Source organism: Chiloscyllium punctatum, chromosome 31, assembly GCF_047496795.1.
Source record: "Chiloscyllium punctatum isolate Juve2018m chromosome 31, sChiPun1.3, whole genome shotgun sequence".
NCBI lineage: Eukaryota > Metazoa > Chordata > Chondrichthyes > Orectolobiformes > Hemiscylliidae > Chiloscyllium > Chiloscyllium punctatum.
This window is the reverse complement of record NC_092769.1, coordinates 80107278-80174030: the sequence shown is the minus strand read 5'-3', so window position 1 is coordinate 80174030 and position 66753 is coordinate 80107278.

Below are 66753 nucleotides of genomic sequence, written 5' to 3'. Positions count from 1 at the left end.
AGTATTTTTCACCCACAGATTCAGCCCCTCTGTTTCAGCCTCTCTGTTTCTCACCCTCTGTTTCAGCCCCTCTGTTTCAGCCCCTCTGTTTCTGCCCCTCTGTTTCTCGCCCTCTGTTTCAGCCCCTTTGTTTCTCGCCCTCTGTTTCTCACCCTCTGTTTCAGCCCCTTTGTTTCTCGCCCTCTGTTTCTCACACTCTGTTTCAGCCCCTTTGTTTCTCGCCCTCTGTTTCTTGCCCTCTGTTTCAGCCCCACTATTTTTCACCCACCGTTTCAGCCCCTCTGTTTCAGTCCCTCTGTTTCTCGCCATCTGTTGCAGCCCCTCTGTTTCACGCCCTCTATATCAGCCACTCTGTTTCTCACCCTCTGTTTCAGCCCCTCTGTTTCTCACCCTCTGTTTCAGCCCCACTATTTTTCACCCACAGTTTCAGCCCCTCTGTATCAGCCCCTCTGATTCTCGCCCTTTGTTTCTCACCATCTGTTTCAGCCCCTCTGTTTCACGCCCTCTGTATCAGCCTCTCTGTTTCTCACCCTCTGTTACAGCCCCTCTGTTTCTCACCCTCTGTTTCAGCCCCTCTGTTTCTTGCCCTCTCTTACAGCCCCTCAGTTTCTTTCACTCTGTTTCAGCCCCTCTGTTTCTCGCCCTCTGTTTCTCGCCCTTTGTTTCAGCCCCTCTGTTTCAGCCCCTCGGTTTCTCACCCTCTGTTTCAGCCCCTCTGTTTCTTGCCCTCCTTTTCTCACCCTCTGTTTCAGCCCCTTTGTTTCTCCCCATATGTTTCAGCCCCTCTGTTTCTCCCCATCTGTTTCAGCCCCTCTGTATCAGCCCCTCTGTTTCTGGCCCTCTGTTTCGGCCCCTCTGTATCAGCCCCTCTGTTTCAGCCCCTCTGTTTCAGCCCCTATGTTTCTTGCCCTCTGTTTCTGGCCCTCTGTTTCTGGCCCCCTGTTTCAGCCCCTCTGTTTCTCGCCCTCTGTTTCTTGCCCTCTGTTTCAGCCCCACTATTTTTCACCCACCGTTTCAGCCCCTCTGTTTCAGTCCCTCTGTTTCTCGCCATCTGTTGCAGCCCCTCTGTTTCACGCCCTCTATATCAGCCACTCTGTTTCTCACCCTCTGTTACAGCCCCTCTGTTTCTCACCCTCTGTTTCAGCCCCTCTGTTTCTTGCCCTCTCTTACAGCCCCTCAGTTTCTTGCACTCTGTTTCAGCCCCTCTGTTTCTCGCCCTCTGTTTCCCACCCTCTGTTTCTCGCCCTTTGTTTCAGCCCCTCTGTTTCAGCCCCTCTGTTTCTCGCCCTCTGTTTAAGCCGCTCTGTTTCAGCCCCTCTGTTTCTCGCCCTCTGTTTCAGCCCCTCTGTTTCAGTCCCTCTGTTTCTCCCCATCTGTTTCAGCCCCTCTGTTTCTCGCCCTCTGTTTCTCGCCGTTTGTTTCAGCCCCTCTGTTTCAGCCCCTCGGTTTCTCACCCTCTGTTTCAGCCCCTCTGTTTCTTGCCCTCCTTTTCTCACCCTCTGTTTCAGCCCCTTTGTTTCTCCCCATCTGTTTCAGTCCCTCTGTATCAGCCCCTCTGTTTCTGGCCCTCTGTTTCAGCCCCTCTGTATCAGCCCCTCTGTTTCAGCCCCTCTGTTTCAGCCCCTATGTTTCTTGCCCTCTGTTTCTGGCCCTCTGTTTCTGGCCCCCTGTTTCAGCCCCTCTGTTTCTCGCCCTCTGTTTCTTGCCCTCTGTTTCAGCCCCACTATTTTTCACCCACCGTTTCAGCCCCTCTGTTTCAGTCCCTCTGTTTCTCGCCATCTGATGCAGCCCCTCTGTTTCACGCCCTCTATATCAGCCACTCTGTTTCTCACCCTCTGTTACAGCCCCTCTGTTTCTCACCCTCTGTTTCAGCCCCTCTGTTTCTTGCCCTCTCTTACAGCCCCTCAGTTTCTTGCACTCTGTTTCAGCCCCTCTGTTTCTCGCCCTCTGTTTCCCACCCTCTGTTTCTCGCCCTTTGTTTCAGCCCCTCTGTTTCAGCCCCTCTGTTTCTCGCCCTCTGTTTAAGCCGCTCTGTTTCAGCCCCTCTGTTTCTCACCCTCTGTTTCAGCCCCTCTGTTTCTCAAACTCTGTTTTTCGGCCTCTGTTTCAGCCCCGCTGTTTCTCGCCCTCTGCTTCGCGCCCTCTGTTTCTCGCCCTCGATTTCTCACCCTCTGTTTCAGCCCCTTTCTTTCTCGCCCTCTGTTTCAGCCCCACTATTTCTCACCCACAGTTTCAGCCCCTCTGTTTCAGCCCATCTGTTTCTCGCCCTCTGTTTCAGCCCCTATGTTCCAGCCCCTCTGTTTCTGCCCCTCTGTTTCTCGCCCTCTGTTTCAGCCCCTTTGTTTCTCGCCCTCTGTTTCTCACCCTCTGTTTCAGCCCCTTTGTTTCTCGCCCTCTGTTTCTCACACTCTGTTTCAGCCCCTTTGTTTCTCGCCCTCTGTTTCTTGCCCTCTGTTTCAGCCCCACTATTTTTCACCCACCGTTTCAGCCCCTCTGTTTCAGTCCCTCTGTTTCTCGCCATCTGTTGCAGCCCCTCTGTTTCACGCCCTCTATATCAGCCACTCTGTTTCTCACCCTCTGTTTCAGCCCCTCTGTTTCTCACCCTCTGTTTCAGCCCCACTATTTTTCACCCACAGTTTCAGCCCCTCTGTTTCAGCCCCTCTGATTCTCGCCCTTTGTTTCTCACCATCTGTTTCAGCCCCTCTGTTTCACGCCCTCTATATCAGCCACACTGTTTCTCACCCTCTGATACAGCCCCTCTGTTTCTCACCCTCTGTTTCAGCCCCTCTGTTTCTTGCCCTCTCTTACAGCCCCTCAGTTTCTTGCACTCTGTTTCAGCCCCTCTGTTTCTCGCCCTCTGTTTCCCACCCTCTGTTTCTCGCCCTTTGTTTCAGCCCCTCTGTTTCAGCCCCTCTGTTTCTCGCCCTCTGTTTAAGCCGCTCTGTTTCAGCCCCTCTGTTTCTCACCCTCTGTTTCAGCCCCTTTGTTTCTGGCCCTCTGTTTCAGCCCCTCTGTTTCTCGCCCTCTGTTTCAGCCCCTCTGTTTCAGTCCCTCTGTTTCTCCCCATCTGTTTCAGCCCCTCTGTTTCTCACCCTCTGTTTCAGCCCCTCTGTTTCTCAACCTCTGTTTCAGCCCCTCTGTTTCAGCCCCTCTGTATCAGCCCTTCTGTTTATCAACCTCTTTTTTTCGGCCTCTGTTTCGCGCCCTCTGTTTCTCGCCCTCTGTTTCTCACACTCTGTTTCAGCCCCTTTGTTTCTCGCCCTCTGTTTCTCGCCCTCTGTTTCAGCCCCACTATTTTTCACCCACAGCTTCAGCCCCTCTGTATCAGCCCCTCTGTTTCTGGCCCTCTGTTTCAGCCCCTCTGTATCAGCCCCTCTGTTTCAGCCCCTCTGTTTCAGCCCCTATGTTTCTTGCCCTCTGTTTCTGGCCCTCTGTTTCTGCCCCCTGTTTCAGCCCCTCTGTTTCTCGCCCTCTGTTTCTGGCCCTACGTTTCAGCCCCTCTGTTTCTCACCCTCTGTTTCAGCCCTCGGTTTCAGCCCCTCTGTATCAGCCCCTCTGTTTCTCACCCTCTGTTTTTAGGCATCTGTTTCAGCCCCTCTGTTTCTCGCCCTCTGTTTCACGCCCTCCTTTTCTCACCCTCTGTTTCAGCCCCTCTGTTTCTCCCCATCTGTTTCAGCCCCTCTGTTTCTCCCCATCTGTTTCAGCCCCTCTGTTTCTCACCCTCTGTTTCAGCCCCTCTGTATCAGACCCTCTGTTTCTCAACCTCTTTTTTTCGGCCTCTGTTTCAAGCCCTCTGTTTCTCGCCCTCTATTTCGCGCCCTCTGTTTCTCGCCCTCTGTTTTTCACCCTCTGTTTCTCGCCCTCTGTTTCAGCCCCTCTGTTTCAGCCCCTCTGTTTCAGCCCATCTGTTTCTCGCCCTCTGTTTCAGCACCTCTGTTTCAGCCCCTCTATTTTTCACCCACTGTTTCAGCCCCTCTGTGTCTCGCCGTCTGTTTCAGCCCCTTTGTTTCTCGCCCTCTGTTTCTCGCCCTCTGTTTCAGCCCCTCTATTTTTCACCCACTGTTTCAGCCCCTCTGTGTCTCGCCGTCTGTTTCAGCCCCTCTGTGTCTCACCCTCTGTTTCCCACCCTCTGTTTCAGCCCCGCTGTATCAGCCCCTCTATTACAGCCCCTCAGTTTCTCACCCTCTGTTTCTCACCCTCGGTTTCAGCCCCTCTGTTTCTCGCCCTCTGTTTCAGCTCCTCTGTTTCATCACCTCTGTTTCAGCTCCTCGGTTTCAGCCCCTCTGTATCAGTCCCTCTGTTTCTCGCCCTCTGTTTCAGCCCCTTTGTTTCTCGCCCTCTGTTTCTCACACTCTGTTTCAGCCCCTTTGTTTCTCGCCCTCTGTTTCTTGCCCTCTGTTTCAGCCCCACTATTTTTCACCCACCGTTTCAGCCCCTCTGTTTCAGTCCCTCTGTTTCTCGCCATCTGTTGCAGCCCCTCTGTTTCACGCCCTCTATATCAGCCACTCTGTTTCTCACCCTCTGTTTCAGCCCCTCTGTTTCTCACCCTCTGTTTCAGCCCCACTATTTTTCACCCACAGTTTCAGCCCCTCTGTTTCAGCCCCTCTGATTCTCGCCCTTTGTTTCTCACCATCTGTTTCAGCCCCTCTGTTTCACGCCCTCTATATCAGCCACACTGTTTCTCACCCTCTGATACAGCCCCTCTGTTTCTCACCCTCTGTTTCAGCCCCTCTGTTTCTTGCCCTCTCTTACAGCCCCTCAGTTTCTTGCACTCTGTTTCAGCCCCTCTGTTTCTCGCCCTCTGTTTCCCACCCTCTGTTTCTCGCCCTTTGTTTCAGCCCCTCTGTTTCAGCCCCTCTGTTTCTCGCCCTCTGTTTAAGCCGCTCTGTTTCAGCCCCTCTGTTTCTCACCCTCTGTTTCAGCCCCTTTGTTTCTGACCCTCTGTTTCAGCCCCTCTGTTTCTCGCCCTCTGTTTCAGCCCCTCTGTTTCAGTCCCTCTGTTTCTCCCCATCTGTTTCAGCCCCTCTGTTTCTCACCCTCTGTTTCAGCCCCTCTGTTTCTCAACCTCTGTTTCAGCCCCTCTGTTTCAGCCCCTCTGTATCAGCCCTTCTGTTTATCAACCTCTTTTTTTCGGCCTCTGTTTCGCGCCCTCTGTTTCTCGCCCTCTGTTTCTCACACTCTGTTTCAGCCCCTTTGTTTCTCGCCCTCTGTTTCTCGCCCTCTGTTTCAGCCCCACTATTTTTCACCCACAGCTTCAGCCCCTCTGTATCAGCCCCTCTGTTTCTGGCCCTCTGTTTCAGCCCCTCTGTATCAGCCCCTCTGTTTCAGCCCCTCTGTTTCAGCCCCTATGTTTCTTGCCCTCTGTTTCTGGCCCTCTGTTTCTGCCCCCTGTTTCAGCCCCTCTGTTTCTCGCCCTCTGTTTCTGGCCCTACGTTTCAGCCCCTCTGTTTCTCACCCTCTGTTTCAGCCCTCGGTTTCAGCCCCTCTGTATCAGCCCCTCTGTTTCTCACCCTCTGTTTTTAGGCATCTGTTTCAGCCCATCTGTTTCTCGCCCTCTGTTTCACGCCCTCCTTTTCTCACCCTCTGTTTCAGCCCCTCTGTTTCTCCCCATCTGTTTCAGCCCCTCTGTTTCTCCCCATCTGTTTCAGCCCCTCTGTTTCTCACCCTCTGTTTCAGCCCCTCTGTATCAGACCCTCTGTTTCTCAACCTCTTTTTTTCGGCCTCTGTTTCAAGCCCTCTGTTTCTCGCCCTCTATTTCGCGCCCTCTGTTTCTCGCCCTCTGTTTTTCACCCTCTGTTTCTCGCCCTCTGTTTCAGCCCCTCTGTTTCAGCCCCTCTGTTTCAGCCCATCTGTTTCTCGCCCTCTGTTTCAGCACCTCTGTTTCAGCCCCTCTATTTTTCACCCACTGTTTCAGCCCCTCTGTGTCTCGCCGTCTGTTTCAGCCCCTTTGTTTCTCGCCCTCTGTTTCTCGCCCTCTGTTTCAGCCCCTCTATTTTTCACCCACTGTTTCAGCCCCTCTGTGTCTCGCCGTCTGTTTCAGCCCCTCTGTGTCTCACCCTCTGTTTCCCACCCTCTGTTTCAGCCCCGCTGTATCAGCCCCTCTATTACAGCCCCTCAGTTTCTCACCCTCTGTTTCTCACCCTCGGTTTCAGCCCCTCTGTTTCTCGCCCTCTGTTTCAGCTCCTCTGTTTCATCACCTCTGTTTCAGCTCCTCGGTTTCAGCCCCTCTGTATCAGTCCCTCTGTTTCTCGCCCTCTGTTTCAGCCCCTCTGTTTCTCGGCCTCTGTTTCCCACCCTCTGTTTCAGCCCCTCTGTTTCAGCCCCTCTGTTTCAGCCCCTCTGTTTCAGCCCCTCTGTATCAGCCCCTCTGCTTCTGGCCCTCTGTTTCAGCCCCTCTGTTTCTCAACCTCTGTTTTTCGACCTCTGTTTCAGCCCCTCTGTTTCTTGCCCTCTCTTACAGCCCCTCAGTTTCTTGTACTCTGTTTCAGCCCCTCTGTTTCTCGCCCTTTGTTTCAGCCCCTCTGTTTCAGCCCCTCGGTTTCTCACCCTCTGTTTCAGCCCCTCTGTTTCTTGCCCTCCTTTTCTCACCCTCTGTTTCAGCCCCTTTGTTTCTCCCCATCTGTTTCAGCCCCTCTGTTTCTCCCCATCTGTTTCAGCCCCTCTGTATCAGCCCCTCTGTTTCTGGCCCTCTGTTTCAGCCCCTCTGTATCAGCCCCTCTGTTTCAGCCCCTCTGTTTCAGCCCCTATGTTTCTTGCCCTCTGTTTCTGGCCCTCTGTTTCTGGCCCCCTGTTTCAGCCCCTCTGTTTCTCGCCCTCTGTTTCTGGCCCTACGTTTCAGCCCCTCTGTTTCTCACCCTCTGTTTCAGCCCTCGGTTTCAGCCCCTCTGTATCAGCCCCTCTGTTTCTCGCCCTCTGTTTTTAGGCATCTGTTTCAGCCCCTCTGTTTCTCGCCCTCTGTTTCAGCCCCTCGGTTTCACGCCCTCCTTTTCTCACCCTCTGTTTCAGCCCCTTTGTTTCTCCCCATCTGTTTCAGCCCCTCTGTTTCAGCCCCTCTGTTTCTCCCCATCTGTTTCAGCCCCTCTGTTTCTCAACCTATGTTTCAGCCCCTCTGTATCAGACCCTCTGTTTCTCAACCTCTTTTTTTCGGCCTCTGTTTCAAGCCCTCTGTTTCAAGCCCTCTATTTCGCGCCCTCTGTTTCTCGCCCTCTGTTTTTCACCCTCTGTTTCTCGCCCTCTGTTTCAGCCCCTCTGTTTCAGCCCCTCTGTTTCAGCCCCTCTGTTTCTCGCCCTCTGTTTCAGCCCCTCTGTTTCTCGCCCTCTGTTTCAGCGCCTCTGTTTCAGCCCCTCTATTTTTCACCCACTGTTTCAGCCCCTCTGTGTCTCGCCGTCTGTTTCAGCCCCTTTGTTTCTCGCCCTCTGTTTCTCGCCCTCTGTTTCAGCCCCTCTATTTTTCACCCACTGTTTCAGCCCCTCTGTGTCTCGCCGTCTGTTTCAGCCCCTCTGTGTCTCACCCTCTGTTTCCCACCCTCTGTTTCAGCCCCGCTGTATCAGCCCCTCTGTTTCAGCCCCTCAGTTTCTCACCCTCTGTTTCTCACCCTCGGTTTCAGCCCCTCTGTTTCTCGCCCTCTGTTTCAGCTCCTCGGTTTCAGCCCCTCTGTTTCAGTCCCTCTGTTTCTCACCCTCTGTTTCAGCCCCTCTGTTTCTCGCCCTCTGTTTCCCACCCTCTGTTTCAGCCCCTCTGTTTCAGCCCCTCTGTATCAGCCCCTCTGCTTCTGGCCCTCTGTATCAGCCCCTCTGTTTCTCAACCTCTGTTTTTCGACCTCTGTTTCAGCCCCTCTGTTTCTCGCCCTCTGCTTCGCGCCCTCTGTTTCTCGCCCTCGATTTCTCACCCTCTGTTTCAGCCCCTTTCTTTCTCGCCCTCTGTTTCAGCCCCACTATTTTTCACCCACAGTTTCAGCCCCTCTGTTTCAGCCCATCTGTTTCTCGCCCTCTGTTTCAGCCCCTCTGTTTCAGCCCCTCTGTTTCTGCCCCTGTTTCTCGCCCTCTGTTTCTCACCCTCTGTTTCAGCCCCTTTGTTTCTCGCCCTCTGTTTCTCAAACTCTGTTTCAGCCCCTTTGTTTCTCGCCCTCTGTTTCTTGCCCTCTGTTTCAGCCCCACTATTTTTCACCCACCGTTTCAGCCCCTCTGTTTCATGTCCCTCTGTTTCTCGCCATCTGTTGCAGCCCCTCTGTTTCACGCCCTCTATATCAGCCACTCTGTTTCTCACCCTCTGTTTCAGCCCCACTGTTTCTCACCCTCTGTTTCAGCCCCACTATTTTTCACCCACAGTTTCAGCCACTCTGTTTCAGCCCCTCTGATTCTCGCTCTTTGTTTCTCACCATCTGTTTCAGCCCCTCTGTTTCAGCCCCTCTGTTTCTCCCCCTCTATATCAGCCACTCTGTTTCTCACCCTCTGTTTCAGCCCCTCTGTTTCTCACCCTCTGTTTCAGCCCCACTATTTTTCACCCACAGTTTCAGCCCCTCTGTTTCAGCCCCTCTGATTCTCGCTCTTTGTTTCTCACCATCTGTTTCAGCCCCACTGTTTCAGTCCCTCTGTTTCTCGCCATCTGTTTCAGCCCCCCTGTTGCACGCCCTCTATATCAGCCACTCTGTTTCTCACCCTCTGTTACAGCCCCTCTGTTTCTTGCCCTCTATTACAGCCCCTCAGTTTCTCGCCCTCTGTTTCCCACCCTCTGTTTCTCGCCCTTTGTTTCAGCCCCTCTGTTTCAGCCCCTCTGTTTCTCCCCCTCTGTTTCAGCCCCTTTGTTTCTGGCCCTCTGTTTCAGCCCCTCTGTTTCAGTCCCTCTGTTTCTCCCCATCTGTTTCAGCCCCTCTGTTTCTCACCCTCTGTTTCAGCCCCTCTGTTTCTCACCCTCTGTTTCAGCCCCTCTGTTTCAGCCCCTCTGTATCAGCCCCTCTGTTTCTCAACCTCTATTTTTCGGCCTCTGTTTCAAGCCCTCTGTTTCTCGCCCTCTGTTTCGCGCCCTCTGTTTCTCACACTCTGTTTCTCACACTCTGTTTCAGCCCCTTTGTTTCTCGCCCTCTGTTTCTCGCCCTCTGTTTCAGCCCCACTATTTTTCACCCACAGCTTCAGCCCCTCTGTTTCCCACCCTCTGTTTCCCACCCTCTGTTTCCCACCCTCTGTTTCAGCCCCTCTGTTTCAGCCCCTCTGTATCAGCCCCTCTGTTTCTGGCCCTCTGCTTCAGCCCCTCTGTATCAGCCCCTCTGTTTCAGCCCCTCTGTTTCAGCCCCTATGTTTCTTGCCCTCTGTTTCTGGCCCTCTGTTTCTGGCCCCCTGTTTCAGCCCCTCTGTTTCTCACCCTCTGTTTCAGCCCTCGGTTTCAGCCCCTCTGTATCAGCCCCTCTGTTTCTCGCCCTCTGTTTTTAGGCCTCTGTTTCAGCCCCTCTGTTTCACGCCCTCTGGTTCTCACCCTCTGTTTCAGCCCCTTTGTTTCTGGCCCTCTGCTTCAGTCCCTCTGTTTCTTGCCCTCTCTTACAGCCCCTCAGTTTCTCGCCCTCTGTTTCAGCCCCTCTGTTTCTCGCCCTCTGTTTCCCACCCTCTGTTTCTCGCCCTTTGTTTCAGCCCCTCTGTTTCAGCCCCTCTGTTTCTCGCCCTCTGTTTAAGCCGCTCTGTTTCAGCCCCTCTGTTTCTCACCCTCTGTTTCAGCCCCTTTGTTTCTGGCCCTCTGTTTCAGCCCCTCTATTTTTCACCCACAGTTTCAGCCCCTCTGTTTCAGCCCATCTGTTTCTCGCCCTCTGTTTCAGCCCCTCTGTTTCAGCCCCTCTGTTTCTGCCCCTCTGTTTCTCGCCCTCTGCTTCGCGCCCTCTGTTTCCCGCCCTCGATTTCTCACCCTCTGTTTCAGCCCCTTTCTTTCTCGCCCTCTGTTTCAGCCCCACTATTTTTCACCCACAGTTTCAGCCCCTCTGTTTCAGCCCATCTGTTTCTCGCCCTCTGTTTCAGCCCCTCTGTTTCAGCCCCTCTGTTTCTGCCCCTCTGTTTCTCGCCCTCTGTTTCTCACCCTCTGTTTCAGCCCCTTTGTTTCTCGCCCTCTGTTTCTCACACTCTGTTTCAGCCCCTTTGTTTCTCGCCCTCTGTTTCTTGCCCTCTGTTTCAGCCCCACTATTTTTCACCCACCGTTTCAGCCCCTCTGTATCAGTCCCTCTGTTTCTCGCCATCTGTTGCAGCCCCTCTGTTTCACGCCCTCTATATCAGCCCCTCTGTTTCTCACCCTCTGTTTCAGCCCCACTATTTTTCACCCACAGTTTCAGCCCCTCTGTTTCAGCCCCTCTAATTCTCGCCCTTTGTTTCTCACCATCTGTTTCAGCCCCTCTGTTTCACGCGCTCTATATCAGCCACTCTGTTTCTCACCCTCTGTTACAGCCCCTCTGTTTCTCCTCCTCTGTTTCCGCCCCTCTGTTTCTCGCCCTTTGTTTCAGCCGCTCTGTTTCAGCCCCTCTGTTTCCCACACTCTGTTTCTCGCCCTTTGTTTCAGCCGCTCTGCTTCAGCCCCTCTGTTTCTCGCCCTCTGTTTAAGCCGCTCTGTTTCAGCCCCTCTGTTTCTCACCCTCTGTTTCAGCCCCTTTGTTTCTGGCCCTCTGTTTCAGCCCCTCTGTTTCTCGCCCTCTGTTTCAGCCCCTTTGTTTCAGTCCCTCTGTTTCTCCCCATCTGTTTCAGCCCCTCTGTTTCTCACCCTCTGTTTCAGCCCCTCTGTTTCTCACCCTCTGTTTCAGCCCCTCTGTTTCAGCCCCTCTGTATCAGCCCCTCTGTTTCTCAACCTCTTTTTTTCGGCCTCTGTTTCAAGCCCTCTGTTTCTCACACTCTGTTTCTCACACTCTGTTTCAGCCCCTTTGTTTCTCGCCCTCTGTTTCTCGCCCTCTGTTTCAGCCCCACTATTTTTCACCCACAGCTTCAGCCCCTCTGTTTCAGCCCCTCTGTTTCAGCCCCTCTGTATCAGCCCCTCTGTTTCTGGCCCTCTGTTTCAGCCCCTCTGTATCAGCCCCTCTGTTTCAGCCCCTCTGTTTCAGCCCCTATGTTTCTTGCCCTCTGTTTCTGGCCCTCTGTTTCTGGCCCCCTGTTTCAGCCCCTCTGTTTCTCGCCCTCTGTTTCTGGCCCGACGTTTCAGCCCCTCTGTTTCTCACCCTCTGTTTCAGCCCTCGGTTTCAGCCCCTCTGTATCAGCCCCTATGTTTCTCGCCCTCTGTTTTTAGGCCTCTGTTTCAGCCCCTCTGTTTCACGCCCTCTGGTTCTCACCCTCTGTTTCAGCCCCTTTGTTTCTGGCCCTCTGTTTCTGCCCCTCTGTTTCTCGCCCTCTGTTTCAGCCACTATGTTTCAGTCCCTCTGTTTCTCCCCATCTGTTTCAGCCCCTCTGGTTCTCACCCTCTGTTTCTCACCCTCTGTTTCAGCCCCTCTGTTTCTCGCCCTCTGTTTCAGCCCCTCTGTATCAGCCCCTCTGTATCAGCCCCTCTGTTTCTCAACCTCTGTTTCAGCCCCTCTGTTTCCCACCCTCTGTTTCAGCCCCTCTGTATCAGCCCCTCTGTATCAGCCCCTCAGTTTCTCACCCTCTGTTTCTCACCCTCGGTTTCAGCCCCTCTGTTTCTCGCCCTCTGTTTCAGCGCCTCTGTTTCAGCCCCTCTATTTTTCACCCACTGTTTCAGCCCCTCTGTGTCTCGCCGTCTGTTTCAGCCCCTCTGTGTCTCACCCTCTGTTTCCCACCCTCTGTTTCAGCCCCGCTGTATCAGCCCCTCTATTACAGCCCCTCAGTTTCTCACCCTCTGTTTCTCACCCTCGGTTTCAGCCCCTCTGTTTCTCGCCCTCTGTTTCAGCTCCTCTGTTTCATCACCTCTGTTTCAGCTCCTCGGTTTCAGCCCCTCTGTATCAGTCCCTCTGTTTCTCGCCCTCTGTTTCAGCCCCTCTGTTTCTCGGCCTCTGTTTCCCACCCTCTGTTTCAGCCCCTCTGTTTCAGCCCCTCTGTTTCAGCCCCTCTGTTTCAGCCCCTCTGTATCAGCCCCTCTGCTTCTGGCCCTCTGTTTCAGCCCCTCTGTTTCTCAACCTCTGTTTTTCGACCTCTGTTTCAGCCCCTCTGTTTCTTGCCCTCTCTTACAGCCCCTCAGTTTCTTGTACTCTGTTTCAGCCCCTCTGTTTCTCGCCCTTTGTTTCAGCCCCTCTGTTTCAGCCCCTCGGTTTCTCACCCTCTGTTTCAGCCCCTCTGTTTCTTGCCCTCCTTTTCTCACCCTCTGTTTCAGCCCCTTTGTTTCTCCCCATCTGTTTCAGCCCCTCTGTTTCTCCCCATCTGTTTCAGCCCCTCTGTATCAGCCCCTCTGTTTCTGGCCCTCTGTTTCAGCCCCTCTGTATCAGCCCCTCTGTTTCAGCCCCTCTGTTTCAGCCCCTATGTTTCTTGCCCTCTGTTTCTGGCCCTCTGTTTCTGGCCCCCTGTTTCAGCCCCTCTGTTTCTCGCCCTCTGTTTCTGGCCCTACGTTTCAGCCCCTCTGTTTCTCACCCTCTGTTTCAGCCCTCGGTTTCAGCCCCTCTGTATCAGCCCCTCTGTTTCTCGCCCTCTGTTTTTAGGCATCTGTTTCAGCCCCTCTGTTTCTCGCCCTCTGTTTCAGCCCCTCGGTTTCACGCCCTCCTTTTCTCACCCTCTGTTTCAGCCCCTTTGTTTCTCCCCATCTGTTTCAGCCCCTCTGTTTCAGCCCCTCTGTTTCTCCCCATCTGTTTCAGCCCCTCTGTTTCTCAACCTATGTTTCAGCCCCTCTGTATCAGACCCTCTGTTTCTCAACCTCTTTTTTTCGGCCTCTGTTTCAAGCCCTCTGTTTCAAGCCCTCTATTTCGCGCCCTCTGTTTCTCGCCCTCTGTTTTTCACCCTCTGTTTCTCGCCCTCTGTTTCAGCCCCTCTGTTTCAGCCCCTCTGTTTCAGCCCCTCTGTTTCTCGCCCTCTGTTTCAGCCCCTCTGTTTCTCGCCCTCTGTTTCAGCGCCTCTGTTTCAGCCCCTCTATTTTTCACCCACTGTTTCAGCCCCTCTGTGTCTCGCCGTCTGTTTCAGCCCCTTTGTTTCTCGCCCTCTGTTTCTCGCCCTCTGTTTCAGCCCCTCTATTTTTCACCCACTGTTTCAGCCCCTCTGTGTCTCGCCGTCTGTTTCAGCCCCTCTGTGTCTCACCCTCTGTTTCCCACCCTCTGTTTCAGCCCCGCTGTATCAGCCCCTCTGTTTCAGCCCCTCAGTTTCTCACCCTCTGTTTCTCACCCTCGGTTTCAGCCCCTCTGTTTCTCGCCCTCTGTTTCAGCTCCTCGGTTTCAGCCCCTCTGTTTCAGTCCCTCTGTTTCTCACCCTCTGTTTCAGCCCCTCTGTTTCTCGCCCTCTGTTTCCCACCCTCTGTTTCAGCCCCTCTGTTTCAGCCCCTCTGTTTCAGCCCCTCTGCTTCTGGCCCTCTGTATCAGCCCCTCTGTTTCTCAACCTCTGTTTTTCGACCTCTGTTTCAGCCCCTCTGTTTCTCGCCCTCTGCTTCGCGCCCTCTGTTTCTCGCCCTCGATTTCTCACCCTCTGTTTCAGCCCCTTTCTTTCTCGCCCTCTGTTTCAGCCCCACTATTTTTCACCCACAGTTTCAGCCCCTCTGTTTCAGCCCATCTGTTTCTCGCCCTCTGTTTCAGCCCCTCTGTTTCAGCCCCTCTGTTTCTGCCCCTGTTTCTCGCCCTCTGTTTCTCACCCTCTGTTTCAGCCCCTTTGTTTCTCGCCCTCTGTTTCTCAAACTCTGTTTCAGCCCCTTTGTTTCTCGCCCTCTGTTTCTTGCCCTCTGTTTCAGCCCCACTATTTTTCACCCACCGTTTCAGCCCCTCTGTTTCATGTCCCTCTGTTTCTCGCCATCTGTTGCAGCCCCTCTGTTTCACGCCCTCTATATCAGCCACTCTGTTTCTCACCCTCTGTTTCAGCCCCACTGTTTCTCACCCTCTGTTTCAGCCCCACTATTTTTCACCCACAGTTTCAGCCACTCTGTTTCAGCCCCTCTGATTCTCGCTCTTTGTTTCTCACCATCTGTTTCAGCCCCTCTGTTTCAGCCCCTCTGTTTCTCCCCCTCTATATCAGCCACTCTGTTTCTCACCCTCTGTTTCAGCCCCTCTGTTTCTCACCCTCTGTTTCAGCCCCACTATTTTTCACCCACAGTTTCAGCCCCTCTGTTTCAGCCCCTCTGATTCTCGCTCTTTGTTTCTCACCATCTGTTTCAGCCCCACTGTTTCAGTCCCTCTGTTTCTCGCCATCTGTTTCAGCCCCCCTGTTGCACGCCCTCTATATCAGCCACTCTGTTTCTCACCCTCTGTTACAGCCCCTCTGTTTCTTGCCCTCTATTACAGCCCCTCAGTTTCTCGCCCTCTGTTTCCCACCCTCTGTTTCTCGCCCTTTGTTTCAGCCCCTCTGTTTCAGCCCCTCTGTTTCTCCCCCTCTGTTTCAGCCCCTTTGTTTCTGGCCCTCTGTTTCAGCCCCTCTGTTTCAGTCCCTCTGTTTCTCCCCATCTGTTTCAGCCCCTCTGTTTCTCACCCTCTGTTTCAGCCCCTCTGTTTCTCACCCTCTGTTTCAGCCCCTCTGTTTCAGCCCCTCTGTATCAGCCCCTCTGTTTCTCAACCTCTATTTTTCGGCCTCTGTTTCAAGCCCTCTGTTTCTCGCCCTCTGTTTCGCGCCCTCTGTTTCTCACACTCTGTTTCTCACACTCTGTTTCAGCCCCTTTGTTTCTCGCCCTCTGTTTCTCGCCCTCTGTTTCAGCCCCACTATTTTTCACCCACAGCTTCAGCCCCTCTGTTTCCCACCCTCTGTTTCCCACCCTCTGTTTCCCACCCTCTGTTTCAGCCCCTCTGTTTCAGCCCCTCTGTATCAGCCCCTCTGTTTCTGGCCCTCTGCTTCAGCCCCTCTGTATCAGCCCCTCTGTTTCAGCCCCTCTGTTTCAGCCCCTATGTTTCTTGCCCTCTGTTTCTGGCCCTCTGTTTCTGGCCCCCTGTTTCAGCCCCTCTGTTTCTCACCCTCTGTTTCAGCCCTCGGTTTCAGCCCCTCTGTATCAGCCCCTCTGTTTCTCGCCCTCTGTTTTTAGGCCTCTGTTTCAGCCCCTCTGTTTCACGCCCTCTGGTTCTCACCCTCTGTTTCAGCCCCTTTGTTTCTGGCCCTCTGCTTCAGTCCCTCTGTTTCTTGCCCTCTCTTACAGCCCCTCAGTTTCTCGCCCTCTGTTTCAGCCCCTCTGTTTCTCGCCCTCTGTTTCCCACCCTCTGTTTCTCGCCCTTTGTTTCAGCCCCTCTGTTTCAGCCCCTCTGTTTCTCGCCCTCTGTTTAAGCCGCTCTGTTTCAGCCCCTCTGTTTCTCACCCTCTGTTTCAGCCCCTTTGTTTCTGGCCCTCTGTTTCAGCCCCTCTATTTTTCACCCACAGTTTCAGCCCCTCTGTTTCAGCCCATCTGTTTCTCGCCCTCTGTTTCAGCCCCTCTGTTTCAGCCCCTCTGTTTCTGCCCCTCTGTTTCTCGCCCTCTGCTTCGCGCCCTCTGTTTCCCGCCCTCGATTTCTCACCCTCTGTTTCAGCCCCTTTCTTTCTCGCCCTCTGTTTCAGCCCCACTATTTTTCACCCACAGTTTCAGCCCCTCTGTTTCAGCCCATCTGTTTCTCGCCCTCTGTTTCAGCCCCTCTGTTTCAGCCCCTCTGTTTCTGCCCCTCTGTTTCTCGCCCTCTGTTTCTCACCCTCTGTTTCAGCCCCTTTGTTTCTCGCCCTCTGTTTCTCACACTCTGTTTCAGCCCCTTTGTTTCTCGCCCTCTGTTTCTTGCCCTCTGTTTCAGCCCCACTATTTTTCACCCACCGTTTCAGCCCCTCTGTATCAGTCCCTCTGTTTCTCGCCATCTGTTGCAGCCCCTCTGTTTCACGCCCTCTATATCAGCCCCTCTGTTTCTCACCCTCTGTTTCAGCCCCACTATTTTTCACCCACAGTTTCAGCCCCTCTGTTTCAGCCCCTCTAATTCTCGCCCTTTGTTTCTCACCATCTGTTTCAGCCCCTCTGTTTCACGCGCTCTATATCAGCCACTCTGTTTCTCACCCTCTGTTACAGCCCCTCTGTTTCTCCTCCTCTGTTTCCGCCCCTCTGTTTCTCGCCCTTTGTTTCAGCCGCTCTGTTTCAGCCCCTCTGTTTCCCACACTCTGTTTCTCGCCCTTTGTTTCAGCCGCTCTGCTTCAGCCCCTCTGTTTCTCGCCCTCTGTTTAAGCCGCTCTGTTTCAGCCCCTCTGTTTCTCACCCTCTGTTTCAGCCCCTTTGTTTCTGGCCCTCTGTTTCAGCCCCTCTGTTTCTCGCCCTCTGTTTCAGCCCCTTTGTTTCAGTCCCTCTGTTTCTCCCCATCTGTTTCAGCCCCTCTGTTTCTCACCCTCTGTTTCAGCCCCTCTGTTTCTCACCCTCTGTTTCAGCCCCTCTGTTTCAGCCCCTCTGTATCAGCCCCTCTGTTTCTCAACCTCTTTTTTTCGGCCTCTGTTTCAAGCCCTCTGTTTCTCACACTCTGTTTCTCACACTCTGTTTCAGCCCCTTTGTTTCTCGCCCTCTGTTTCTCGCCCTCTGTTTCAGCCCCACTATTTTTCACCCACAGCTTCAGCCCCTCTGTTTCAGCCCCTCTGTTTCAGCCCCTCTGTATCAGCCCCTCTGTTTCTGGCCCTCTGTTTCAGCCCCTCTGTATCAGCCCCTCTGTTTCAGCCCCTCTGTTTCAGCCCCTATGTTTCTTGCCCTCTGTTTCTGGCCCTCTGTTTCTGGCCCCCTGTTTCAGCCCCTCTGTTTCTCGCCCTCTGTTTCTGGCCCGACGTTTCAGCCCCTCTGTTTCTCACCCTCTGTTTCAGCCCTCGGTTTCAGCCCCTCTGTATCAGCCCCTATGTTTCTCGCCCTCTGTTTTTAGGCCTCTGTTTCAGCCCCTCTGTTTCACGCCCTCTGGTTCTCACCCTCTGTTTCAGCCCCTTTGTTTCTGGCCCTCTGTTTCTGCCCCTCTGTTTCTCGCCCTCTGTTTCAGCCACTATGTTTCAGTCCCTCTGTTTCTCCCCATCTGTTTCAGCCCCTCTGGTTCTCACCCTCTGTTTCTCACCCTCTGTTTCAGCCCCTCTGTTTCTCGCCCTCTGTTTCAGCCCCTCTGTATCAGCCCCTCTGTATCAGCCCCTCTGTTTCTCAACCTCTGTTTCAGCCCCTCTGTTTCCCACCCTCTGTTTCAGCCCCTCTGTATCAGCCCCTCTGTATCAGCCCCTCTGTTTCCGGCCCTCTGTTTCAGCCCCTCTGTTTCTCGCCCTCTGTTTCTGCCCCTCTGTTTCTGCCCCTGTGTTTCTCGCCCTCTGTTTCAGCCCGTTTGTTTCTGGCCCTCTCTTTCAGCCCCTCTGTTTCTCACCCTCTGTTTCAGCCCCTCTGTTTCAGCCCCTCTGTATCAGCCCCTCTGTTTCTGGCCCTCTGTTTCTGCCCCTCTGTATCAGCCCCTCTGTTTCAGACCCTCTGTTTCAGCCCCTATGTTTCTCGCCCTCTGTTTCTGGCCCTCTGTTTCTGACCCCCTGTTTCAGCCCCTCTTTTTCTCGCCCTCTGTTTCTGGCCCTACGTTTCAGCCCCTCTGTTTCTCACCATCTGTTTCAGCTCTCGTTTTCAGCCCCTCTGTATCAGCCCCTCTGTTTCTCGTCCTCTGTTTTTAGGCCTCTGTTTCAGCCCCTCTGTTTCTCGCCCTCTGTTTCAGCCCCTCTGTTTCACACCCTCTGTTTCTCACGCTCTGTTTCACCCCCTTTGTTTCTCCCCATCTGTTTCAGCCCCACTATTTTTCACCCACAGTTTCAGCCCCTCTGTTTCAGCCCATCTGTTTCTCGCCCTCTGTTTCAGCCCCTCTGTTTCAGCCCCTCTGTTTCTGCTCCTCTGTTTCTGGCCCTATGTTTCTCGCCCTCTGTTTCTGGCCCTCTGTTTCAGACCCTCTGTTTCAGCCCCTATGTTTCTCGCCCTCTGTTTCTGGCCCTCTGTTTCTGACCCCCTGTTTCAGCCCCTCTTTTTCTCGCCCTCTGTTTCTGGCCCTACGTTTCAGCCCCTCTGTTTCTCACCATCTGTTTCAGCTCTCGTTTTCAGCCCCTCTGTATCAGCCCCTCTGTTTCTCGTCCTCTGTTTTTAGGCCTCTGTTTCAGCCCCTCTGTTTCTCGCCCTCTGTTTCAGCCCCTCTGTTTCACACCCTCTGTTTCTCACGCTCTGTTTCAGCCCCTTTGTTTCTCCCCATCTGTTTCAGCCCCACTATTTTTCACCCACAGTTTCAGCCCCTCTGTTTCAGCCCATCTGTTTCTCGCCCTCTGTTTCAGCCCCTCTGTTTCAGCCCCTCTGTTTCTGCCCCTCTGTTTCTCGCCCTCTGTTTCAGCCCCTTTGTTTCTCGCCCTCTGTTTCTCACCCTCTGTTTCAGCCCCTTTGTTTCTCGCCCTCTGTTTCTCACACTCTGTTTCAGCCCCTTTGTTTCTCGCCCTCTGTTTCTTGCCCTCTGTTTCAGCCCCACTATTTTTCACCCACCGTTTCAGCCCCTCTGTTTCAGTCCCTCTGTTTCTCGCCATCTGTTGCAGCCCCTCTGTTTCACGCCCTCTATATCAGCCACTCTGTTTCTCACCCTCTGTTACAGCCCCTCTGTTTCTCACCCTCTGTTTCAGCCCCTCTGTTTCTTGCCCTCTCTTACAGCCCCTCAGTTTCTTGCACTCTGTTTCAGCCCCTCTGTTTCTCGCCCTCTGTTTCCCACCCTCTGTTTCTCACCCTTTGTTTCAGCCCCTCTGTTTCAGCCCCTCTGTTTCTCGCCCTCTGTTTAAGCCGCTCTGTTTCAGCCCCTCTGTTTCTCACCCTCTGTTTCAGCCCCTTTGTTTCTGGCCCTCTGTTTCAGCCCCTCTATTTTTCACCCACAGTTTCAGCACTTCTGTTTCAGCCCATCTGTTTCTCGCCCTCTGTTTCAGCCCCTCTGTTTCAGCCCCTCTGTTTCTGCCCCTCTGTTTCTCGCCCTCTGCTTCGCGCCCTCTGTTTCTCGCCCTCGATTTCTCGCCCTCTGTTTCAGCCCCTTTGTTTCTCGCCCTCTGTTTCAGCCCCACTATTTTTCACCCACAGTTTCAGCCCCTTTGTTTCAGCCCATCTGTTTCTCGCCCACTGTTTCAGCCCCTCTGTTTCAGCCCCTCAGTTTCTGCCCCTCTGTTTCTTGCCCTCTGTTTCTCACCCTCTGTTTCAGCCCCTTTGTTTCTCGCCCTCTGTTTCTCACACTCTGTTTCAGCCCCTTTGTTTCTCGCCCTCTGTTTCTTGCCCTCTGTTTCAGCCCCACTATTTTTCACCCACCGTTTCAGCCCCTCTGTTTCAGTCCCTCTGTTTCTCGCCATCTGTTGCAGCCCCTCTGTTTCACGCCCTCTATATCAGCCACTCTGTTTCTCACCCTCTGTTTCAGCCCCTCTGTTTCTCACCCTCTCTTTCAGCCCCACTATCTTTCACCCACAGTTTCAGCCCCTCTGTTTCAGCCCCTCTGATTCTCGCCCTTTGTTTCTCACCATCTGTTTCAGCCCCTCTGTTTCACGCCCTCTATATCAGCCACTCTGTTTCTCACCCTCTGTTACAGCCCCTCTGTTTCTCACCCTCTGTTTCAGCCCCTCTGTTTCTTGCCCTCTCTTACAGCCCCTCAGTTTCTTGCACTCTGTTTCAGCCCCTCTGTTTCTCGTCCTCTGTTTCCCACCCTCTGTTTCTCGCCCTTTGTTTCAGCCGCTCTGTTTCAGCCCCTCTGTTTCTCGCCCTCTGTTTAAGCCGCTCTGTTTCAGCCCCTCTGTTTCTCACCCTCTGTTTCAGCCCCTTTGTTTCTGGCCCTCTGTTTCAGCCCCTCTGTTTCTCGCCCTCTGTTTCAGCCCCTCTGTTTCAGTCCCTCTGTTTCTCCCCATCTGTTTCAGCCCCTCTGTTTCTCACCCTCTGTTTCAGCCCCTCTGTTTCTCACCCTCTGTTTCAGCCCCTCTGTATCAGCCCCTCTGTTTCTCAACCTCTTTTTCTCGGCCTCTGTTTCAAGCCCTCTGTTTCTCGCCCTCTGTTTCGCGCCCTCTGTTTCTCACACTCTGTTTCTCACACTCTGTTTCAGCCCCTTTGTTTCTCGCCCTCTGTTTCTCGCCCTCTGTTTCAGCCCCACTATTTTTCACCCACAGCTTCAGCCCCTCTGTTTCAGCCCCTCTGTTTCAGCCCCTCTGTATCAGCCCCTCTGTTTCTGGCCCTCTGTTTCAGCCCCTCTGTATCAGCCCCTCTGTTTCAGCCCCTCTGTTTCAGCCCCTATGTTTCTTGCCCTCTGTTTCTGGCCCCCTGTTTCTGGCCCCCTGTTTCAGCCCCTCTGTTTCTCGCCCTCTGTTTCTGGCCCTACGTTTCAGCCCCTCTGTTTCTCACCCTCTGTTTCAGCCCCTCTGTTTCTCGCCCTCTGTTTCTGCCCCTCTGTTTCTGCCCCTGTGTTTCTCGCCCTCTGTTTCAGCCCGTTTGTTTCTGGCCCTCTCTTTCAGCCCCTCTGTTTCTCACCCTCTGTTTCAGCCCCTCTGTTTCAGCCCCTCTGTATCAGCCCCTCTGTTTCTGGCCCTCTGTTTCTGCCCCTCTGTATCAGCCCCTCTGTTTCAGACCCTCTGTTTCAGCCCCTATGTTTCTCGCCCTCTGTTTCTGGCCCTCTGTTTCTGACCCCCTGTTTCAGCCCCTCTTTTTCTCGCCCTCTGTTTCTGGCCCTACGTTTCAGCCCCTCTGTTTCTCACCATCTGTTTCAGCTCTCGTTTTCAGCCCCTCTGTATCAGCCCCTCTGTTTCTCGTCCTCTGTTTTTAGGCCTCTGTTTCAGCCCCTCTGTTTCTCGCCCTCTGTTTCAGCCCCTCTGTTTCACACCCTCTGTTTCTCACGCTCTGTTTCACCCCCTTTGTTTCTCCCCATCTGTTTCAGCCCCACTATTTTTCACCCACAGTTTCAGCCCCTCTGTTTCAGCCCATCTGTTTCTCGCCCTCTGTTTCAGCCCCTCTGTTTCAGCCCCTCTGATTCTGCCCCTCTGTTTCTGGCCCTCTGTTTCTGCCCCTCTGTATCAGCCCCTCTGTTTCAGACCCTCTGTTTCAGCCCCTATGTTTCTCGCCCTCTGTTTCTGGCCCTCTGTTTCTGACCCCCTGTTTCAGCCCCTCTTTTTCTCGCCCTCTGTTTCTGGCCCTACGTTTCAGCCCCTCTGTTTCTCACCATCTGTTTCAGCTCTCGTTTTCAGCCCCTCTGTATCAGCCCCTCTGTTTCTCGTCCTCTGTTTTTAGGCCTCTGTTTCAGCCCCTCTGTTTCTCGCCCTCTGTTTCAGCCCCTCTGTTTCACACCCTCTGTTTCTCACGCTCTGTTTCACCCCCTTTGTTTCTCCCCATCTGTTTCAGCCCCACTATTTTTCACCCACAGTTTCAGCCCCTCTGTTTCAGCCCATCTGTTTCTCGCCCTCTGTTTCAGCCCCTCTGTTTCAGCCCCTCTGTTTCTGCCCCTCTGTTTCTCACCCTCTGTTTCAGCCCCTTTGTTTCTCGCCCTCTGTTTCTCGCACACTGTTTCAGCCCCTTTGTTTCTCGCCCTCTGTTTCTCACACTCTGTTTCAGCCCCTTTGTTTCTCGCCCTCTGTTTCTTGCCCTCTGTTTCAGCCCCACTATTTTTCACGCACCGTTTCAGCCCCTCTGTTTCAGTCCCTCTGTTTCTCGCCATCTGTTGCAGCCCCTCTGTTTCACGCCCTCTATATCAGCCACTCTGTTTCTCACCCTCTGTTACAGCCCCTCTGTTTCTCACCCTCTGTTTCAGCCCCTCTGTTTCTTGCCCTCTCTTACAGCCCCTCAGTTTCTTGCACTCTGTTTCAGCCCCTCTGTTTCTCGCCCTCTCTTTCCCACCCTCTGTTTCTCGCCCTTTGTTTCAGCCCCTCTGTTTCAGCCCCTCTGTTTCTCGCCCTCTGTTTCAGCCCCTTTGTTTCTCGCCCTCTGTTTCTCACCCTCTGTTTCAGCCCCTTTGTTTCTCGCCCTCTGTTTCTCACACTCTGTTTCAGCCCCTTTGTTTCTCGCCCTCTGTTTCTTGCCCTCTGTTTCAGCCCCACTATTTTTCACCCACCGTTTCAGCCCCTCTGTTTCAGTCCCTCTGTTTCTCGCCATCTGTTGCAGCCCCTCTGTTTCACGCCCTCTATATCAGCCACTCTGTTTCTCACCCTCTGTTACAGCCCCTCTGTTTCTCACCCTCTGTTTCAGCCCCTCTGTTTCTTGCCCTCTCTTACAGCCCCTCAGTTTCTTGCACTCTGTTTCAGCCCCTCTGTTTCTCGCCCTCTGTTTCCCACCCTCTGTTTCTCGCCCTTTGTTTCAGCCCCTCTGTTTCAGCCCCTCTGTTTCTCGCCCTCTGTTTAAGCCGCTCTGTTTCAGCCCCTCTGTTTCTCACCCTCTGTTTCAGCCCCTTTGTTTCTGGCCCTCTGTTTCAGCCCCTCTATTTTTCACCCACAGTTTCAGCACTTCTGTTTCAGCCCATCTGTTTCTCGCCCTCTGTTTCAGCCCCTCTGTTTCAGCCCCTCTGTTTCTGCCCCTCTGTTTCTCGCCCTCTGCTTCGCGCCCTCTGTTTCTCGCCCTCGATTTCTCGCCCTCTGTTTCAGCCCCTTTGTTTCTCGCCCTCTGTTTCAGCCCCACTATTTTTCACCCACAGTTTCAGCCCCTTTGTTTCAGCCCATCTGTTTCTCGCCCACTGTTTCAGCCCCTCTGTTTCAGCCCCTCAGTTTCTGCCCCTCTGTTTCTTGCCCTCTGTTTCTCACCCTCTGTTTCAGCCCCTTTGTTTCTCGCCCTCTGTTTCTCACACTCTGTTTCAGCCCCTTTGTTTCTCGCCCTCTGTTTCTTGCCCTCTGTTTCAGCCCCACTATTTTTCACCCACCGTTTCAGCCCCTCTGTTTCAGTCCCTCTGTTTCTCGCCATCTGTTGCAGCCCCTCTGTTTCACGCCCTCTATATCAGCCACTCTGTTTCTCACCCTCTGTTTCAGCCCCTCTGTTTCTCACCCTCTCTTTCAGCCCCACTATCTTTCACCCACAGTTTCAGCCCCTCTGTTTCAGCCCCTCTGATTCTCACCCTTTGTTTCTCACCATCTGTTTCAGCCCCTCTGTTTCACGCCCTCTATATCAGCCACTCTGTTTCTCACCCTCTGTTACAGCCCCTCTGTTTCTCACCCTCTGTTTCAGCCCCTCTGTTTCTTGCCCTCTCTTACAGCCCCTCAGTTTCTTGCACTCTGTTTCAGCCCCTCTGTTTCTCGTCCTCTGTTTCCCACCCTCTGTTTCTCGCCCTTTGTTTCAGCCGCTCTGTTTCAGCCCCTCTGTTTCTCGCCCTCTGTTTAAGCCGCTCTGTTTCAGCCCCTCTGTTTCTCACCCTCTGTTTCAGCCCCTTTGTTTCTCGCCCTCTGTTTCAGCCCCTCTGTTTCTCGCCCTCTGTTTCAGCCCCTCTGTTTCAGTCCCTCTGTTTCTCCCCATCTGTTTCAGCCCCTCTGTTTCTCACCCTCTGTTTCAGCCCCTCTGTTTCTCACCCTCTGTTTCAGCCCCTCTGTTTCTTGCCCTCTCTTACAGCCCCTCAGTTTCTTGCACTCTGTTTCAGCCCCTCTGTTTCTCGCCCTCTCTTTCCCACCCTCTGTTTCTCGCCCTTTGTTTCAGCCCCTCTGTTTCAGCCCCTCTGTTTCTCGCCCTCTGTTTAAGCCGCTCTGTTTCAGCCCCTCTGTTTCTCACCCTCTGTTTCAGCCCCTTTGTTTCTGGCCCTCTGTTTCAGCCCCTCTATTTTTCACCCACAGTTTCAGCACTTCTGTTTCAGCCCATCTGTTTCTCGCCCTCTGTTTCAGCCCCTCTGTTTCAGCCCCTCTGTTTCTGCCCCTCTGTTTCTCGCCCTCTGCTTCGCGCCCTCTGTTTCTCGCCCTCGATTTCTCGCCCTCTGTTTCAGCCCCTTTGTTTCTCGCCCTCTGTTTCAGCCCCACTATTTTTCACCCACAGTTTCAGCCCCTTTGTTTCAGCCCATCTGTTTCTCGCCCACTGTTTCAGCCCCTCTGTTTCAGCCCCTCAGTTTCTGCCCCTCTGTTTCTTGCCCTCTGTTTCTCACCCTCTGTTTCAGCCCCTTTGTTTCTCGCCCTCTGTTTCTCACACTCTGTTTCAGCCCCTTTGTTTCTCGCCCTCTGTTTCTTGCCCTCTGTTTCAGCCCCACTATTTTTCACCCACCGTTTCAGCCCCTCTGTTTCAGTCCCTCTGTTTCTCGCCATCTGTTGCAGCCCCTCTGTTTCACGCCCTCTATATCAGCCACTCTGTTTCTCACCCTCTGTTTCAGCCCCTCTGTTTCTCACCCTCTCTTTCAGCCCCACTATCTTTCACCCACAGTTTCAGCCCCTCTGTTTCAGCCCCTCTGATTCTCGCCCTTTGTTTCTCACCATCTGTTTCAGCCCCTCTGTTTCACGCCCTCTATATCAGCCACTCTGTTTCTCACCCTCTGTTACAGCCCCTCTGTTTCTCACCCTCTGTTTCAGCCCCTCTGTTTCTTGCCCTCTCTTACAGCCCCTCAGTTTCTTGCACTCTGTTTCAGCCCCTCTGTTTCTCGTCCTCTGTTTCCCACCCTCTGTTTCTCGCCCTTTGTTTCAGCCGCTCTGTTTCAGCCCCTCTGTTTCTCGCCCTCTGTTTAAGCCGCTCTGTTTCAGCCCCTCTGTTTCTCACCCTCTGTTTCAGCCCCTTTGTTTCTGGCCCTCTGTTTCAGCCCCTCTGTTTCTCGCCCTCTGTTTCAGCCCCTCTGTTTCAGTCCCTCTGTTTCTCCCCATCTGTTTCAGCCCCTCTGTTTCTCACCCTCTGTTTCAGCCCCTCTGTTTCTCACCCTCTGTTTCAGCCCCTCTGTATCAGCCCCTCTGTTTCTCAACCTCTTTTTCTCGGCCTCTGTTTCAAGCCCTCTGTTTCTCGCCCTCTGTTTCGCGCCCTCTGTTTCTCACACTCTGTTTCTCACACTCTGTTTCAGCCCCTTTGTTTCTCGCCCTCTGTTTCTCACCCTCTGTTTCAGCCCCACTATTTTTCACCCACAGCTTCAGCCCCTCTGTTTCAGCCCCTCTGTTTCAGCCCCTCTGTATCAGCCCCTCTGTTTCTGGCCCTCTGTTTCAGCCCCTCTGTATCAGCCCCTCTGTTTCAGCCCCTCTGTTTCAGCCCCTATGTTTCTTGCCCTCTGTATCTGGCCCCCTGTTTCTGGCCCCCTGTTTCAGCCCCTCTGTTTCTCGCCCTCTGTTTCTGGCCCTACGTTTCAGCCCCTCTGTTTCTCACCCTCTGTTTCAGCCCTCGGTTTCAGCCCCTCTGTATCAGCCACTCTGTTTCTCGCCCTCTGTTTTTAGGCCTCTGTTTCAGCCACTCGGTTTCACGCCCTCTGGTTCTCACCCTCTGTTTCAGCCCCTTTGTTTCTGGCCCTCTGTTTCAGTACCTCTGTTTCTCGCCCTCTGTTTCAGCCCCTATGTTTCAGTCCCTCTGTTTCTCCCCATCTGTTTCAGCCCCTCTGGTTCTCACCCTCTGTTTCTCACCCTCTGTTTCAGCCCCTCTGTTTCTCGCCCTCTGTTTCAGGCCCTCTGTATCAGCCCCTCTGTATCAGCCCCTCTGTTTCTCAACCTCTGTTTCAGCCCCTCTGTTTCCCACCCTCTGTTTCAGCCCCGCTGTATCAGCCCCTCTGTATCAGCCCCTCTGTTTCTGCCCCTCTGTTTCTCGCCCTCTGTTTCTCACCCTCTGTTTCAGCCCCTTTGTTTCTGGCCCTCTGTTTCAGCCCCTCTGTTTCTCACCCTCTGTGTCAGCCCCTCTGTTTCAGCCCCTCTGTATCAGCCCCTCTGCTTCTGGCCCTCTGTTTCAGCCCCTCTGTATCAGCCCCTCTGTTTCAGACCCTCTGTTTCAGCCCCTATGTTTCTCGCCCTCTGTTTCTGGCCCTCTGTTTCTGACCCCCTGTTTCAGCCCCTCTGTTTCTCGCCCTCTGTTTCCCACCCTCTGTTTCAGCCCCTCTGTTTCTCACCTTCTGTTTCTCACCCTCTGTTTCAGCTCTCGCTTTCAGCCCCTCTGTATCAGCCCCTCTGTTTCTCGTCCTCTGTTTTTAGGCCTCTGTTTCAGCCCCTCTGTTTCTCGCCCTCTGTTTCAGCCCCTCTGTTTCACACCCTCTGTTTCTCACGCTCTGTTTCAGCCCCTTTGTTTCTCCCCATCTGTTTCAGCCCCACTATTTTTCACCCACAGTTTCAGCCCCTCTGTTTCAGCCCATCTGTTTCTCGCCCTCTGTTTCAGCCCCTCTGTTTCAGCCCCTCTGTTTCTGCCCCTCTGTTTCTCGCCCTCTGTTTCAGCCCCTTTGTTTCTCGCCCTCTGTTTCTCGCACACTGTTTCAGCCCCTTTGTTTCTCGCCCTCTGTTTCTCACACTCTGTTTCAGCCCCTTTGTTTCTCGCCCTCTGTTTCTTGCCCTCTGTTTCAGCCCCACTATTTTTCACGCACCGTTTCAGCCCCTCTGTTTCAGTCCCTCTGTTTCTCGCCATCTGTTGCAGCCCCTCTGTTTCACGCCCTCTATATCAGCCACTCTGTTTCTCACCCTCTGTTACAGCCCCTCTGTTTCTCACCCTCTGTTTCAGCCCCTCTGTTTCTTGCCCTCTCTTACAGCCCCTCAGTTTCTTGCACTCTGTTTCAGCCCCTCTGTTTCTCGCACTCTCTTTCCCACCCTCTGTTTCTCGCCCTTTGTTTCAGCCCCTCTGTTTCAGCCCCTCTGTTTCTCGCCCTCTGTTTAAGCCGCTCTGTTTCAGCCCCTCTGTTTCTCACCCTCTGTTTCAGCCCCTTTGTTTCTGGCCCTCTGTTTCAGCCGCTCTATTTCTCGCCCTCTGTTTCAGCCCCTCTGTTTCAGTCCCTCTGTTTCTCCCCATCTGTTTCAGCCCCTCTGTTTCTCACCCTCTGTTTCAGCCCCTCTGTTTCTCACCCTCTGTTTCAGCCCCTCTGTTTCTGCCCCTCTGTTTCTCGCCCTCTGTTTCAGCCCCTTTGTTTCTCGCCCTCTGTTTCTCACCCTCTGTTTCAGCCCCTTTGTTTCTCGCCCTCTGTTTCTCACACTCTGTTTCAGCCCCTTTGTTTCTCGCCCTCTGTTTCTTGCCCTCTGTTTCAGCCCCACTATTTTTCACCCACCGTTTCAGCCCCTCTGTTTCAGTCCCTCTGTTTCTCGCCATCTGTTGCAGCCCCTCTGTTTCACGCCCTCTATATCAGCCACTCTGTTTCTCACCCTCTGTTACAGCCCCTCTGTTTCTCACCCTCTGTTTCAGCCCCTCTGTTTCTTGCCCTCTCTTACAGCCCCTCAGTTTCTTGCACTCTGTTTCAGCCCCTCTGTTTCTCGCCCTCTCTTTCCCACCCTCTGTTTCTCGCCCTTTGTTTCAGCCCCTCTGTTTCAGCCCCTCTGTTTCTCGCCCTCTGTTTAAGCCGCTCTGTTTCAGCCCCTCTGTTTCTCACCCTCTGTTTCAGCCCCTTTGTTTCTGGCCCTCTGTTTCAGCCCCTCTATTTTTCACCCACAGTTTCAGCACTTCTGTTTCAGCCCATCTGTTTCTCGCCCTCTGTTTCAGCCCCTCTGTTTCAGCCCCTCTGTTTCTGCCCCTCTGTTTCTCGCCCTCTGCTTCGCGCCCTCTGTTTCTCGCCCTCGATTTCTCGCCCTCTGCTTCAGCCCCTTTGTTTCTCGCCCTCTGTTTCAGCCCCACTATTTTTCACCCACAGTTTCAGCCCCTTTGTTTCAGCCCATCTGTTTCTCGCCCACTGTTTCAGCCCCTCTGTTTCAGCCCCTCAGTTTCTGCCCCTCTGTTTCTTGCCCTCTGTTTCTCACCCTCTGTTTCAGCCCCTTTGTTTCTCGCCCTCTGTTTCTCACACTCTGTTTCAGCCCCTTTGTTTCTCGCCCTCTGTTTCTTGCCCTCTGTTTCAGCCCCACTATTTTTCACCCACCGTTTCAGCCCCTCTGTTTCAGTCCCTCTGTTTCTCGCCATCTGTTGCAGCCCCTCTGTTTCACGCCCTCTATATCAGCCACTCTGTTTCTCACCCTCTGTTTCAGCCCCTCTGTTTCTCACCCTCTCTTTCAGCCCCACTATCTTTCACCCACAGTTTCAGCCCCTCTGTTTCAGCCCCTCTGATTCTCGCCCTTTGTTTCTCACCATCTGTTTCAGCCCCTCTGTTTCACGCCCTCTATATCAGCCACTCTGTTTCTCACCCTCTGTTACAGCCCCTCTGTTTCTCACCCTCTGTTTCAGCCCCTCTGTTTCTTGCCCTCTCTTACAGCCCCTCAGTTTCTTGCACTCTGTTTCAGCCCCTCAGTTTCTCGTCCTCTGTTTCCCACCCTCTGTTTCTCGCCCTTTGTTTCAGCCGCTCTGTTTCAGCCCCTCTGTTTCTCGCCCTCTGTTTAAGCCGCTCTGTTTCAGCCCCTCTGTTTCTCACCCTCTGTTTCAGCCCCTTTGTTTCTGGCCCTCTGTTTCAGCCCCTCTGTTTCTCGCCCTCTGTTTCAGTCCCTCTGTTTCTCCCCATCTGTTTCAGCCCCTCTGTTTCTCACCCTCTGTTTCAGCCCCTCTGTTTCTCACCCTCTGTTTCAGCCCCTCTGTATCAGCCCCTCTGTTTCTCAACCTCTTTTTCTCGGCCTCTGTTTCAAGCCCTCTGTTTCTCGCCCTCTGTTTCGCGCCCTCTGTTTCTCACACTCTGTTTCTCACACTCTGTTTCAGCCCCTTTGTTTCTCGCCCTCTGTTTCTCGCCCTCTGTTTCAGCCCCACTATTTTTCACCCACAGCTTCAGCCCCTCTGTTTCAGCCCCTCTGTTTCAGCCCCTCTGTATCAGCCCCTCTGTTTCTGGCCCTCTGTTTCAGCCCCTCTGTATCAGCCCCTCTGTTTCAGCCCCTCTGTTTCAGCCCCTATGTTTCTTGCCCTCTGTTTCTGGCCCCCTGTTTCTGGCCCCCTGTTTCAGCCCCTCTGTTTCTCGCCCTCTGTTTCTGGCCCTACGTTTCAGCCCCTCTGTTTCTCACCCTCTGTTTCAGCCCTCGGTTTCAGCCCCTCTGTATCAGCCACTCTGTTTCTCGCCCTCTGTTTTTAGGCCTCTGTTTCAGCCACTCGGTTTCACGCCCTCTGGTTCTCACCCTCTGTTTCAGCCCCTTTGTTTCTGGCCCTCTGTTTCAGTCCCTCTGTTTCTCGCCCTCTGTTTCAGCCCCTATGTTTCAGTCCCTCTGTTTCTCCCCATCTGTTTCAGCCCCTCTGGTTCTCACCCTCTGTTTCTCACCCTCTGTTTCAGCCCCTCTGTTTCTCGCCCTCTGTTTCAGGCCCTCTGTATCAGCCCCTCTGTATCAGCCCCTCTGTTTCTCAACCTCTGTTTCAGCCCCTCTGTTTCCTACCCTCTGTTTCAGCCCCGCTGTATCAGCCCCTCTGTATCAGCCCCTCTGTTTCTGCCCCTCTGTTTCTCGCCCTCTGTTTCTCACCCTCTGTTTCAGCCCGTTTGTTTCTGGCCCTCTGTTTCAGCCCCTCTGTTTCTCACCCTCTGTGTCAGCCCCTCTGTTTCAGCCCCTCTGTATCAGCCCCTCTGCTTCTGGCCCTCTGTTTCAGCCCCTCTGTATCAGCCCCTCTGTTTCAGACCCTCTGTTTCAGCCCCTATGTTTCTCGCCCTCTGTTTCTGGCCCTCTGTTTCTGACCCCCTGTTTCAGCCCCTCTGTTTCTCGCCCTCTGTTTCCCACCCTCTGTTTCAGCCCCTCTGTTTCTCACCTTCTGTTTCTCACCCTCTGTTTCAGCTCTCGCTTTCAGCCCCTCTGTATCAGCCCCTCTGTTTCTCGCCCTCTGTTTCAGCCCCTCTGTTTCACACCCTCTGTTTCTCACGCTCTGTTTCAGCCCCTTTGTTTCTCCCCATCTGTTTCAGCCCCACTATTTTTCACCCACAGTTTCAGCCCCTCTGTTTCAGCCCATCTGTTTCTCGCCCTCTGTTTCAGCCCCTCTGTTTCAGCCCCTCTGTTTCTGCCCCTCTGTTTCTCGCCCTCTGTTTCAGCCCCTTTGTTTCTCGCCCTCTGTTTCTCACACTCTGTTTCAGCCCCTTTGTTTCTCGCCCTCTGTTTCTTGCCCTCTGTTTCAGCCCCACTATTTTTCACGCACCGTTTCAGCCCCTCTGTTTCAGTCCCTCTGTTTCTCGCCATCTGTTGCAGCCCCTCTGTTTCACGCCCTCTATATCAGCCACTCTGTTTCTCACCCTCTGTTACAGCCCCTCTGTTTCTCACCCTCTGTTTCAGCCCCTCTGTTTCTTGCCCTCTCTTACAGCCCCTCAGTTTCTTGCACTCTGTTTCAGCCCCTCTGTTTCTCGCCCTCTGTTTCCCACCCTCTGTTTCTCGCCCTTTGTTTCAGCCCCTCTGTTTCAGCCCCTCTGTTTCTCACCCTCTGTTTCAGCCCCTTTGTTTCTGGCCCTCTGTTTCAGCCGCTCTATTTCTCGCCCTCTGTTTCAGCCCCTCTGTTTCAGTCCCTCTGTTTCTCCCCATCTGTTTCAGCCCCTCTGTTTCTCACCCTCTGTTTCAGCCCCTCTGTTTCTCACCCTCTGTTTCAGCCCCTCTGTTTCTGCCCCTCTGTTTCTCGCCCTCTGTTTCAGCCCCTCTGTTTCTCGCCCTCTGTTTCTCACCCTCTGTTTCAGCCCCTTTGTTTCTCGCCCTCTGTTTCTCACACTCTGTTTCAGCCCCTTTGTTTCTCGCCCTCTGTTTCTTGCCCTCTGTTTCAGCCCCACTATTTTTCACCCACCGTTTCAGCCCCTCTGTTTCAGTCCCTCTGTTTCTCGCCATCTGTTGCAGCCCCTCTGTTTCACGCCCTCTATATCAGCCACTCTGTTTCTCACCCTCTGTTACAGCCCCTCTGTTTCTCACCCTCTGTTTCAGCCCCTCTGTTTCTTGCCCTCTCTTACAGCCCCTCAGTTTCTTGCACTCTGTTTCAGCCCCTCTGTTTCTCGCCCTCTCTTTCCCACCCTCTGTTTCTCGCCCTTTGTTTCAGCCCCTCTGTTTCAGCCCCTCTGTTTCTCGCCCTCTGTTTAAGCCGCTCTGTTTCAGCCCCTCTGTTTCTCACCCTCTGTTTCAGCCCCTTTGTTTCTGGCCCTCTGTTTCAGCCCCTCTATTTTTCACCCACAGTTTCAGCACTTCTGTTTCAGCCCATCTGTTTCTCGCCCTCTGTTTCAGCCCCTCTGTTTCAGCCCCTCTGTTTCTGCCCCTCTGTTTCTCGCCCTCTGCTTCGCGCCCTCTGTTTCTCGCCCTCGATTTCTCGCCCTCTGTTTCAGCCCCTTTGTTTCTCGCCCTCTGTTTCAGCCCCACTATTTTTCACCCACAGTTTCAGCCCCTTTGTTTCAGCCCATCTGTTTCTCGCCCACTGTTTCAGCCCCTCTGTTTCAGCCCCTCAGTTTCTGCCCCTCTGTTTCTTGCCCTCTGTTTCTCACCCTCTGTTTCAGCCCCTTTGTTTCTCGCCCTCTGTTTCTCACACTCTGTTTCAGCCCCTTTGTTTCTCGCCCTCTGTTTCTTGCCCTCTGTTTCAGCCCCACTATTTTTCACCCACCGTTTCAGCCCCTCTGTTTCAGTCCCTCTGTTTCTCGCCATCTGTTGCAGCCCCTCTGTTTCACGCCCTCTGTTTCTGGCCCTCTGTTTCTGACCCCCTGTTTCAGCCCCTCTGTTTCTCGCCCTCTGTTTCCCACCCTCTGTTTCAGCCCCTCTGTTTCTCACCTTCTGTTTCTCACCCTCTGTTTCAGCTCTCGCTTTCAGCCCCTCTGTATCAGCCCCTCTGTTTCTCGTCCTCTGTTTTTAGGCCTCTGTTTCAGCCCCTCTGTTTCTCGCCCTCTGTTTCAGCCCCTCTGTTTCACACCCTCTGTTTCTCACGCTCTGTTTCAGCCCCTTTGTTTCTCCCCATCTGTTTCAGCCCCACTATTTTTCACCCACAGTTTCAGCCCCTCTGTTTCAGCCCATCTGTTTCTCGCCCTCTGTTTCAGCCCCTCTGTTTCAGCCCCTCTGTTTCTGCCCCTCTGTTTCTCGCCCTCTGTTTCAGCCCCTTTGTTTCTCGCCCTCTGTTTCTCGCACACTGTTTCAGCCCCTTTGTTTCTCGCCCTCTGTTTCTCACACTCTGTTTCAGCCCCTTTGTTTCTCGCCCTCTGTTTCTTGCCCTCTGTTTCAGCCCCACTATTTTTCACCCACCGTTTCAGCCCCTCTGTTTCAGTCCCTCTGTTTCTCGCCATCTGTTGCAGCCCCTCTGTTTCACGCCCTCTATATCAGCCACTCTGTTTCTCACCCTCTGTTACAGCCCCTCTGTTTCTCACCCTCTGTTTCAGCCCCTCTGTTTCTTGCCCTCTCTTACAGCCCCTCAGTTTCTTGCACTCTGTTTCAGCCCCTCTGTTTCTCGCCCTCTGTTTCCCACCCTCTGTTTCTCGCCCTTTGTTTCAGCCCCTCTGTTTCAGCCCCTCTGTTTCTCGCCCTCTGTTTAAGCCGCTCTGTTTCAGCCCCTCTGTTTCTCACCCTCTGTTTCAGCCCCTTTGTTTCTGGCCCTCTGTTTCAGCCGCTCTATTTCTCGCCCTCTGTTTCAGCCCCTCTGTTTCAGTCCCTCTGTTTCTCCCCATCTGTTTCAGCCCCTCTGTTTCTCACCCTCTGTTTCAGCCCCTCTGTTTCTCACCCTCTGTTTCAGCCCCTCTGTTTCTGCCCCTCTGTTTCTCGCCCTCTGTTTCAGCCCCTCTGTTTCTCGCCCTCTGTTTCTCACCCTCTGTTTCAGCCCCTTTGTTTCTCGCCCTCTGTTTCTCACACTCTGTTTCAGCCCCTTTGTTTCTCGCCCTCTGTTTCTTGCCCTCTGTTTCAGCCCCACTATTTTTCACCCACCGTTTCAGCCCCTCTGTTTCAGTCCCTCTGTTTCTCGCCATCTGTTGCAGCCCCTCTGTTTCACGCCCTCTATATCAGCCACTCTGTTTCTCACCCTCTGTTACAGCCCCTCTGTTTCTCACCCTCTGTTTCAGCCCCTCTGTTTCTTGCCCTCTCTTACAGCCCCTCAGTTTCTTGCACTCTGTTTCAGCCCCTCTGTTTCTCGCCCTCTCTTTCCCACCCTCTGTTTCTCGCCCTTTGTTTCAGCCCCTCTGTTTCAGCCCCTCTGTTTCTCGCCCTCTGTTTAAGCCGCTCTGTTTCAGCCCCTCTGTTTCTCACCCTCTGTTTCAGCCCCTTTGTTTCTGGCCCTCTGTTTCAGCCCCTCTATTTCTCGCCCTCTGTTTCAGCCCCTCTGTTTCAGTCCCTCTGTTTCTCCCCATCTGTTTCAGCCCCTCTGTTTCTCACCCTCTGTTTCAGCCCCTCTGTTTCTCACCCTCTGTTTCAGCCCCTCTGTTTCTGCCCCTCTGTTTCTCGCCCTCTGTTTCAGCCCCTTTGTTTCTCGCCCTCTGTTTCTCACCCTCTGTTTCAGCCCCTTTGTTTCTCTCCCTCTGTTTCTCACACTCTGTTTCAGCCCCTTTGTTTCTCGCCCTCGGTTTCTTGCCCTCTGTTTCAGCCCCACTATTTTTCACCCACCGTTTCAGCCCCTCTGTTTCAGTCCCTCTGTTTCTCGCCATCTGTTGCAGCCCCACTGTTTCACGCCCTCTATATCAGCCACTCTGTTTCTCACCCTCTGTTACAGCCCCTCTGTTTCTCACCCTCTATTTCAGCCCCTCTGTTTTTTGCCCTCTCTTACAGCCCCTCAGTTTCTCGCCCTCTGTATCAGCCCCTGTGTTTCTGGCCCTCTGTTTCAGCCCCTCTGTATCAGCCCCTCTGTTTCAGCCCCTCTGTTTCAGCCCCTATGTTTCTTGCCCTCTGTTTCTGGCCCTCTGTTTCTGGCCCCCTGTTTCAGCCCCTCTGTTTCTCGCCCTCTGTTTCTGGCCCTACGTTTCAGCCCCTCTGTATCAGCCCCTCTGTTTCTCGCCCTCTGTTTTTAGGCCTCTGTTTCAGTCCCTCTGTTTCTCGCCCTCTGTTTCAGCCCCTATGTTTCAGTCCCTCTGTTTCTCCCCATCTGTTTCAGCCCCTCTGGTTCTCACCCTCTGTTTCTCACCCTCTGTTTCAGCCCCTCTGTTTCTCGCCCTCTGTTTCAGCCCCTCTGTATCAGCCCCTCTGTATCAGCCCCTCTGTTTCTCAACCTCTCTTTCAGCCCCTCTGTTTCCCACCCTCTGTTTCAGCCCTCTGTATCAGCCCCTCTGTATCAGCCCCTCTGTTTCCGGCCCTCTGTTTCAGCCCCTCTGTTTCTCGCCCTCTGTTTCTGCCCCTCTGTTTCTGCCCCTGTGTTTCTCGCCCTCTGTTTCAGACACTCTGTTTCTCGCCCTCTGTTTCAGCCCCTCTGTTTCAGCCCCTCTGTATCAGCCCCTCTGTTTCTGGCCCTCTGTTTCAGCCCCTCTGTATCAGCCCCTCTGTTTCAGACCCTCTGTTTCAGCCCCTCTGTTTCTCGCCCTCTGTTTCTGGCCCTACGTTTCAGCCCCTCTGTTTCTCACCCTCTGTTTCAGCTCTCGCTTTCAGCCCCTCTGTATCAGCCCCTCTGTTTCTCGTCCTCTGTTTTTAGGCCTCTGTTTCAGCCCCTCTGTTTCTCGCCCTCTGTTTCAGCCCCTCTGTTTCACACCCTCTGTTTCTCACGCTCTGTTTCAGCCCCTTTGTTTCTCCCCATCTGTTTCAGCCCCACTATTTTTCACCCACAGTTTCAGCCCCTCTGTTTCAGCCCATCTGTTTCTCGCCCTCTGTTTCAGCCCCTCTGTTTCAGCCCCTCTGTTTCTGCCCCTCTGTTTCTCGCCCTCTGTTTCAGCCCCTTTGTTTCGCGCCCTCTGTTTCTCACCCTCTGTTTTAGCCCCTTTGTTTCTCGCCCTCTGTTTCTCACACTCTGTTTCAGCCCCTTTGTTTCTCGCCCTCTGTTTCTTGCCCTCTGTTTCAGCCCCACTATTTTTCACCCACCGTTTCAGCCCCTCTGTTTCAGTCCCTCTGTTTCTCGCCATCTGTTGCAGCCCCTCTGTTTCACGCCCTCTATATCAGCCACTCTGTTTCTCACCCTCTGTTACAGCCCCTCTGTTTCTCACCCTCTGTTTCAGCCCCTCTGTTTCTTGCCCTCTCTTACAGCCCCTCAGTTTCTTGCACTCTGTTTCAGCCCCTCTGTTTCTCGCCCTCTGTTTCCCACCCTCTGTTTCTCGCCCTTTGTTTCAGCCCCTCTGTTTCAGCCCCTCTGTTTCTCGCCCTCTGTTTAAGCCGCTCTGTTTCAGCCCCTCTGTTTCTCACCCTTTGTTTCAGCCCCTCTGTTTCAGTCCCTCTGTTTGTCCCCATCTGTTTCAGCCCCTCTGTTTCTCACCCTCTGTTTCAGCCCCTCTGTTTCTCAAACACTGTTTTTCGGCCTCTGTTTCAGCCCCTCTGTTTCTCGCCCTCTGCTTCGTGCCCTCTGTTTCTCGCCCTCGATTTCTCACCCTCTGTTTCAGCCCCTTTGTTTCTCGCTCTCTGTTTCAGCCCCACTATTTCTCACCCTCTGTTTCAGCCCCTCTGTTTCAGCCCCTCTGTTTCTCACCCTCTGTTTCAGCCCCTTTGTTTCTGGCCCTCTGTTTCAGCCGCTCTATTTCTCGCCCTCTGTTTCAGCCCCTCTGTTTCAGTCCCTCTGTTTCTCCCCATCTGTTTCAGCCCCTCTGTTTCTCACCCTCTGTTTCAGCCCCTCTGTTTCTCACCCTCTGTTTCAGCCCCTCTGTTTCTGCCCCTCTGTTTCTCGCCCTCTGTTTCAGCCCCTCTGTTTCTCGCCCTCTGTTTCTCACCCTCTGTTTCAGCCCCTTTGTTTCTCGCCCTCTGTTTCTCACACTCTGTTTCAGCCCCATCTGTTTCAGCCCCTCTGTTTCTTGCCCTCTGTTTCAGCCCCTCTGTTTCAGTCCCTCTGTTTCTCCCCATCTGTTTCAGCCCCTCTGTTTCTCACCCTCTGTTTCAGCCCCTCTGTATCAGACCCTCTGTTTCTCAACTTAGTTTTTTCGGCCTCTGTTTCAAGCCCTCTGTTTCTCGCCCTCTATTTCGCGCCCTCTGTTTCTCGCCCTCTGTTTTTCACCCTCTGTTTCTCGCCCTCTGTTTCAGCCCCTCTGTTTCAGCCCCTCTGTTTCAGCCCATCTGTTTCTCGCCCTCTGTTTCAGCGCCTCTGTTTCAGCCCCTCTATTTTTCACCCACTGTTTCGCCCCTCTGTGTCTCGCCGTCTGTTTCAGCCCCTTTTTTTCTCGCCCTCTGTTTCTCGCCCTCTGTTTCAGCTCCTCTATTTTTCACCCACTGTTTCAGCCCCTCTGTGTCTCGCCGTCTGTTTCAGCCCCTCAGTTTCTCACCCTCTGTTTCTCACCCTCGGTTTCAGCCCCTCTGTTTCTCGCCCTCTGTTTCAGCTCCTCTGTTTCATCACCTCTGTTTCAGCTCCTCAGTTTCAGCCCCTCTGTATCAGCCCCTCTGTTTCTCGCCCTCTGTTTCAGCCCCTCTGTTTCTCGCCCTCTGTTTCCCACCCTCTGTTTCAGCCCCTCTGTTTCAGCCCCTCTGTATCAGCCCCTCTTCTTCTGGCCCTCTGTATCAGCCCCTCTGTTTCTCAACCTCTGTTTTTCGGCCTCTGTTTCAGCCCCTCTGTTTCTCGCCCTCTGCTTCGCGCCCTCTGTTTCTCGCCCTCGATTTCTCACTCTCTGTTTCACCCCCTTTCTTTCTCGCCCTCTGTTTCAGCCCCACTATTTTTCACCCACAGTTTCAGCCCCTCTGTTTCAGCACATCTGTTTCTCGCCCTCTGTTTCAGCCCCTCTGTTTCAGCCCCTCTGTTTCTGCCCCTCTGTTTCTCGCCCTCTGTTTCAGCCCCTTTGTTTCTCGCCCTCTGTTTCTCACCCTCTGTTTCAGCCCCTTTGTTTCTCGCCCTCTGTTTCTCACACTCTGTTTCAGCCCCTTTGTTTCTCGCCCTCTGTTTCTTGCCCTCTGTTTCAGCCCCACTATTTTTCACCCACCGTTTCAGCACCTCTGTTTCAGTCCCTCTGTTTCTCGCCATCTGTTGCAGCCCCTCTGTTTCACGCCCTCTATATCAGCCACTCTGTTTCTCACCCTCTGTTTCAGACCCTCTGTTTCTCACCCTCTGTTTCAGCCCCTCTGTTTCTTGCCCTCTCTTACAGCCCCTCAGTTTCTTGCACTCTGTTTCAGCCCCTCTGTATCTCGCCCTCTGTTTCCCACCCTCTGTTTCTCGCCCTTTGTTTCAGCCGCTCTGTTTCAGCCCCTCTGTTTCTCGCCCTCTGTTTCAGCCCCTCTGTTTCAGTCCCTCTGTTTCTCCCCATCTGTTTCAGCCCCTCTGTTTCTCACCCTCTGTTTCAGCCCCTCTGTTTCTCACCCTCTGTTTCAGCCCCTCTGTTTCAGCCCCTCTGTATCAGCCCCTCTGTTTCTCAACCTCTTTTTTTCGGCCTCTGTTTAAAGCCCTCTGTTTTGCGCCCTCTGTTTCTCGCCCTCTGTTTCTCACACTCTGTTTCAGCCCCTTTGTTTCTCGCACTCTGTTTCTCGCCCTCTGTTTCAGCCCCACTATTTTTCACCCACAGCTTCAGCCCCTCTGTTTCAGCCCCTCTGTTTCAGCCCCTCTGTATCAGCCCCTCTGTTTCAGCCCCTCTGTTTCAGCCCCTATGTTTCTTGCCCTCTGTTTCTGGCCCTCTGTTTCTGGCCCCCTGTTTCAGCCCCTCCGTTTCTCGCCCTCTGTTTCTGGCCCTACGTTTCAGCCCCTCTGTTTCTCACCCTCTGTTTCAGCCCTCGGTTTCAGCCCCTCTGTATCAGCCCCTCTGTTTCTCGCCCTCTGTTTTTAGGCATCTGTTTCAGCCCCTCTGCTTCTCGCCCTCTGTTTCAGCCCCTCTGTTTCACGCCCTCCTTTTCTCACCCTCTGTTTCAGCCCCTTTGTTTCTCCCCATCTGTTTCAGCCCCTCTGTTTCAGCCCCTCTGTTTCAGTCCCTCTGTTTCACCCCATCTGTTTCAGCCCCTCTGTTTCTCACCCTCTGTTTCAGCCCCTCTGTATCAGACCCTCTGTTTCTCAACCTCTTTTTTTCGGCCTCTGTTTCAAGCCCTCTGTTTCTCGCCCTCTATTTCGCGCCCTCTGTTTCTCGCCCTCTGTTTTTCACCCTCTGTTTCTCGCCCTCTGTTTCAGCCCCTCTGTTTCAGCCCCTCTGTTTCAGCCCATCTGTTTCTCGCCCTCTGTTTCAGCGCCTCTGTTTCAGCCCCTCTATTTTTCACCCACTGTTTCAGCCCCTCTGTGTCTCGCCGTCTGTTTCAGCCCCTCTGTGTCTCACCCTCTGTTTCCCACCCTCTGTTTCAGCCCCGCTGTATCAGCCCCTCTGTTTCAGCCCCTCAGTTTCTCACCCTCTGTTTCTCACCCTCGGTTTCAGCCACTCTGTTTCTCGCCCTCTGTTTCAGCTCCTCTGTTTCATCACCTCTGTTTCAGCTCCTCGGTTTCAGCCCCTCTGTATCAGCCCCTCTGTTTCTCGCCCTCTGTTTCAGCCCCTCTGTTTCTCGCCCTCTGTTTCCCACCCTCTGTTTCAGCCCCTCTGTTTCAGCCCCTCTGTATCAGCCCCTCTGCTTCTGGCCCTCTGTATCAGCCCCTCTGTTTCTCAACCTCTGTTTTTCGGCCTCTGTTTCAGCCCCTCTGTTTCTCGCCCTCTGCTTCGCGCCCTCTGTTTCTCGCCCTCGATTTCTCACTCTCTGTTTCAGCCCCTTTCTTTCTCGCCCTCTGTTTCAGCCCCACTATTTTTCACCCACAGTTTCAGCCCCTCTGTTTCAGCCCATCTGTTTCTCGCCCTCTGTTTCAGCCCCTCTGTTTCAGCCCCTCTGTTTCTGCCCCTCTGTTTCTCGCCCTCTGTTTCAGCCCCTTTGTTTCTCGCCCTCTGTTTCTCACCCTCTGTTTCAGCCCCTTTGTTTCTCACCCTCTGTTTCTCACACTCTGTTTCAGCCCCTTTGTTTCTCGCCCTCTGTTTCTTGCCCTCTGTTTCAGCCCCACTATTTTTCACCCACCGTTTCAGCCCCTCTGTTTCAGTCCCTCTGTTTCTCGCCATCTGTTGCAGCTCCTCTGTTTCACGCCCTCTATATCAGCCACTCTGTTTCTCACCCTCTGTTTCAGCCCCTCTGTTTCTCACCCTCTGTTTCAGCCCCACTCTTTTTCACCCACAGTTTCAGCCCCTCTGTTTCAGCCCCTCTGATTCTCGCCCTTTGTTTCTCACCATCTGTTTCAGCCCCTCTGTTTCACGCCCTCTATATCAGCATGTCAGTTTCTCACCCTCTGTATCAGCCCCTCTGTTTCTCGCCCTCTCTTTCAGCCCCTCTGTTTCTGGCACTCTGTTTCAGCCCCTCTGTTTCTCACCCTCTGTTTCAGCCCCTCTGTTTCTCGCCCTCTGTTTCAGCCCCTTTGTTTCTCGCCCTCTGTTTCTCACCCTCTGTTTCAGCCCCTTTGTTTCTCGCCCTCTGTTTCTCACACTCTGTTTCAGCCCCTTTGTTTCTCGCCCTCTGTTTCTTGCCCTCTGTTTCAGCCCCACTATTTTTCACCCACCGTTTCAGCCCCTCTGTTTCAGTCCCTCTGTTTCTCGCCATCTGTTGCAGCCCCTCTGTTTCACGCCCTCTATATCAGCCACTCTGTTTCTCACCCTCTGTTACAGACCCTCTGTTTCTTGCCCTCTCTTACAGCCCCTCAGTTTCTTGCACTCTGTTTTAGCCCCTCTGTTTCTCGCCCTCTGTTTCCCACCCTCTGTTTCTCGCCCTTTGTTTCAGCCCCTCTGTTTCAGCCCCTCTGTTTCTCGCCCTCTGTTTAAGCCGCTCTGTTTCAGCCCCTCTGTTTCAGCCCCTTTGTTTCTGGGCCTCTGTTTCAGCCCCTCTATTTCTCGCCCTCTGTTTCAGCCCCTCTGTTTCAGTCCCTCTGTTTCTCCCCATCTGTTTCAGCCCCTCTGTTTCTCACCCTCTGTTTCAGCCCCTCTGTTTCTCACCCTCTGTTTCAGCCCCTCTGTTTCTGCCCCTCTGTTTCTCGCCCTCTGTTTCAGCCCCTTTGTTTCTCGCCCTCTGTTTCTCACCCTCTGTTTCAGCCCCTTTGTTTCTCTCCCTCTGTTTCTCACACTCTGTTTCAGCCCCTTTGTTTCTCGCCCTCGGTTTCTTGCCCTCTGTTTCAGCCCCACTATTTTTCACCCACCGTTTCAGCCCCTCTGTTTCAGTCCCTCTGTTTCTCGCCATCTGTTGCAGCCCCACTGTTTCACGCCCTCTATATCAGCCACTCTGTTTCTCACCCTCTGTTACAGCCCCTCTGTTTCTCACCCTCTGTTTCAGCCCCTCTGTTTCTTCCCTCTCTTACAGCCCCTCAGTTTCTCGCCCTCTGTATCAGTCCCTGTGTTTCTGGCCCTCTGTTTCAGCCCCTCTGTATCAGCCCCTCTGTTTCAGCCCCTCTGTTTCAGCCCCTTTGTTTCTCGCCCTCTGTTTCTCACACTCTGTTTCAGCCCCTTTGTTTCTCGCCCTCTGTTTCTCGCCCTCTGTTTCAGCCCCACTATTTTTCACCCACAGCTTCAGCCCCTCTGTTTCTGCCCTCTGTTTCTCGCCCTCTGTTTCAGCCCCTCTGTTTCTCGCCCTCTGTTTCTCACCCTCTGTTTCAGCCCCTTTGTTTCTCACCCTGTTTCTCACCCTCTGTTTCAGACCCTTTGTTTCTCGCCCTCTGTTCCAGCCCCACTATTTTTCACCCACAGTTTCAGACCCTCTGATTCAGCCCATCTGTTTCTCGCCCTCTGTTTCAGCCCCTCTGTTTCTGCCCCTCTGTTTCTCGACCTCTGTTTCACCCCTTTGTTTCTCGCCCTCTGTTTCTCGCCCTCTGTTTCAGCCCCACTATTTTTCACCCACAGTTTCTGCCCCTCTGTTTCAGTCCCTCTTTTCTCGCCCTCTGTATCAGCCCCTCTATTTCTGGCCCTCTGTTTCATCCCCTCTGTATCAGCCCCTCTGTTTCAGCCCCTCTGTATCAGCCCCTATGTTTCTCACCCTCTGTTTCTGGCCCTCTGTTTCAGACCCTCTATTTCTCGCCCTCTGTTTCTGGCCCCCTGTTTCAGCCCCTCCGTTTCTCGCCCTCTGTTTCTGGCCCTACGTTTCAGCCCCTCTGTTTCTCACCCTCTGTTTCAGCCCTCGGTTTCAGCCCCTCTGTATCAGCCCCTCTGTTTCTCGCCCTCTGTTTTTAGGCATCTGTTTCAGCCCCTCTGTTTCTCGCCCTCTGTTTCAGCCCCTCTGTTTCACGCCCTCCTTTTCTCACCCTCTGTTTCAGCCCCTTTGTTTCTCCCCATCTGTTTCAGCCCCTCTGTTTCTTGCCCTCTGTTTCAGCCCCTCTGTTTCAGTCCCTCTGTTTCTCCCCATCTGTTTCAGCCCCTCTGTTTCACCCCATCTGTTTCAGCACCTCTGTTTCTCACCCTCTGTTTCAGCCCCTCTGTATCAGACCCTCTGTTTCTCAACCTCTTTTTTTCGGCCTCTGTTTCAAGCCCTCTGTTTCTCGCCCTCTATTTCGCGCCCTCTGTTTCTCGCCCTCTGTTTTTCACCCTCTGTTTCTCGCCCTCTGTTTCAGCCCCTCTGTTTCAGCCCCTCTGTTTCAGCCCATCTGTTTCTCGCCCTCTGTTTCAGCGCCTCTGTTTCAGCCCCTCTATTTTTCACCCACTGTTTCAGCCCCTCTGTGTCTCGCCGTCTGTTTCAGCCCCTCTGTGTCTCACCCTCTGTTTCCCACCCTCTGTTTCAGCCCCGCTGTATCAGCCCCTCTGTTTCAGCCCCTCAGTTTCTCACCCTCTGTTTCTCATCCTCGGTTTCAGCCACTCTGTTTCTCGCCCTCTGTTTCAGCTCCTCTGTTTCATCACCTCTGTTTCAGCTCCGCGGTTTCAGCCCCTCTGTATCAGCCCCTCTGTTTCTCGCCCTCTGTTTCAGCCCCTCTGTTTCTCGCCCTCTGTTTCCCACCCTCTGTTTCAGCCCCTCTGTTTCAGCCCCTCTGTATCAGCCCCTCTGCTTCTGGCCCTCTGTATCAGCCCCTCTGTTTCTCAACCTCTGTTTTTCGGCCTCTGTTTCAGCCCCTCTGTTTCTCGCCCTCTGCTTCGCGCCCTCTGTTTCTCGCCCTCGATTTCTCACTCTCTGTTTCACCCCCTTTCTTTCTCGCCCTCTGTTTCAGCCCCACTATTTTTCACCCACAGTTTCAGCCCCTCTGTTTCAGCCCATCTGTTTCTCGCCCTCTGTTTCAGCCCCTCTGTTTCAGCCCCTCTGTTTCTGCCCCTCTGTTTCTCGCCCTCTGTTTCAGCCCCTTTGTTTCTCGCCCTCTGTTTCTCACCCTCTGTTTCAGCCCCTTTGTTTCTCACCCTCTGTTTCTCACACTCTGTTTCAGCCCCTTTGTTTCTCGCCCTCTGTTTCTTGCCCTCTGTTTCAGCCCCACTATTTTTCACCCACCGTTTCAGCCCCTCTGTTTCAGTCCCTCTGTTTCTCGCCATCTGTTGCAGCTCCTCTGTTTCACGCCCTCTATATCAGCCACTCTGTTTCTCACCCTCTGTTTCAGCCCCTCTGTTTCTCACCCTCTGTTTCAGCCCCACTCTTTTTCACCCACAGTTTCAGCCCCTCTGTTTCAGCCCCTCTGATTCTCGCCCTTTGTTTCTCACCATCTGTTTCAGCCCCTCTGTTTCACGCCCTCTATATCAGCATGTCAGTTTCTCACCCTCTGTATCAGCCCCTCTGTTTCTCGCCCTCTCTTTCAGCCCCTCTGTTTCTGGCACTCTGTTTCAGCCCCTCTGTTTCTCACCCTCTGTTTCAGCCCCTCTGTTTCTCGCCCTCTGTTTCAGCCCCTTTGTTTCTCGCCCTCTGTTTCTCACCCTCTGTTTCAGCCCCTTTGTTTCTCGCCCTCTGTTTCTCACACTCTGTTTCAGCCCCTTTGTTTCTCGCCCTCTGTTTCTTGCCCTCTGTTTCAGCCCCACTATTTTTCACCCACCGTTTCAGCCCCTCTGTTTCAGTCCCTCTGTTTCTCGCCATCTGTTGCAGCCCCTCTGTTTCACGCCCTCTATATCAGCCACTCTGTTTCTCACCCTCTGTTACAGACCCTCTGTTTCTTGCCCTCTCTTACAGCCCCTCAGTTTCTTGCACTCTGTTTTAGCCCCTCTGTTTCTCGCCCTCTGTTTCCCACCCTCTGTTTCTCGCCCTTTGTTTCAGCCCCTCTGTTTCAGCCCCTCTGTTTCTCGCCCTCTGTTTAAGCCGCTCTGTTTCAGCCCCTCTGTTTCAGCCCCTTTGTTTCTGGGCCTCTGTTTCAGCCCCTCTATTTCTCGCCCTCTGTTTCAGCCCCTCTGTTTCAGTCCCTCTGTTTCTCCCCATCTGTTTCAGCCCCTCTGTTTCTCACCCTCTGTTTCAGCCCCTCTGTTTCTCACCCTCTGTTTCAGCCCCTCTGTTTCTGCCCCTCTGTTTCTCGCCCTCTGTTTCAGCCCCTTTGTTTCTCGCCCTCTGTTTCTCACCCTCTGTTTCAGCCCCTTTGTTTCTCTCCCTCTGTTTCTCACACTCTGTTTCAGCCCCTTTGTTTCTCGCCCTCGGTTTCTTGCCCTCTGTTTCAGCCCCACTATTTTTCACCCACCGTTTCAGCCCCTCTGTTTCAGTCCCTCTGTTTCTCGCCATCTGTTGCAGCCCCACTGTTTCACGCCCTCTATATCAGCCACTCTGTTTCTCACCCTCTGTTACAGCCCCTCTGTTTCTCACCCTCTGTTTCAGCCCCTCTGTTTCTTCCCTCTCTTACAGCCCCTCAGTTTCTCGCCCTCTGTATCAGTCCCTGTGTTTCTGGCCCTCTGTTTCAGCCCCTCTGTATCAGCCCCTCTGTTTCAGCCCCTCTGTTTCAGCCCCTTTGTTTCTCGCCCTCTGTTTCTCACACTCTGTTTCAGCCCCTTTGTTTCTCGCCCTCTGTTTCTCGCCCTCTGTTTCAGCCCCACTATTTTTCACCCACAGCTTCAGCCCCTCTGTTTCTGCCCTCTGTTTCTCGCCCTCTGTTTCAGCCCCTCTGTTTCTCGCCCTCTGTTTCTCACCCTCTGTTTCAGCCCCTTTGTTTCTCACCCTGTTTCTCACCCTCTGTTTCAGACCCTTTGTTTCTCGCCCTCTGTTCCAGCCCCACTATTTTTCACCCACAGTTTCAGACCCTCTGATTCAGCCCATCTGTTTCTCGCCCTCTGTTTCAGCCCCTCTGTTTCTGCCCCTCTGTTTCTCGACCTCTGTTTCACCCCTTTGTTTCTCGCCCTCTGTTTCTCGCCCTCTGTTTCAGCCCCACTATTTTTCACTCACAGTTTCTGCCCCTCTGTTTCAGTCCCTCTTTTCTCGCCCTCTGTATCAGCCCCTCTATTTCTGGCCCTCTGTTTCATCCCCTCTGTATCAGCCCCTCTGTTTCAGCCCCTCTGTATCAGCCCCTATGTTTCTCACCCTCTGTTTCTGGCCCTCTGTTTCAGACCCTCTATTTCTCGCCCTCTGTTTCTGGCCCCCTGTTTCAGCCCCTCCGTTTCTCGCCCTCTGTTTCTGGCCCTACGTTTCAGCCCCTCTGTTTCTCACCCTCTGTTTCAGCCCTCGGTTTCAGCCCCTCTGTATCAGCCCCTCTGTTTCTCGCCCTCTGTTTTTAGGCATCTGTTTCAGCCCCTCTGTTTCTCGCCCTCTGTTTCAGCCCCTCTGTTTCACGCCCTCCTTTTCTCACCCTCTGTTTCAGCCCCTTTGTTTCTCCCCATCTGTTTCAGCCCCTCTGTTTCTTGCCCTCTGTTTCAGCCCCTCTGTTTCAGTCCCTCTGTTTCTCCCCATCTGTTTCAGCCCCTCTGTTTCTCACCCTCTGTTTCAGCCCCTCTGTATCAGACCCTCTGTTTCTCAACTTATTTTTTTCGGCCTCTGTTTCAAGCCCTCTGTTTCTCGCCCTCTATTTCGCGCCCTCTGTTTCTCGCCCTCTGTTTTTCACCCTCTGTTTCTCGCCCTCTGTTTCAGCCCCTCTGTTTCAGCCCCTCTGTTTCAGCCCATCTGTTTCTCGCCCTCTGTTTCAGCGCCTCTGTTTCAGCCCCTCTATTTTTCACCCACTGTTTCGCCCCTCTGTGTCTCGCCGTCTGTTTCAGCCCCTTTTTTCTCGCCCTCTGTTTCAGCCCCTTTGTTTCTCGCCCTCTGTTTCTCACCCTCTGTTTCAGCCCCTTTGTTTCTCGCCCTCTGTTTCTCACACTCTGTTTCAGCCCCTTTGTTTCTCGCCCTCTGTTTCTTGCCCTCTGTTTCAGCCCCACTATTTTTCACCCACCGTTTCAGCCCCTCTGTTTCAGTCCCTCTGTTTCTCGCCATCTGTTGCAGCCCCTCTGTTTCACGCCCTCTATATCAGCCACTCTGTTTCTCACCCTCTGTTACAGCCCCTCTGTTTCTCACCCTCTGTTTCAGCCCCTCTGTTTCTTGCCCTCTCTTACAGCCCCTCAGTTTCTTGCACTCTGTTTCAGCCCCTCTGTTTCAGCCCCTCTGTTTCTCGCCCTCTGTTTAAGCCGCTCTGTTTCAGCCCCTCTGTTTCTCACCCTCTGTTTCAGCCCCTTTGTTTCTGGCCCTCTGTTTCAGCCCCTCTATTTCTGGCCCTCTGTTTCAGCCCCTCTGTTTCAGTCCCTCTGTTTCTCCCCATCTGTTTCAGCCCCTCTGTTTCTCACCCTCTGTTTCAGCCCCTCTGTTTCTCACCCTCTGTTTCAGCCCCTCTGTTTCTGCCCCTCTGTTTCTCGCCCTCTGTTTCAGCCCCTTTGTTTCTCGCCCTCTGTTTCTCACCCTCTGTTTCAGCCCCTTTGTTTCTCTCCCTCTGTTTCTCACACTCTGTTTCAGCCCCTTTGTTTCTCGCCCTCTGTTTCTTGCCCTCTGTTTCAGCCCCACTATTTTTCACCCACCGTTTCAGCCCCTCTGTTTCAGTCCCTCTGTTTCTCGCCATCTGTTGCAGCCCCACTGTTTCACGCCCTCTATATCAGCCACGCTGTTTCTCACCCTCTGTTACAGCCCCTCTGTTTCTCACCCTCTGTTTCAGCCCCTCTGTTTCTTGCCCTCTCTTACAGCCCCTCAGTTTCTCGCCCTCTGTATCAGCCCCTGTGTTTCTGGCCCTCTGTTTCAGCCCCTCTGTATCAGCCCCTCTGTTTCAGCCCCTCTGTTTCAGCCCCTTTGTTTCTCGCCCTCTGTTTCTCACACTCTGTTTCAGCCCCTTTGTTTCTCGCCCTCTGTTTCTCGCCCTCTGTTTCAGCCCCACTATTTTTCACCCACAGCTTCAGCCCCTCTGTTTCTGCCCCTCTGTTTCTCGCCCTCTGTTTCAGCCCCTCTGTTTCTCGCCCTCTGTTTCTCACCCTCTGTTTCAGCCCCTTTGTTTCTCACCCTGTTTCTCACCCTCTGTTTGAGACCCTTTGTTTCTCGCCCTCTGTTCCAGCCCCACTATTTTTCACCCACAGTTTCAGCCCCTCTGATTCAGCCCATCTGTTTCTCGCCCTCTGTTTCAGCCCCTCTGTTTCTGCCCCTCTGTTTCTCGCCCTCTGTTTCACCCCTTTGTTTCTCGCCCTCTGTTTCTCGCCCTCTGTTTCAGCCCCACTATTTTTCACCCACAGTTTCAGCCCCTCTGTTTCAGTCCCTCTTTTCTCGCCCTCTGTATCAGCCCCTCTGTTTCTGGCCCTCTGTTTCATCCCCTCTGTATCAGCCCCTCTGTTTCAGCCCCTCTGTATCAGCCCCTATGTTTCTCACCCTCTGTTTCTGGCCCTCTGTTTCAGACCCTCTATTTCTCGCCCTCTGTTTCTGGCCCCCTGTTTCAGCCCCTCTGTTTCTCGCCCTCTGTTTCTGGCCCTACGTTTCAGCCCCTCTGTTTCTCACCCTCTGTTTCAGCCCTCGGTTTCAGCCCCTCTGTATCAGCCCCTCTGTTTCTCGCCCTCTGTTTTTAGGCATCTGTTTCAGCCCCTCTGTTTCTCGCCCTCTGTTTCAGCCCCTCTGTTTCACGCCCTCCTTTTCTCACCCTCTGTTTCAGCCCCTTTGTTTCTCCCCATCTGTTTCAGCCCCTCTGTTTCTTGCCCTCTGTTTCAGCCCCTCTGTTTCAGTCCCTCTGTTTCTCCCCATCTGTTTCAGCCCCTCTGTTTCTCACCCTCTGTTTCAGCCCCTCTGTATCAGACCCTCTGTTTCTCAACTTATTTTTTTCGGCCTCTGTTTCAAGCCCTCTGTTTCTCGCCCTCTATTTCGCGCCCTCTGTTTCTCGCCCTCTGTTTTTCACCCTCTGTTTCTCGCCCTCTGTTTCAGCCCCTCTGTTTCAGCCCCTCTGTTTCAGCCCATCTGTTTCTCGCCCTCTGTTTCAGCGCCTCTGTTTCAGCCCCTCTATTTTTCACCCACTGTTTCGCCCCTCTGTGTCTCGCCGTCTGTTTCAGCCCCTTTTTTTCTCGCCCTCTGTTTCTCGCCCTCTGTTTCAGCTCCTCTATTTTTCACCCACTGTTTCAGCCCCTCTGTGTCTCGCCGTCTGTTTCAGCCCCTCAGTTTCTCACCCTCTGTTTCTCACCCTCGGTTTCAGCCCCTCTGTTTCTCGCCCTCTGTTTCAGCTCCTCTGTTTCATCACCTCTGTTTCAGCTCCTCAGTTTCAGCCCCTCTGTATCAGCCCCTCTGTTTCTCGCCCTCTGTTTCAGCCCCTCTGTTTCTCGCCCTCTGTTTCCCACCCTCTGTTTCAGCCCCTCTGTTTCAGCCCCTCTGTATCAGCCCCTCTTCTTCTGGCCCTCTGTATAAGCCCCTCTGTTTCTCAACCTCTGTTTTTCGGCCTCTGTTTCAGCCCCTCTGTTTCTCGCCCTCTGCTTCGCGCCCTCTGTTTCTCGCCCTCGATTTCTCACACTCTGTTTCAGCCCCTTTCTTTCTCGCCCTCTGTTTCAGCCCCACTATTTTTCACCCACAGTTTCAGCCCCTCTGTTTCAGCACATCTGTTTCTCGCCCTCTGTTTCAGCCCCTCTGTTTCAGCCCCTCTGTTTCTGCCCCTCTGTTTCTCGCCCTCTGTTTCAGCCCCTTTGTTTCTCGCCCTCTGTTTCTCACCCTCTGTTTCAGCCCCTTTGTTTCTCGCCCTCTGTTTCTCACACTCTGTTTCAGCCCCTTTGTTTCTCGCCCTCTGTTTCTTGCCCTCTGTTTCAGCCCCACTATTTTTCACCCACCGTTTCAGCACCTCTGTTTCAGTCCCTCTGTTTCTCGCCATCTGTTGCAGCCCCTCTGTTTCACGCCCTCTATATCAGCCACTCTGTTTCTCACCCTCTGTTTCAGACCCTCTGTTTCTCACCCTCTGTTTCAGCCCCACTATTTTTCACCCACAGTTTCAGCCCCTCTGTTTCAGCCCCTCTGATTCTCGCCCTTTGTTTCTCACCATCTGTTTCAGCCCCTCTGTTTCACGCCCTCTATATCAGCCACTCTGTTTCTCACCCTCTGTTACAGCCCCTCTGTTTCTCACCCTCTGTTTCAGCCCCTCTGTTTCTTGCCCTCTCTTACAGCCCCTCAGTTTCTCGCCCTCTGTTTCAGCCCCTCTGTTTCTCGCCCTCTGTTTCCCACCCTCTGTTTCTCGCCCTTTGTTTCAGCCGCTCTGTTTCAGCCCCTCTGTTTCTCGCCCTCTGTTTCAGCCCCACTATTTTTCACCCACAGTTTCAGCCCCTCTGTTTCAGCCCCTCTGATTCTCGCCCTTTGTTTCTCACCATCTGTTGCAGCCCCTCTGTTTCACGCCCTCTATATCAGCCACTCTGTTTCTCACCCTCTGTTACAGCCCCTCTGTTTCTCACCCTCTGTTTCAGCCCCTCTGTTTCTTGCCCTCTCTTACAGCCCCTCAGTTTCTTGCACTCTGTTTCAGCCCCTCTGTATCTCGCCCTCTGTTTCCCACCCTCTGTTTCTCGCCCTTTGTTTCAGCCGCTCTGTTTCAGCCCCTCTGTTTCTCGCCCTCTGTTTAAGCCGCTCTGTTTCAGCCCCTCTGTTTCTCACCCTCTGTTTCAGCCCCTTTGTTTCTGGCCCTCTGTTTCAGCCCCTCTGTTTCTCGCCCTCTGTTTCAGCCCCTCTGTTTCAGTCCCTCTGTTTCTCCCCATCTGTTTCAGCCCCTCTGTTTCTCACCCTCTGTTTCAGCCCCTCTGTTTCTCACCCTCTGTTTCAGCCCCTCTGTTTCAGCCCCTCTGTATCAGCCCCTCTGTTTCTCAACCTCTTTTTTTCGGCCTCTGTTTAAAGCCCTCTGTTTCTCGCCCTCTGTTTTGCGCCGTCTGTTTCTCGCCCTCTGTTTCTCACCCTCTGTTTCAGCCCCTTTGTTTCTCCCCATCTGTTTCAGCCCCTCTGTTTCTTGCCCTCTGTTTCAGCCCCTCTGTTTCAGTCCCTCTGTTTCTCCCCATCTGTTTCAGCCCCTCTGTTTCTCACCCTCTGTTTCAGCCCCTCTGTATCAGACCCTCTGTTTCTCAACTTAGTTTTTTCGGCCTCTGTTTCAAGCCCTCTGTTTCTCGCCCTCTATTTCGCGCCCTCTGTTTCTCGCCCTCTGTTTTTCACCCTCTGTTTCTCGCCCTCTGTTTCAGCCCCTCTGTTTCAGCCCCTCTGTTTCAGCCCATCTGTTTCTCGCCCTCTGTTTCAGCGCCTCTGTTTCAGCCCCTCTATTTTTCACCCACTGTTTCGCCCCTCTGTGTCTCGCCGTCTGTTTCAGCCCCTTTTTTTCTCGCCCTCTGTTTCTCGCCCTCTGTTTCAGCTCCTCTATTTTTCACCCACTGTTTCAGCCCCTCTGTGTCTCGCCGTCTGTTTCAGCCCCTCAGTTTCTCACCCTCTGTTTCTCACCCTCGGTTTCAGCCCCTCTGTTTCTCGCCCTCTGTTTCAGCTCCTCTGTTTCATCACCTCTGTTTCAGCTCCTCAGTTTCAGCCCCTCTGTATCAGCCCCTCTGTTTCTCGCCCTCTGTTTCAGCCCCTCTGTTTCTCGCCCTCTGTTTCCCACCCTCTGTTTCAGCCCCTCTGTTTCAGCCCCTCTGTATCAGCCCCTCTTCTTCTGGCCCTCTGTATAAGCCCCTCTGTTTCTCAACCTCTGTTTTTCGGCCTCTGTTTCAGCCCCTCTGTTTCTCGCCCTCTGCTTCGCGCCCTCTGTTTCTCGCCCTCGATTTCTCACACTCTGTTTCAGCCCCTTTCTTTCTCGCCCTCTGTTTCAGCCCCACTATTTTTCACCCACAGTTTCAGCCCCTCTGTTTCAGCACATCTGTTTCTCGCCCTCTGTTTCAGCCCCTCTGTTTCAGCCCCTCTGTTTCTGCCCCTCTGTTTCTCGCCCTCTGTTTCAGCCCCTTTGTTTCTCGCCCTCTGTTTCTCACCCTCTGTTTCAGCCCCTTTGTTTCTCGCCCTCTGTTTCTCACACTCTGTTTCAGCCCCTTTGTTTCTCGCCCTCTGTTTCTTGCCCTCTGTTTCAGCCCCACTATTTTTCACCCACCGTTTCAGCACCTCTGTTTCAGTCCCTCTGTTTCTCGCCATCTGTTGCAGCCCCTCTGTTTCACGCCCTCTATATCAGCCACTCTGTTTCTCACCCTCTGTTTCAGACCCTCTGTTTCTCACCCTCTGTTTCAGCCCCACTATTTTTCACCCACAGTTTCAGCCCCTCTGTTTCAGCCCCTCTGATTCTCGCCCTTTGTTTCTCACCATCTGTTTCAGCCCCTCTGTTTCACGCCCTCTATATCAGCCACTCTGTTTCTCACCCTCTGTTACAGCCCCTCTGTTTCTCACCCTCTGTTTCAGCCCCTCTGTTTCTTGCCCTCTCTTACAGCCCCTCAGTTTCTCGCCCTCTGTTTCAGCCCCTCTGTTTCTCGCCCTCTGTTTCCCACCCTCTGTTTCTCGCCCTTTGTTTCAGCCGCTCTGTTTCAGCCCCTCTGTTTCTCGCCCTCTGTTTCAGCCCCACTATTTTTCACCCACAGTTTCAGCCCCTCTGTTTCAGCCCCTCTGATTCTCGCCCTTTGTTTCTCACCATCTGTTGCAGCCCCTCTGTTTCACGCCCTCTATATCAGCCACTCTGTTTCTCACCCTCTGTTACAGCCCCTCTGTTTCTCACCCTCTGTTTCAGCCCCTCTGTTTCTTGCCCTCTCTTACAGCCCCTCAGTTTCTTGCACTCTGTTTCAGCCCCTCTGTATCTCGCCCTCTGTTTCCCACCCTCTGTTTCTCGCCCTTTGTTTCAGCCGCTCTGTTTCAGCCCCTCTGTTTCTCGCCCTCTGTTTAAGCCGCTCTGTTTCAGCCCCTCTGTTTCTCACCCTCTGCTTCAGCCCCTTTGTTTCTGGCCCTCTGTTTCAGCCCCTCTGTTTCTCGCCCTCTGTTTCAGCCCCTCTGTTTCAGTCCCTCTGTTTCTCCCCATCTGTTTCAGCCCCTCTGTTTCTCACCCTCTGTTTCAGCCCCTCTGTTTCTCACCCTCTGTTTCAGCCCCTCTGTTTCAGCCCCTCTGTATCAGCCCCTCTGTTTCTCAACCTCTTTTTTTCGGCCTCTGTTTAAAGCCCTCTGTTTCTCGCCCTCTGTTTTGCGCCGTCTGTTTCTCGCCCTCTGTTTCTCACACTCTGTTTCAGCCCCTTTGTTTCTCGCCCTCTGTTTCTCGCCCTCTGTTTCAGCCCCACGATTTTTCACCCACAGCTTCAGCCCCTCTGTTTCAGCCCCTCTGTTTCAGCCCCTATGTTTCTTGCCCTCTGTTTCTGGCCCTCTGTTTCTGGCCCCCTGTTTCAGCCCCTCCGTTTCTCGCCCTCTTTTTCTGGCCCTACGTTTCAGCCCCTCTGTTTCTCACCCTCTGTTTCAGCCCTCGGTTTCAGCCCCTCTGTATCAGCCCCTCTGTTTCTCGCCCTCTGTTTTTAGGCATCTGTTTCAGCCCCTCTGTTTCTCGCCCTCTGTTTCAGCCCCTCTGTTTCACGCCCTCCTTTTCTCACCCTCTGTTTCAGCCCCTTTGTTTCTCCCCATCTGTTTCAGCCCCTCTGTTTCAGCCCCTCTGTTTCAGTCCCTCTGTTTCACCCCATCTGTTTCAGCCCCTCTGTTTCTCACCCTCTGTTTCAGCCCCTCTGTATCAGACCCTCTGTTTCTCAACCTCTTTTTTTCGGCCTCTGTTTCAAGCCCTCTGTTTCTCGCCCTCTATTTCGCGCCCTCTGTTTCTCGCCCTCTGTTTTTCACCCTCTGTTTCTCGCCCTCTGTTTCAGCCCCTCTGTTTCAGCCCCTCTGTTTCAGCCCATCTGTTTCTCGCCCTCTGTTTCAGCGCCTCTGTTTCAGCCCCTCTATTTTTCACCCACTGTTTCAGCCCCTCTGTGTCTCGCCCTCTGTTTCAGCCCCTTTGTTTCTCGCCCTCTGTTTCTCGCCCTCTGTTTCAGCCCCTCTATTTTTCACCCACTGTTTCAGCCCCTCTGTGTCTCGCCGTCTGTTTCAGCCCCTCTGTGTCTCACCCTCTGTTTCCCACCCTCTGTTTCAGCCCCGCTGTATCAGCCCCTCTGTTTCAGCCCCTCAGTTTCTCACCCTCTGTTTCTCACCCTCGGTTTCAGCCCCTCTGTTTCTCGCCCTCTGTTTCAGCTCCTCTGTTTCATCACCTCTGTTTCAGCTCCTCGGTTTCAGCCCCTCTGTATCAGCCCCTCTGTTTCTCGCCCTCTGTTTCAGCCCCTCTGTTTCTCGCCCTCTGTTTCCCACCCTCTGTTTCAGCCCCTCTGTTTCAGCCCCTCTGTATCAGCCACTCTGCTTCTGGCCCTCTGTATCAGCCCCTCTGTTTCTCAACCTCTGTTTTTCGGCCTCTGTTTCAGCCCCTCTGTTTCTCGCCCTCTGCTTCGCGCCCTCTGTTTCTCGCCCTCGATTTCTCACTCTCTGTTTCAGCCCCTTTCTTTCTCGCCCTCTGTTTCAGCCCCACTATTTTTCACCCACAGTTTCAGCCCCTCTGTTTCAGCCCATCTGTTTCTCGCCCTCTGTTTCAGCCCCTCTGTTTCAGCCCCTCTGTTTCTGCCCCTCTGTTTCTCGCCCTCTGTTTCAGCCCCTTTGTTTCTCGCCCTCTGTTTCTCACCCTCTGTTTCAGCCCCTTTGTTTCTCGCCCTCTGTTTCTCACACTCTGTTACAGCCCCTTTGTTTCTCGCCCTCTGTTTCTTGCCCTCTGTTTCAGCCCCACTATTTTTCACCCACCGTTTCAGCCCCTCTGTTTCAGTCCCTCTGTTTCTCGCCATCTGTTGCAGCTCCTCTGTTTCACGCCCTCTATATCAGCCACTCTGTTTCTCACCCTCTGTTTCAGCCCCTCTGTTTCTCACCCTCTGTTTCAGCCCCACTCTTTTTCACCCACAGTTTCAGCCCCTCTGTTTCAGCCCCTCTGATTCTCGCCCTTTGTTTCTCACCATCTGTTTCAGCCCCTCTGTTTCACGCCCTCTATATCAGCATGTCAGTTTCTCACCCTCTGTATCAGCCCCTCTGTTTCTCGCCCTCTCTTTCAGCCCCTCTGTTTCTGGCACTCTGTTTCAGCCCCTCTGTTTCTCACCCTCTGTTTCAGCCCCTCTGTTTCTAACCCTCTGTTCCAGCCCCTCTGTTTCTCAGCCTCTGTATCAGCATGTCAGTTTCTCACCCTCTGTATCATCCCCTCTGTTTCTCGCCCTCTCTTTCAGCCCCTCTGTTTCTGGCACTCTGTTTCAGCCCCTCTGTTTCTCGCCCTTTGTTTCTCGCCATCTGTTTCAGCCCCTCTGTTTCACGCCCTCTGTATCAGCCACTCTGTATCTCACCCTCTGTTACAGCCCCTCTGTTTCTCACCCTCTGTTTCAGCCCCTCTGTTTCTCGCCCTTTGTTTCTCGCCATCTGTTTCAGCCCCTCTGTTTCACGCCCTCTATATCAGCCACTCTATTTCTCACCCTCTGTTACAGCCCCTCTGTTTCTCACCCTCTGTTTCAGCCCCTTTTTTTCTGGCCCTCTGTTACAGCCCCTCTGTTTCTCACCCTCTGTTTCAGCCCCACTGTTTCTCGCCCTTTGTTTCTCGCCATCTGTTTCAGCCCCTCTGTTTCACGCCCTCTATATCAGCCACTCTGTTTCTCACCCTCTGTTACAGCCCCTCTGTTTCTCACCCTCTGTTTCAGCCCCTCTGTTTCTCACCCACTGTTTCAGCCCCTTTGTTTCTCGCCCTCTGTTTCAGCCCCTCTGTTTCAGTCCCTCTGTTTCTCCCCATCTGTTTCAGCCCCTCTGTTTCTCACCCTCTGTTTCAGCCCCTCTGTTTCTCACCCTCTGTTTCAGCCCCTCTGTTTCAGCCCATCTGTATCAGCCCCTCTGTTTCTCAACCTCTTTTTTTCGGCCGCTGTTTCAAGCCCTCTGTTTCTCGCCCTCTGGTTCGCACCCTCTGTTTCTCGCCCTCTGTTTCTCACACTCTGTTTCAGCCCCTTTGTTTCTCGCCCTCTGTTTCAGCCCCACTATTTTTCACCCACAGCTTCAGCCCCTCTGTTTCAGCCCCTCTGTATCAGCCCCTCTGTTTCTGGCCCTCTGTTTCAGCCCCTATGTTTCTTGCCCTCTGTTTCTGGCCCTCTGTTTCTGGCCCCCTGTTTCAGCCCCCCTGTTTCTCGCCCTCTGTTTCTGGCCCTACGTTTCAGCCCCTCTGTTTCTCACCCTCTGTTTCAGCCCTCGGTTTCAGCCCCTCTGTATCAGCCCCTCTTTTTCTCGCCCTCTGTTTTTAGGCATCTGTTTCAGCCCCTCTGTTTCTCACCCTCTGTTTCAGCCCCTCTGTTTCTCACCCTCTGTTTCAGCCCCTCTGTTTCAGCCCATCTGTATCAGCCCCTCTGTTTCTCAACCTCTTTTTTTCGGCCGCTGTTTCAAGCCCTCTGTTTCTCGCCCTCTGGTTCGCGCCCTCTGTTTCTCGCCCTCTGTTTCTCACACTCTGTTTCAGCCCCTTTGTTTCTCGCCCTCTGTTTCTCGCCCTCTGTTTCAGCCCCACTATTTTTCACCCACAGCTTCAGCCCCTCTGTTTCAGCCCCTCTGTATCAGCCCCTCTGTTTCTGGCCCTCTGTTTCAGCCCCTCAGTTTCTCACCCTCTGTTTCTCACCCTCGGTTTCAGCCCCTCTGTTTCTCGCCCTCTGTTTCAGCTCCTCTGTTTCATCACCTCTGTTTCAGCTCCTCGGTTTCAGCCCCTCTGTATCAGCCCCTCTGTTTCTCGCCCTCTGTTTCAGCCCCTCTGTTTCTCGCCCTCTGTTTCCCACCCTCTGTTTCAGCCCCTCTGTTTCAGCCCCTCTGTATCAGCCACTCTGCTTCTGGCCCTCTGTATCAGCCCCTCTGTTTCTCAACCTCTGTTTTTCGGCCTCTGTTTCAGCCCCTCTGTTTCTCGCCCTCTGCTTCGCGCCCTCTGTTTCTCGCCCTCGATTTCTCACGCTCTGTTTCAGCCCCTTTCTTTCTCGCCCTCTGTTTCAGCCCCACTATTTTTCACCCACAGTTTCAGCCCCTCTGTTTCAGCCCATCTGTTTCTCGCCCTCTGTTTCAGCCCCTCTGTTTCAGCCCCTCTGTTTCTGCCCCTCTGTTTCTCGCCCTCTGTTTCAGCCCCTTTGTTTCTCGCCCTCTGTTTCTCACCCTCTGTTTCAGCCCCTTTGTTTCTCGCCCTCTGTTTCTCACACTCTGTTACAGCCCCTTTGTTTCTCGCCCTCTGTTTCTTGCCCTCTGTTTCAGCCCCACTATTTTTCACCCACCGTTTCAGCCCCTCTGTTTCAGTCCCTCTGTTTCTCGCCATCTGTTGCAGCTCCTCTGTTTCACGCCCTCTATATCAGCCACTCTGTTTCTCACCCTCTGTTTCAGCCCCTCTGTTTCTCACCCTCTGTTTCAGCCCCACTCTTTTTCACCCACAGTTTCAGCCCCTCTGTTTCAGACCCTCTGATTCTCGCCCTTTGTTTCTCACCATCTGTTTCAGCCCCTCTGTTTCACGCCCTCTATATCAGCATGTCAGTTTCTCACCCTCTGTATCAGCCCCTCTGTTTCTCGCCCTCTCTTTCAGCCCCTCTGTTTCTGGCACTCTGTTTCAGCCCCTCTGTTTCTCACCCTCTGTTTCAGCCCCTCTGTTTCTAACCCTCTGTTCCAGCCCCTCTGTTTCTCAGCCTCTGTATCAGCATGTCAGTTTCTCACCCTCTGTATCATCCCCTCTGTTTCTCGCCCTCTCTTTCAGCCCCTCTGTTTCTGGCACTCTGTTTCAGCCCCTCTGTTTCTCGCCCTTTGTTTCTCGCCATCTGTTTCAGCCCCTCTGTTTCACGCCCTCTGTATCAGCCACTCTGTATCTCACCCTCTGTTACAGCCCCTCTGTTTCTCACCCTCTGTTTCAGCCCCTCTGTTTCTCGTCCTTTGTTTCTCGCCATCTGTTTCAGCCCCTCTGTTTCACGCCCTCTATATCAGCCACTCTATTTCTCACCCTCTGTTACAGCCCCTCTGTTTCTCACCCTCTGTTTCAGCCCCTTTTTTTCTGGCCCTCTGTTACAGCCCCTCTGTTTCTCACCCTCTGTTTCAGCCCCACTGTTTCTCGCCCTTTGTTTCTCGCCATCTGTTTCAGCCCCTCTGTTTCACGCCCTCTATATCAGCCACTCTGTTTCTCACCCTCTGTTACAGCCCCTCTGTTTCTCACCCTCTGTTTCAGCCCCTCTGTTTCTCACCCACTGTTTCAGCCCCTTTGTTTCTCGCCCTCTGTTTCAGCCCCTCTGTTTCAGTCCCTCTGTTTCTCCCCATCTGTTTCAGCCCCTCTGTTTCTCACCCTCTGTTTCAGCCCCTCTGTTTCTCACCCTCTGTTTCAGCCCCTCTGTTTCAGCCCATCTGTATCAGCCCCTCTGTTTCTCAACCTCTTTTTTTCGGCCGCTGTTTCAAGCCCTCTGTTTCTCGCCCTCTGGTTCGCGCCCTCTGTTTCTCGCCCTCTGTTTCTCACACTCTGTTTCAGCCCCTTTGTTTCTCGCCCTCTGTTTCTCGCCCTCTGTTTCAGCCCCACTATTTTTCACCCACAGCTTCAGCCCCTCTGTTTCAGCCCCTCTGTATCAGCCCCTCTGTTTCTGGCCCTCTGTTTCAGCCCCTATGTTTCTTGCCCTCTGTTTCTGGCCCTCTGTTTCTGGCCCCCTGTTTCAGCCCCTCTGTTTCTCGCCCTCTGTTTCTGGCCCTACGTTTCAGCCCCTCTGTTTCTCACCCTCTGTTTCAGCCCTCGGTTTCAGCCCCTCTGTATCAGCCCCTCTTTTTCTCGCCCTCTGTTTTTAGGCATCTGTTTCAGCCCCTCTGTTTCTCGCCCTCTGTTTCAGCCCCTCTGTTTCACGCCCTCCTTTTCTCACCCTCTGTTTCAGCCCCTTTGTTTCTCCCCATCTGTTTCAGCCGCTCTGTTTCTCGCCCTCTGTTTCAGCCCCTCTGTTTCAGTCCCTCTGTTTCTCCCCATCTGTTTCAGCCCCTCTGTTTCTCACCCTCTGTTTCAGCCCCTCTGTATCAGACCCTCTGTTTCTCAACCTCTTTTTTTCGGCCTCTGTTTCAAGCCCTCTGTTTCTCGCACTCTGTTTTTCACCCTCTGTTTCTCGCCCTCTGTTTCAGCCCCTCTGTTTCAGCCCCTCTGTTTCAGCCCATCTGTTTCTCGCCCTCACTTTCAGAGCCTCTGTTTCAGCCCCTCTATTTTTCACCCACTGTTTCAGCCCCTCTGTGTCTCGCCGTCTGTTTCAGCCCCTTTGTTTCTCGCCCTCTGTTTCTCGCCCTCTGTTTCAGCCCCTCTATTTCTCACCCACTGTTTCAGCCCCTCTGTGTCTCGCCGTCTGTTTCAGCCCCTCTGTGTCTCACCCTCTGTTTCCCACCCTCTGTTTCAGCCCCGCTGTATCAGCCCCTCTGTTTCAGCCCCTCAGTTTCTCACCCTCTGTTTCTCACATTCGGTTTCAGCCCCTCTGTTTCTCGCCCTCTGTTTCAGCTCCTCTGTTTCATCACCTCTGCTTCAGCTCCTCGGTTTCAGCCCCTCTGTATCAGCCCCTCTGTTTCTCGCCCTCTGTTTCAGCCCCTCTGTTTCTCGCCCTCTGTTTCCCACCCTCTGTTTCAGCCCCTCTGTTTCAGCCCCTCTGTATCAGCCCCTCTGTATCAGCCCCTCTGTATCAGCCCCTCTGTTTCTCAACCTCTTTTTTTCGGCCTCTGTTTCAAGCCCTCTGTTTCGCGCCCTCTGTTTCGCGCCCTCTGTTTCTCGCCCTCTGTTTCTCACACTCTGTTTCAGCCCCTTTGTTTCTTGCCCTCTGTTTCAGCCCCACTATTTTTCACCCACAGCTTCAGCCCCTCTGTTTCAGCCCCTCTGTTTCAGCCCCTCTGTATCAGCCCCTCTGTTTCTGGCCCTCTGTTTCAGCCCCTCTGTATCAGCCCCTCTGTTTCAGCCCCTCTGTTTCAGCCCCTATGTTTCTTGCCCTCTGTTTCTGGCCCTCTGTTTCTGGCCCCCTGTTTCAGCCCCTCTGTTTCTCGCCCTCTGTTTCTGGCCCTACGTTTCAGCCCCTCTGTTTCTCGCCCTCTGTTTCTGGCCCTACGTTTCAGCCCCTCTGTTTCTCACCCTCTGTTTCAGCCCTCGGTTTCAGCCCCTCTGTATCAGCCCCTCTGTTTCTCGCCCTCTGTTTTTAGGCATCTGTTTCAGCCCCTCTGTTTCTCGCCCTCTGTTTCAGCCCCTCTGTTTCACGCCCTCCTTTTCTCACCCTCTGTTTCAGCCCCTTTGTTTCTCCCCATCTGTTTCAGCCCCTCTGTTTCTCGCCCTCTGTTTCAGCCCCTCTGTTTCAGTACCTCTGTTTCTCCCCATCTGTTTCAGCCCCTCTGTTTCTCACCCTCTGTTTCAGCCCCTCTGAATCAGACCCTCTGTTTCTCAACCGCTTTTTTTCGGCCTCTGTTTCAAGCCCTCTGTTTCTCACCCTCTATTTCGCGCCCTCTGTTTCTCGCCCTCTGTTTTTCACCCTCTGTTTCTCACCCTCTGTTTCAGCCCCTCTGTTTCAGCCCCTCTGTTTCAGCCCATCTGTTTCTCGCCCTCTGTTTCAGCGCCTCTGTTTCAGCCCCTCTATTTTTCACCCACTGTTTCAGCCCCTATGTGTCTCGCCGTCTGTTTCAGCCCCTTTGTTTCTCACCCTCTGTTTCTCGCCCTCTGTTTCAGCCCCTCTATTTTTCACCCACTGTTTCAGCCCCTCTGTGTCTCGCCGTCTGTTTCAGCCCCTCTGTGTCTCACCCTCTGTTTCCCACCCTCTGTTTCAGCCCCGCTGTATCAGCCCCTCTGTTTCAGCCCCTCAGTTTCTCACCCTCTGTTTCTCACCCTCAGTTTCAGCCCCTCAGTTTCTCGCCCTCTGTTTCAGCTCCTCTGTTTCATCACCTCTGTTTCAGCTCCTCGGTTTCAGCCCCTCTGTATCAGCCCCTCTGTTTCTCGCCCTCTGTTTCAGCCCCTCTGTTTCTCGCCCTCTGTTTCCCACCCTCTGTTTCAGCCCCTCTGTTTCAGCCCCTCTGTATCAGCCCCTCTGCTTCTGGCCCTCTGTATCAGCCCCTCTGTTTCTCAACCTCTGTTTTTCGGCCTCTGTTTCAGCCCCTCTGTTTCTCGCCCTCTGCTTCGCGCCCTCTGTTTCTCGCCCTCGATCTCTCACGCTCTGTTTCAGCCCCTTTCTTTCTCGCCCTCTGTTTCAGCCCCACTATTTTTCACCCACAGTTTCAGCCCCTCTGTTTCAGCCCATCTGTTTCTCGCCCTCTGTTTCAGCCCCTCTGTTTCAGCCCCTCTGTTTCTGCCCCTCTGTTTCTCGCCCTCTGTTTCAGCCCCTTTGTTTCTCGCCCTCTGTTTCTCACCCTCTGTTTCAGCCCCTTTGTTTCTCGCCCTCTGTTTCTCACACTCTGTTTCAGCCCCTTTGTTTCTCGCCCTCTGTTTCTTGCCCTCTGTTTCAGCCCCACTATTTTTCACCCACCGTTTCAGCCCCTCTGTTTCAGTCCCTCTGTTTCTCGCCATCTGTTGCAGCCCCTCTGTTTCACACCCTCTATATCAGCCACTCGGTTTCTCACCCTCTGTTTCAGCCCCTCTGTTTCTCACCCTCTGTTTCAGCCCCACTATTTTTCACCCACAGTTTCAGCCCCTCTGTTTCAGCCCCTCTGATTCTCGCCCTTTGTTTCTCACCATCTGTTTCAGCCCCTCTGTTTCACGCCCTCTATATCAGCCACTCTGTTTCTCACCCTCTGTTACAGCCCCTCTGTTTCTCACCCTCTGTTTCAGCCCCTCTGTTTCTTGCCCTCTCTTACAGCCCCTCAGTTTCTTGCACTCTGTTTCAGCCCCTCTGTTTCTCGCCCTCTGTTTCCCACCCTCTGTTTCTCGCCCTTTGTTTCAGCCCCTCTGTTTCAGCCCCTCTGTTTCTCGCCCTTTGTTTAAGCCGCTCTGTTTCAGCCCCTCTGTTTCTCGCCTTCTGTATCAGCCACTCTGTTTCTCGCTCGGTGTTTCAGCCCCTCTGTTTCTCGCCCTCTGTTTCAGCCCCTCTGTTTCAGTCCCTCTGTTTCAGCCCCTCTGTTTCTCGCCCTCTGTTTCAGCCCCTCTGTTTCAGCCCCTCTGTATCAGACCCTCTGTTTCAAAACATCTTTTTTTCGGACTCTGTTTCAGCCCCTCTGTTTCTCGACCTCTGTATCAGACCCTCTGTTTCTCACCCTCTGTTTCAGCACCTCTGCTTCAGCCCCTCTGTTTCAGCCCCTCTGTTTCTCGCCCTCTGTTTCAGCCCCTCTGTTTCAGCCCCTCTGAATCAGACCCTCTGTTTCAAAACATCTTTTTTTCGGCCTCTGTTTCAGCCCCTCTGTTTCTCACCCTCTGTTTCAGCCCCTCTGTTTCTAACCCTCTGTTCCAGCCCCTCTGTTTCTCAGCCTCTGTATCAGCATGTCAGTTTCTCACCCTCTGTATCAGCCCCTCTGTTTCTCGCCCTCTCTTTCAGCCCCTCTGTTTCTGGCACTCTGTTTCAGCCCCTCTGTTTCTCGCCCTTTGTTTCTCGCCATCTGTTTCAGCCCCTCTGTTTCACGCCCTCTGTATCAGCCACTCTGTTTCTCACCCTCTGTTACAGCCCCTCTGTTTCTCACCCTCTGTTTCAGCCCCTCTGTTTCTCGTCCTATGTTTCAGCCCCTCTGTTTCAGCCACTCTGTTTCTCGCCCTCTGTTTAAGCCGCTCTGTTTCAGCCCCTCTGTTTCTCGCCGTCTGTATCAGCCACTCTGTTTCTCGCCCTGTGTTTCAGCCCCTCTGTTTCAGCCCCTCTGTTTCTGCCCCTCTGTTTCTCGCCCTCCTGTTTCTCGCCCTCTGTTTCCCACCCGCTGTTTCAGCCCCTCTGTTTCTCGCACTCTGTTTCTCACCCTCTGTTTCAGCCCCTCTGTGTCTCGCCCTCTGTTTCAGCCCCTCTACTTTTCACCCACTGTTTCAGCCCCTCTGTTTCAGTCCCTCTGTTTCTCGCCCTGTTTCAGCCCCTCTATTTTTCACCCACTGTTTCAGCCCCTCTGTTTCTCGCCCTCTGTTTCACACCCTCTGTTTCCCACCCTCTGTTTCAGACCCTCTGTTTCAGCCCCTCTGTATCAGCCCCTCTGTTTCTGGCCCTCTGTTTCAGCCCCTCTGTATCAGCCCCTCTGTTTCAGCCCCTCTGTTTCAGCCCCTATGTTTCTCGCCCTCTGTTTCTGGCCCTCTGTTTCTGGCCCCCTGTTTCTGGCCCTCTGTTTCTCGCCCTCTGTTTCTGGCCCTACGTTTCAGCCCCTCTGTTTCTCACCCTCTGTTTCAGCCCCTCTGTTTCAGTCCCTCTGTTTCAGCCCCTCTATTCCAGCCCCTCTGTATCAGACCCTCTGTTTCTCACCCTCTGTTTCACCCCCTCTGTTTCAGCCCCTCTGTTTCAGCCCCTCTGTTTCAGCCCCTCTGTTTCTCGCCCTCTGTTTCAGCCCCTCTGTTTCAGCCCCTCTGTATCAGACCCTCTGTTTCAAAACATCTTTTTATCGGCCTCTGTTTCAAGCCCTCTGTTTCTCGACCTCTGTTTCGCGCCCACTGTTTCTCGCCCTCTGTTTTTCACCCTCAGTTTCTCACCCTCTGTTTCAGCCCCTCTGTTTCAGCCCCTCTGTATCAGCCCCTCTGCTTCTGGCCCTCTGTATCAGCCCCTCTGTTTCTCTACCTCTGTTTCAGCCCCTTTGTTTCTCGCCCTCTGTTTCTCACACTCTGTTTCAGCCCCTTTGTTTCTCGCCCTCTGTTTCAGCCCCACTGTTTTTCACCCACAGTTTCAGCCCCTCTGTTTCAGCCCCTCTGTTTCTGCCCCTCTGTTTCAGCCCCTTTGTTTCTTGCCCTCTGTTTCTCACCCTCTGTTTCAGCCCCTTTGTTTCTCGCCCTCTGTTTCTCACACTCTGTTTCAGCCCCTTTGTTTCTCGCCCTCTGTTTCTTGCCCTCTGTTTCAGCCCCACTATTTTTCACCCACCGTTTCAGCCCCTCTGTTTCAGTCCCTCTGTTTCTCGCCATCTGTTTCAGCCCCTCTGTTTCTCACCCTCTGTTTCAGCCCCACTATTTTTCACCCACAGTTTCAGCCCCTCTGTTTCAGCCCCTCTGATTCTCGCCCTTTGTTTCTCACCATCTGTTTCAGCCCCTCTGTTTCACACCCTCTATATCAGCATGTCAGTTTCTCACCCTCTGTTTCAGCCCCTTTGTTTCTCGCCCTCTGTTTCTGGCCCTCTGTTTCTGGACCCTGTTTCAGCCCCTCTGTTTCTCGCCCTTTGTTTCTCGCCCTCTGTTTCAGCCCCTCTATTTTTCACCCACTGTTTCAGCCCCTCTATTTCTCGCCCTCTGTTTCAGCCCCTCTGTGTCTCACCCTCTGTTTCCCACCCTCTGTTTCAGCCCCTCTGTATCAGCCCCTCTGTTTCGCGCCCTCAGTTTCAGCCCCTTTGTTTCTCGCCCTCTGTTTCAGCCCCTCTGTTTCTCACCCTCTGTTTCTCGCCATCTGTTTCAGCCATTCTGTTTCTCACCCTCTGTTTCTCACCCTCTGTTTCAGCCCCTCTGTTTCTCGCCCTCTGTTTCAGCTCCTCTGTTTCATCACCTCTGTTTCAGCTCCTCGGTTTCAGCCCCTCTGGAACTTCCCCTCTGTTTCAGCCCCTCTGTTTCACGCCCTCTGTTTCTCACCCTCTATTTCAGCCCTTTTGTTTCTGCCCCTCTGTTTCAGCCCCTCTGTTTCTCGCTCTCTGTTTCAGCCCCTCTGTCTCTCGCCCTCTGTTTCAGCCTCTCTGTTTCAGCCCCTCTGTATCAGCCCCTCTGTTTCTCAACCACTTTTTTTCGGCCTCTATTTCTCGCCCTCTGTTTCTCGCCCTCTGTTTCTCGCCCTCTGTTTCAGCTCCTCTGTTTCTCGCCCTCTGTTGCAGCCCCTCTATTTTTCACCCACAGTTTCAGCCCCTCTGTTTCAGTCCCTCTGTTTCTCGCCATCTCTTTCAAACCCTCTGTTTCACGCCCTCTATATCAGCCACTCTGTTTCTCACCCTCTGTATCAGCCCCTCTGTTTCCCGCCCTCTGTTTCTCGCCCTTTGGTTCTCGCCATCTGTTTCAGCCCCACTGTTTCACGCCCTCTATATCAGCCACTCTGTTTCTCACCCTCTGTTTCAGCCCCTCTGTTTCAGTCCCTCTGTTTCTCACCCTCTGTTTCAGCCCCTCTGTTTCTCACCCTCTGTTTCAGCCCCTCTGTTTCTCACCCTCTGTATCAGCCCCTCTGTTTCTCTCCCTCTGTATCAGCCCCTCTGTTTCTCACCCTCTGTATCAGCCCCTCTGTTTCTCTCCCTCTGTATCAGCCCCTCTGTTTCTCGCCCTCTCTTTCGGCCCCTCTGTTTCTGGCACTCTGTTTCAGCCCCTCTGTTACTCGCCCTCTGTTTCCCACCCTCTGTTTCTCGCCCTATGTTTCAGCCCCTCTGTTTCAGCCCCTCTGTTTCTCGTACTATGTTTCAGCCCCTCTGTTTCAGCCCCTCTGTATCTCGCCCTCTGTTTCAGCCCCTCTATTTTTCACCCACTGTTTCAGCCCCTCTGTTTCAGTCCCTCTGTTTCTCACCCTCTGTATCAGCCACTCTGTTTCTCGCCCTGTGTTTCACCTCATCTGTTTCATCGCCTCTGTTTCAGCCCCTCTGTTTCTCGCCCTCTGTTTCAGCCCCTCTGCTTCTTGCCTCTGCTTCTCGCCATCTGTTTCAGCCCCACTGTTTCACGCCCTCTATATCAGCCACTCTGTTTCTCACCCTCTGTTTCAGCCCCTCTGTTACTCACCCTCTGTATAAGCCCCTCTGTTTCTCGCCCTCTCTTTCAGCCACTCTGTTTCTCACCCTGTGTTTCAGCCCCTCTGTTTCTAACCCACTGTTTCAGCCCCTCTGTTTCAGTCCCTCTGTATCTTGCCCTCTGTTTCTCGCCCCTTTTTTTTCACCCTCTGTTTCAGGCCTTCAATTTCTCGCCCTGTTTCAGCCCCTCTGTTTCAGCCACTCTGTTTCTCCCCCCCTGTTTCTCGCCCTCTATTCCTAGCCCTCTGTTTCAGCCCCTCTGTTTCGCGCCCTCTGTTTCTCGCCCTCTGTTTCTCGCCCTCTGTTTCTGCCCCTCTGTTTCAGCCCCTCTGTTTCGTGCCATCTGTTTCTCGCCCTCTGTTTCTCGCCCTCTGTTTCAGCCCCCTGTTTCTGGCCCACTGTTTCAGCCCCTCTGTTTCCCACCCTCTGTTTCAGCCACTCTGTTTCTCGCCCTGTGTTTCAGCCCCTCTGTTTCTCACCCTCTGTTTCAGCCCCTCTGTTTCTCGCCCTCTGTTTCAGCCCCTCTGTTTCACACCCTCTGTTTCTCGTCCTCTGTTTCAGCCCCTCTGTTTCAGCCCCTCTGTTTCAGCCCCTCTGTTTCTCGCCCTCTGTTTCTCGCCCCTTTTTTTTCGCCCTCTGTTTCAGGCCTTCAGTTTCTCGCCCTGTTTCAGCACCTCTGTTTCAGCCCCTCTGTTTCTCCCCGTCTGTTTTAGCCACTCTGTTTCTCACCCTCTGTTTCAGCCACTCTGTTTCTCCCCCTCTGTTTCTCGCCCTCTATTCCTAGCCCTCTGTTTCAGCCCCTCTGTTTCGCGCCCTCTGTTTCTCGCCCTCTGTTTCAGCCCCTCTGTTTCAGCCCCTCTGTTTCGCGCCCTCTGTTTCTCGCCCTCTGTTTCTCGCCCTCTGTTTCAGCCCCCTGTTTCTGGCCCTCTGTTTCAGCCCTTCTGTTTCCCACCCTCTGTTTCATCCCCTCTGTTTCAGCCCCTCTGTTTCCCGCCCTCTGTTTCTCGCCCTCTGTTTCTCGCCCTATGTTTCAACCCTTCTGTTTCAGCCCCTCTGTTTCTCGCTCCGTTTCTCGCCCTGTGTTTCAACCACTCTGTTTCTCGCCCACAATTTCAGCGGCTCTGTTTCTCACCCTCTGTTTCAGCCCCTCTGTTTCTCGCCCTCTGTTTATGCCCCTCTGTTTCAGCGGCTCTGTTTCTCACTCTCTGTTTCTCGCCCGCTGTTTCTCGCCCTTTGTTTCTCGCCCTCTGTTTCAGCCCCTCTGTTTCTCGCCCTCTGTTTCAGCTCCTCTGTTTCATCACCTCTGTTTCAGCTGCTTGGTTTCAGCCCCTCTGTATCAGCCCCTCTGTTTCTCGCCCTCTCTTTTTAGGCCTCTGTATCAGCCCCTCTGTTTCTCGCCCTCTGTTTCAGCCCCTCTGTTTCACGCCCTCTGTTTCTCACCCTCTGTTTCAGCCCCTTTGTTTCTGGCCCTCTGTTTCAGCCCCTCTGTTTCTCGCCCTCTGTTTCAGCCCCTCTGTTTCTCGCCCTCTGTTTCAGCCCCTCTGTTTCAGCCCCTCTGTTTCGCTCCCTCTGTTTCTTGCCCTCTGTTTCAGCCCCTCTGTTTCAGCCCCTCTGTTTCGCGCCCTCTGTTTCTCGCCCTCTGTTTCAGCCCCCTGTTTCTGGCCCTCTGTTTCAGCCCTTCTGTTTCCCACCCTCTGTTTCATCCCCTCTGTTTCAGCCCCTCTGTTTCCCGCCCTCTGTTTCTCGCCCTCTGTTTCTCGCCCTCTGTTTCAACCCTTCTGTTTCAGCCCCTCTGTTTCTCGCTCCGTTTCTCGCCCTGTGTTTCAACCACTCTGTTTCTCGCCCACAATTTCAGCGGCTCTGTTTCTCACCCTCTGTTTCAGCCCCTCTGTTTCTCGCCCTCTGTTTATGCCCCTGTGTTTCAGCGGCTCTGTTTCTCACTCTCTGTTTCTCGCCCGCTGTTTCTCGCCCTTTGTTTCTCGCCCTCTGTTTCAGCCCCTCAGTTTCTCGCCCTTCTGTTTCTCGCCCTCGGTTTCTCACCCTCTGTTTCTCACCCTCTGTTTCAGCCCCTCTGATTTTCGCCCTCTGTTTAAGCCGCTCTGTTTCAGACCCTCTGTTTCTCACCTTCTGTTTCAGCCCCTCTGTTTCTCACCCTGTGTTTCAGCCCCTCTGCATCAGCCATTCTGTTTCTCACCCTTTGTTTCAGCCCCTATGTTTCTCGCCCTCTGTTTCAGCCCCTGCGTTTCAGCCCCTTTGTTTCTCGCCCTCTGTTTCTCACCCTCTGTTTCAGCCCCTCTGTTTCTCGCCCTCTGTTTCTTCAGCCCCTCTGTTTCTCGCCCTCTGTTTCTTGCCCTCTATTTCAGCCCCTCTGTTTCAGCCCCACTGTTTCTCGCCCTGTGTTTCAGCCCCTCTGTTTATCACTCTCTGTTTCAGCCCCTCTGTTTCTCGCCCTCTGTTTCAGCCCCTCTGCTTCATCCCCTCTGTATCAGCCCCTCTGTTTCTCGCCCTGTGTTTCAGCCCCTCTGTTTCTCTCCCTCTATTTCAGCCCCTCTGTTTCAGCCACTCTGTGTCTCGCCCTCTGTTTCTCGCCCTGTGTTTCAGCTCCTCTGTTTCTCCCCTTCTATT